The sequence below is a fragment of the Hyperoodon ampullatus genome, assembly GCF_949752795.1.
Source record: "Hyperoodon ampullatus genome assembly, chromosome: 9".
Lineage (NCBI taxonomy): Eukaryota > Metazoa > Chordata > Mammalia > Artiodactyla > Ziphiidae > Hyperoodon > Hyperoodon ampullatus.
The window spans coordinates 33308117-33380205 of record NC_136922.1 but is presented as its reverse complement, the minus strand read 5'-3'; the positions used below and the strand labels follow the sequence as shown (position 1 = coordinate 33380205).

The following is a 72089-nucleotide window of genomic DNA, read 5'->3' as shown; positions in this document are numbered from 1 at the left end:
AGAGGATGGATAGAGAAGTAAAAGAAAACCTTCCTCTGTGGTCTCTGGGATGGTGAGAAGGAAAAGAGGGATCAGAGGAAGGGAAAGTGGACAATGAAAAACTCATGCTCCAAGGTAGTCATCTTGTCCTTGTGGGATTCCGGGAGACTTACGCTGAGTGGCTTCACTTCACCATGTAATGCCCTAGTATGATTAGAAGACTGCAGTGCTGAGGTCCCTCCCTGAGAGAAAGAGAGAGAGAATGAGAGAGAGAACATAATTTGCACTCCAAAGCCTACCTTGGTACCCATGTAACATGGACACAGAATTGCCAGCCAGAAGCTTGCCATGGGACCTGTTGTGGCAATGGAAGAGATGATCCCACTGTGTTTTCAGGATGGACAGCCTGGCTGGGGGCTGGACGGGGGAGAGAACCAGAGGGTCTGCAGCCAGAGAGAGTTGAAGGAGGGCCAAGGAAACAAGGAAGGCATGACCAAGCCCTGATTAAAGCAGGAAAAAATAGACAACTTTAGGAACAACTGAAGTCTGTAGCCAAAACTTGGATGAACTGACCAGTGCAAAATCAAAAGCCAGGACAGGACAAGTCCATAGGGACCCCCACTCCCAACCCCATACCATAAGAATACAAGAAACTATACCCTTCCCCATGTATTTTCAGATAGGAGGGCAGTGAGAAGTGAAAATGTGGGAAATCTCAGAACCTGAGAAGTATCTAATGAGGTGGTTTAAATTACTGGATCGGAATACATTGAAACCAGATCAAATCAAGTTAGTTTTGTTTTGTGTTTTCTTTCCCACTACCTACCAGGTCATAAGACCGGATCATCTATAAACAAAATAAAGAAACTAGATTTTTTCTAAATTTCTGTTATCATGAGTAATTTTGCAATCCTGCTACAAAAACACTGAAATCAAATAATAAGTTCACATCCTACTGCATTTGACCCCACAAAAATAGTCTTTTATTCCTCAGAACTTTGTTACTGATAAAGTTTTTTCTTTATGAGAGGTTCTTGTGCATGAAGAATGATCACTACTATTTGTGCTTTGGTTATTATCCAATATTTTTATCTCGTGGATGTATTAAATGTGGTAGACTACATTATTTGCCCACAATTCTTCCTTCCCTCCCCTCTTCGCCATGGTTCACTGCAGGCAGACCATTCTTCCTTACCTCTTTGATGTTGGCCGTGGCCATGTGACATGCTTTAGACAATGGAATATGGGTAGAAAAGAGACCCTGTCAGTTTTGAGCCAAGGTATTAAGGTAGTTACCTGTTTCTACTCTTCTCTTGCACTTCTGCCATCTAGCTTGAAAAGATCCTTGAGTAGCCACTGGTCCCACAATAGAAACACATGGAACATACCTAAACTCAACACACAACCTGAAAGAGATCCTCACCAGCCCCCAACTACAGGCCATGAACATGAAATAAGCGATTTGGGTGTTATACTTTACACATCAATATTGCAGAAGAAACCTGACTGATGCATTAAGCAATTCGCATTTCTTTAAATAGTAAACAATCAACATTATCCTAAATATTCATACAACATTCATACTGCTGATAAATCAAATCACAGATTTACAAGTCAAACTTCTCAGATATTCAAACATTGATTATAAACTTATTTAATTATACTCTCTAGATAATGACTTAGGGACTTCCCTGGCAGTCCAGTGGTTCAGACTCCACGCTTCCAAGTCAGGGGACGCAGGTTTGATCCCTGGTCAGGAAACTAAAATCCCACGTGCTGCACAGCCAAAAAATTTTAAAATAAAAATAAAATAAATAAATAATGAAATAAATGTTTTAAACAACTTATAATAAAGACAACACACACACACAATATTATACTGATTAGTAGCACTAAAGGGTCTGTGTAGGGCTTCCCTGGTGGCGCAGTGGTTGAGAGTCTGCCTGCCAATGCAGGGAACACGGGTTCGTGCCCCAGTACGGGAAGATCCCACATGCCACGGAGCGGCTGGGCCCGTGAGCCATGGCCACTGAGCCTGCGCGTCCGGAGCCTGTGCTCCGCAACGGGAGAGGCCACAACAGTGAGAGGCCCACGTACCGCAAAAAAAAAAGGGTTTGGGTAGACAAATGACTGCTTCTCAATTGGATTTGGAATCCAATCACACAGTTCTACCCCAAACCACTGATTCTACCCCAAACCACTGGTTACTAAATTAAACCTCTATTATAGTGAACACTCACTCTTACTTTTAATTAATTGCCTTTCTTATAGATTTTAGTTTTTTGACACATGGTTTCTCTCTACAAAATGATATGTTCTCTCATGTTTTCTATGTCTGGCAGTATATAACCAAATAGCTTACCACTCTGACTTAATAGTCTAACCTGAAGGTTTAATTGATGACTTCTGTTTCATGAGTACCTCATTATAATTAGCAGAATATCTAGATCAGGGTTTTGTAAACTTTAAGGTACATGCAAATCACCTGCGAATCTTGTTAAACTACAGACTTTGATTCAGTAGGTTTGGAATAGGACCTGAGATTCTGCATTTCTAACAAGCTCCCAAGTGATGCTGATGCTACTGGTCCTTGAAACATACTTTGCATAACAAAGATATAGAGATGTCTTCTCCTGGGTGGTTAAGGATTATGTCTGTGTAGCCAATTCTCTTCTTTGGGATAACTGGCTCTTTTATTTTCTTGGAATACATTATCTTCTTGCACGGCTATTGTATGCACTGAATAGTTGTCATACCCCCATTCTATTGGTTACTTCATGTGGCTGCTGGTGTTGAAGAGTTTCTTGGAACAATATCTACTTCTTCTGTTGTTCCCTGTGTATATTCTTTCCTGTATACAGACATAAAAATAAGGACTTTTATATACTTCATAAACAGACTGTGAGGAAAAATTGTGAAAGACTTTGAAATCAGAAAAAAAAATTTATTAACTCTTCTGTCTAGCACAATTTTCCACGGTTCACTGGTGGGGTTCAGGACACACTACCACAAATTACAGCAACTTGGCATATTGAATATATTAAGCTGAAGAAATTTGAGAGATGGCATGTGCAGGAAGGACTTTCTGACCTTACTCTGAAGCAGTTTATGAAACCCTTATGTGAGAAGTGCCTTCCCTGTACTTGGAGGAAAAGAACATCCTTATCTCCAAGACTCTGAGAGGAATCTGAACAGGCCTTGCTGTTTACCTCAGTTTTCTATACTTAGCTCATATCCCTTTTTTGTCCTATCACATTTTTCCGCCACTCTCTACTCTTTATCAAACCTAGCATTAAAACACTCAGGTATGGGACTTCCCTGGTGGCACAGTGGTTGGGAATCTGCCTGCCAATGCAGGGGGCACACATTCGAGCCCTGGTCTGGGAAGATCCCACATGCCCTGGAACAACTAAGCCCGTGCGCCACGACAACCAAGCCTGTGCTCTAGAGCCCGCGAGCCACAACTACTGAGCCAGTGTGCCACAACTACTGAAGCCCGCTTGCCTAGAGCCAGTGCTCCCCAACAAGAGAAGCCACCACCGTGAGAAGCCTGCGCTCCACAATGAAGAGTAGCCCCCGCTCGCCACAACAAGAGAAAGCCCGCACGCAGAAACGGAGACTTAATGCAGCCAAAAAATAAATTAATTAATAAATTAGAAAAAAACAACAAGCACTCAGGTGTAACCACTTCAGGTCTTCATTTTCTTATGAAGTGTCTTGTGTCACATAGAACTTATATTAAACAAATTCATATGCTTTTCTCTTGTGAATCTGTCGTGTTCTTGTCCCAGCCAAGAACTTAGAAAGGTAGAAGAAAACCATATTTTTCCTCCACTGTAAACTATTTTACAACTCTGTAAGCTGTAGTGAACTAATAATAGTACAAAGGATTTTTGTCTATAGAAATGCAAATTAACAGTCGAATGCAATTTATTATTGCCTGTGGATATATGCATTTTCATCTATTTGTAAACTTATTTGGACATTCCTTTTTTGCCTGTATATATACGTGTTTTTTGTTTGTTTGTTTGGTTGTTTGTTTTGCAGTATGCGGGCCTCTCACTGTTGTGGCCTCTCCCGTTGTGGAGCACAGGCTCCGGGTGTGCAGGCTCAGTGACCATGGCTCACGGGCCCAGCCGCTCTGCGGCATGTGGGATCTTCCCGGACCAGGGCAAGAACCTGCATGCCCTGAATTGGCAGGCGGACTCTCAACCACTGAGCCACCAGGGAAGCCCCATATATACGTGTTTTTTAAATTTTCCTTTGACCAAGTAGTAACATAGGGTTGGTACCCTCATTAATTAATGAGTCACATGGATTTATTTTATGTCTACATAAGAATGTCATATAGAAATAATGCCCGCTTTTAAAAATTATTCTTTAGCAAGACATAGAAATTGAAAAGAAAAAAACTACTTACTGTCTTATTCACTATTTAATATCATTAATAAGTAAAAATTAAACAAATCTATTCATCCTCACCATTTTTTTGTCTTATATCCACCTTTTTTCTTACATTTTATTATTTTAACTTTTTTCTTTTGAGTATTATTGTGAACTTAAAAAATAAAAATAATCATTTAATTCTTAATTTTTCACAATTTAGAATATGGGAACGCCTTTAATTTATACCTACGCCCTTTCAGCACTGACTCTAATGGTTTTTTTTAAAGAATCTTTGTCTTCTGTCAATAGAAGGATATTTCCTGACCCGTTTCCATTTTTTTTCCTGTCATCTGGGAAACTGCTACCGTCCAAGGAGTCCAGGCTCCTTTTGGTGGAGAAAAGTATCAAAGACCCAAATATGGGCATTATAAGTACACATGAGAGTTGGTGGTGAGTGAATGCTACTGCTGTTGAGGCACTGGAGAAGTCACAGAGTTGGAAAATATAAGTCTTTTTGGTGTCTTGAGTTCATCATACTCATTTTCCCAAGTATATTAAATTGTTATGTCTTACTTTTCTCATAGGCTGGGGTTTTACTGACCTCTGAGAATTTTTCCCATGCTTCTGCTAAAGAAAACATGCTAAACCCATAGAAAAACACAAGAGACATAGGTTTCCAGATACAAAGGAGAATGCTTGGGAGACAGCTGCAAAACAAAGGTTTCTATCTTAAGTCTAACTTATTTCTTTCCCTAATCTTGTATGGATAGTTATTTACATATGACAAGAGGAGGGAAGAGAGTTGGAAACCGCAAAGATTTGGGAAAATCACTTAGGGACATAATGAGGACAAGATATGAACCATGAACAAGAACTCAAATATTCTGTCTTAAACAATCTCCGTTCCTCTGGGTTCGAACTAGATTCCCAAATTGGATGAAGTAAAATATTCATCTTAACCTCCCCCTTGGTAGCGACAGAGAGTCAGTGTTCTCCAAGACCACTGTAACTGTGGCTTATGATCCCCTGGAGCTTTCTCTAAAGCAGGAAATACAATTTTTTTTCCACTGTGAGGTTTTTCACTTGGGCTATGAAAACCAAGTACCACTTGATTCTAAAGAGTTTTCCTCTTACCAGCTAATTCCCCACTGAGTTTCCTCCCCTTAGCTGCACCTTTCATCAGAACAAATTGCATCTTGCCCCACCCAGAGAACTGGAACCATGACTAATGTCAGATTCTTGGATCTAAGCATTAAATACAGCCACATCTGAGTTAGAGGGCTCAGGCATCCTCTCAGTTCCCATGTGAGGCAGCCAAAGAGTGGAGAGAGAGTACAGCTCCTGTCCCCATGGATTGGCTGTGCTTTAGCACGGAGCTCATGTGACTTGGGGCCAACCTCTCTCTTAAAATCTAGATTGTTTATCAAAGACAATCAAATCAAAATTCAAGTGCCCCCCCTTCACACAGACATACACACACACATACACTCAAAGAATGAAATGTTGTTGTATTACAATAAGATTCTTCCTAAAACTGTATCACAGATTACCAGGTAAAGAATAGACTTGAATGATTTGTATGCACTTTGTGGGAATACTGTAGGGTCTGTCAACTAATATTATATTTCCACCTTGAAAATGACTTCCTCTCTGCTTGTCTGAAACAAGCAGCATTAATGTTGAGTACGAAGCAACAAAGTGCTCTGTTCATTTCTAATCACTGGGAAGTTAATATTACCCCCAAATAAGAGAAGTTATCCTTTAAAAATCACAAATGAGGGACTTCCCTGGTGGTCCAATGGGTAAGGCTCCATGTTCCCAATGCAGGGGGCGCCGGTTCGATCCCTGGTCTGGGAACTAGATCCCGCATGCCACAACTAAGACCAGGCACAGCCTACATAAATAAATAAATAGTTTAAAAATAAATAAAAGTGATCACTTAATCATTCAAAAAAATCACAAATGAACCAAATTTGGAGACACATTTAAGTTACTATCTCTTTGAATCATTTGTAAGAGACAAAATTTGGGGTACCTAGCCTCACAAATGGAGGAGGATGAAGTAATGTATAAAAGATTTTCCATAATCCATGATTATGGATGATTTTCCATAATCGAAGTAATGTATGAAAGATTTTCCAAACCTCATGAGGGTGAGGATAACAGGAGACCTTATTGCCTTACTTTCTGAAAAGATGCTGAAATTTGAACAGGCAATTCACAAACTCCATTTATCCAGTTTTATCACATTCCAGTACTAGGTAAAGTTTCTAGACAATAAGTATTTATAGTCTAATTAAATTTGTATATGCTTACTTCATTTACTGAATGTCTACTATGTGCCAGCCCTTGTGTTAGGACTAATGATACAAAGGTAAGGAGGAAAAACAAATCCCTGACACCAGAATTTCTTTTGGTCCTGATTTTATAAGCAGTTCTTTGACTCTTGCATTTAAAAGAAGCAGCATTGGTTGTGAAGGCAGCTAGAAAGGAACAGTCATTTTGCCTAAATATTGAACTCAGTGGGGAATTAACTTGTGGGTAATAGACGTTTCTGAGCAGCCAAAACCAATTTCCCACATTCCAAATACTGAAAGTCATAAGTTGAATCCCTAGACATGCCTCCTAGAGCCTTTATTCCTATTTTATACACAATTTTAGCCATGGTGGTACAGGAAAATACTGGCTCCCTTACAAAGACATACTGTGAGAACTTTCAATGGAGGAAGGGAGAGTCTCCAGCGGGGAAACAGAGTGAAACTGTGCAGTCCTGGTTTACCTTCATCTGATTCTAGTAGCTTTGTTTTCAAAGTATGTTTGACAAACAGCCCACAACTCATAAAAGGGCAAATGGTGTCACAGCCCTATAAAGCTGGAGGTTACCCTGAGGGATTTGATACGGTGTTATGATTTTATAGCCTTCAGAGAAAGTAACCCAGAAGATGTTATGGTTTTATTGCCCTGTAGCATGTTATCCAGTTTTGTATCTCAATTAGCCACAATTTTTTTGTGTGTGAACAGTATACACATCTGTGTGTGTGTGAAAGCATTCAAGGAAACCAACTCTTTTGTCTAATTGCCTAATTCCTGATTCCCTCACTAATAAAAAGTAGATACATTCGAACAAATACACTTGTTCAAGAATTTTGTTTTTAAAGCTCTGTATTGTTCCACACATTATCTGAGATACTTACCTGCCCTTCAAATACTGACATAAATTCACAGGTATCTCATCTATCTTGCTTTCTTCTTAGCTCCTACCCTGTCTACAGAAAGAGGCAGCCATCTAAACATTCATTCCAGAGTATGTTTTATTGATAGTTTTGATGGCTTTGTGGCTGGGACCAAGAGAGATGTATTCTTAGCTCACAGCAGCTCCCCAGAGCTCTCCTTCCCAGCCTCTCATCAGCTGACTGCACCATGAAGGACCTGACCTGGACTTTTTAGGTACATCAATGTAACCATCTGACTATAATAAAATACCAAAGCTCTGTGCCAAGAGAAATATACCCGGGTCATTTTCTCAAAGAACTTTGCAGTATGTGTAACTCCCATATATTTGCTGTTTCTGTTACTCCTTATTTGTTTCCCTAAAATAAGTGGTAAAACTTAAAATAAGAAGAGCCTATGTTGAGGGATTTTGAGAATAAACTTTTCCTTTTTTATTTCTGTTCAAATATCTCTCATCCCCTATATATAAGCACTGTTAGCAATTTGGTTTATAATTTGGTTTCCAGATAGTTTTTCTATGTATTTTCAATGTGTTCTGCTATCTTTCCATATCAAAGCCTGTCTTTTTGAATAATTTCCTCACAATTCTGAAAGATTTTCCCAAAAGACTTTGAATGTTGGTACAGCAATGGAATACTTGGAAACTGTGCTCAACCTATTTGGGGATTTAGAAAATTGCTTGTAATTTTTCTGTTTTGTCTATTGTTATAAAGACTTGTGGCGTATGGGGAAAGGTAGGTGGAAATGTGCAGAAGACGATAGACGAGAAGCTTAGAGGGCTTCCCTGGTGGCTCAGGGGTTAAGAATCCGCCTACCAATGCAGGGGACACGGGTTCACGGTTTCAATCCCTGGCCTGGGAAGATCCCACATGCCACGGAGGAACTAAGCCCGTGAGCCACAACTACAGAGCCTGCGCTCTAGAGCCCGTGAGGCAAAATGACTGAGCCCGCATGCCTAGAGCCCGTGCTCTGCAACAAGAGAAGCCACCACAATGAGAAGCCCGCACACTGCAATGAAGAGTAGCCCCCGCTTGCTGCAACTAGAGAAAGCCCGCGCGCAGCAACGAAGACCCAACGCAGCCAAAAATAAATAAATTAATTTTTTAAAAAAAGCAGGGTGGTCTTAGGCATGGGAAATGTGACTGGAGGTAGGGAAAAGGTGAGGTAATCAGTGTTCTGCAGAGGCATATCTGCGTTACATGCCTCTTCATGGGATACATGTTCAAAAATGGTGCAGTTTTTAGTCTTCTGATGTCAAAAGGTAATTTACGGAACACCTGGGCAGGCCCAGTTTGGGAGTCAGTGGTCCCAACCACTCTTGGCCAGTTTGAACTGGGCGAGAGTCAACTCCAGGTCCGTGGGAAACAACTTAAGTCCACCTGTTACTATAGTGACCCATACATCAGAGGTGTTATCTATAGGGTGGTTAAGGAGTCCTGTAATATATTATCTAGGCTATGTGAAGCTTGGAGGGTAGGCAATTAAAGAAAAACAACAACTAAAGCAGGTTAATTAGTAAAGGCAGGTTACAAACAGAGGGGGTAGTGCATTTCTCCTTTGTACAAGGAGGAACAACCATAGCCTGGGCTAGGACCTGTGGTGGAATTAGAGCCACCGTTGTTTAGGTTGGCATGGGTCAGCAGACAGCAATCCTGAGGTTCAGTGTCAGCAACAGCAGTGCCAGTGCAGATGGTCACTGGGCAACAGCAGCATGGCCTGGTCAGGGCATGCCTTCAGACTGCTCAGGTTTCAGAAGGCAGTGTACCAGGCACCTTAGTCAACACTGCGTCAGCAGCAAATTCTGGAGTTACAGCATCAGGGCTGCTCTGTGGAATCCTCTGGCCTCAAGGGGGCACACTGAGTTTGGGGTTTGCGAATTAAAAATAGCTGGAAGGACGAACATTTGGACATGAACCAGCTTCTTGGATATACAGTATTTGGGGAGGAAAACTAAAAAAATACTGGACTTCCTGCAGTCATGCGTGCCACACTAAATTGTATAAAAAAAGGAAGCATGGCTTGTGAGGATCATATGAGGACATGCTTTTCCACATCACTCTTCAGAGTACTTCTTTTTTGCCTCTGCTGCATCCTTTTCCTCCACGAGTTCTAAATCAGTATTCTACTTTCCCTCATTTGTATTCTTTTATTGGCGTCCTCATCCTGAATCTTCAATGACTTACTGGATATTTTACACATATATTATCTCACAGTTTACCTAAAACCCACCTTAACAAAGAATGCTTGTAGGTGAAATTCAGCCTCTGTACCCTGGTACCGAACTGAATCTCAGAGACAGAGTTTTGGGTGAAGTAGAAAAAAATAGCTCTATTGCTTTGCCAGGCAAAGGGGGCCATAGAGGACTAATGCCCTCAAAACTATGTGTCCACCTGGAGGAGGTAATGAGGAGCTGTTTTTTTTTTTGTGGTACGCAGGCCTCTCACTGTTGTGGCTTCTCCCGTTGCGGAGCACAGGCTCCGGACGCACAGGCTCAGCGGCCATGGCTCATGGGCCCAGCTGCTCCGCGGCATGTGGGATCCTCCCGGACCGGGGTACGAACCTGTGTCCCCTGCATCGGCAGGCAGACTCTCAACCACTGCACCACCAGGGAAGCCCTAAAGCTCTTTTTAAAATGGTGATCCCAATGCCTCCAAGCTTGCAGTCAGTTTCCTTTTCCACTTGGGACTCTTCCCTCCAGGTGAATGATCCCTCCATTCGTTAGATATCTTTACAAAAGGAACAAAGGAGGTCTTCTGACATTTAGAAAAGCTAAGAAACCTCAAAAGGTACCCTACTACAGCAAAGTAGGCCTAATCAAGGTTCAAGCAATAGGTACAGCAAGTCTTCTCCAAACACTTAATATGCAAATATATTTGAGATTTTCTCTGAGAATGACATGTTAACTTATTTCACAAAGTTGTATTCCCAGGGATACTATTTCAGGAGAGGAGAGAGGAGAGGGGGATGGTTCACAGCACTAGTATTCTGAAGAACACGTTTGGGGAAATGCTGGATTAAATAATAATAGTTAATATTATTAGCTCGATAAAGTAATACTGTTTGTCTTGCTCTGGCACCAATCTAAGCATTTTTGTAAACCTTATAACAGTTCCATGGAAGGTTCTATTTTTACAGGTAAGGAGAGTGAGACACAAGAGATGTTAAGCAATTTGCCAAAGTTGAACAACTAGAGAGTGACGAGTTTGACTTTGCATCCAGGCAAAGCCTAGTGCCTAACCTCTGTGCTATATAACCTCCATGGTCTCTTTAAGCTCTGAATCCTAAGGCTCTTCTGTTTGGTGTTCTATATTCTGTAATACATGAAAGGACTATTCCAACATCAGGTAGAAAGGATGATGCTCCTTGATTCCTTTGCCGTGTTACAGAATAGCACTCCATCTCATCACCAACATTTCTGCCTTTGAATCATGGATCCTTAGTGTCTGCCAAGGCCTTAGAGTAAGAAGACAGATTTCCACTTCATTTCAATTAAAAAATATTTAAATACATTCACTCTTCAGTATCTTAGGTCATTTAATAAGTAAATGAAATTTTCCTCATTTCTAATTCCATTAGGAACAAATGGCTTCCATTGCCAGGGTCCGCTCTAAAGCCTCAAATTAAAGCTTACTCTTGAACAACAGGGGTTTGAACTGCACAGTTCCACTTACACATGGATTTTTTTCAATAAATACATGTAGTACTACACGATCCATTGTTGGTTGAATCACCTGATGCAGAAATATGGATATAGAGGGCTCATTATGGGACTTGGAGCATTCATGGATTTTGGTGTCCCCGACAGGTCCCGGAACCAACCCCCCTGCAAATACCCAGCGAGGACTGTATTGACTAATTAAAATAGAAGATCTGAGAACCTTTAGATGAAAAGAAAAAAGAAAAGGTGCACAAAAACATAAATGTCTTATTCTTTTGTAGAAATGTAGGCTTATATGCCACTTGCTCTTTCATTTGAGTTATACTATATTGTTTTGTTCTCATCAGGAGAAAGCATAATGCTTTGATAGTGTCAATTATTTTACTTAAAACGTTTCTATGTATTCCTATATGGACTTAGGTAGCAAATTAAAGAGGTATGTATAAGTTTTCAAAATGTAAAATATACAATTTCAAATAATCTTCTATATTATCATATACTAGAAAGAATAAATTATTATAGTTACAAAAAGCATGCTCCTGAGTTCTGTGACTAAGTTCCGTGTTTCTGTAGAACACTTGGGGAAGCCTAATTGAAGATTTCTGGACCTGACACCTGATCTTAGTCTCAAACATTGAGGAGTAAAACAGCCTAAGCAAGCAGGGATTCTACATCAAGGAGACATCAGTGGGGATTGTGTGTTCTTGCCTTATGGATCCCAAGCAAATAAATCTTGTACTCCATGCAATAAACCTTTAACTTTCAGTATGTGATAGTCTTTCCTCATTTCATAAATATTTATTGAGCGCCTGCAATATGCCAGTCTCTGATACAGCAGTTAAGAAAACACCAACCCTGCTCCTACGGAGCTTACATTAATGGGAGACTCTTTAATGCGTTCTGCCACCCAATTATCAAAAAAAGATAATCTCGCCACGTAATCCAATTGTGTAAAATCTGTCTTGGGCAAAGGGAACGGCACACGAACCCTCGGACCACCTTGAAATGAAAACTGAGCCTGTGCAGGAAGGACGCAGGGCGCCAAACGCAAGAGGGCGCCCTTGCCTCGCGCCGCTCGGAGCGGCGCGCCGCTGTGACGCGTAGGCTCCGCCCCCTGCTCCCTTCATAGCGCCCCCGCCCCCTTGAGCGAAGTGCGCAGACTCCCCCTCCGGGCTCTGCTTCTGCAGGAGACGCAGCCGAGTAGCAGGCTTTGCCTCCCCGCGTTCTTCTGAGGGTGGCTGCCGGGCCTTGTCCTACCGCAGTGGCCGCCTCGTGCGGTTCGGGAGCAGGGTGCTGCAGCCGCGGTCCCAGCCTCGGTGTTCGGTAAACAGAAGCCCCAGCGTGCCGGGAGCGTGCAGCCCCTAGCCCGGCCCGGCGAGCCCCGGGCGTGAACCGCGTTGACGGAGGATGGCAGCCTCCGGGGTGGAGAAGAGCAGCAAGAAGAAGACCGAGAAGAAACTTGCTGCTCGAGAGGAAGCTAAACTGTTGGCGGGCTTCATGGGCGTCATGAATAACATGCGGAAACAGGTACCGCCTCTGTGGGAGTGACCGACGGCGTCGGGGAGGTGGTCCGGGACTCGGGCCCCTGTCAGCCGCGGCTGAAACCCGCGCCCCGGGGATCGCGACCCTCTTCTTCCTCTGTCCTCGCCCTTCCTTGCATTTTCGCACGCCAGCGAAGCCGCTGTCGGTGGAGGGTCGCGTTAAACAGTTCTCGAGCAAAAGTGCCTCGTCGTCCGCCGATGCTGTGGCTCCTGACTCCTATGGGGCCCCGTGGGCCGGCATTCGGCGTTGGGTATCGGTTGTATAACAGCTGTGCCCTAGTTATCTCTTTGTGAGGCGAGGATCCCTCCATTGGCCAGCCGTTTTAAGGTGTCGTGAGATCTCGGGCGAAGAACCCCATTGGCACAGCCCAAACCGAAGCCCCCCAAGGAAGGGAGAAGCATTGCTGGCCTGACATCAGCTCCTTTAAAATAAGGATCCCCGCCCCCCTTCTGTGTTACCAGGGTGGAGCTAGTAGAAGACAGATCCTCCTGTACGTGTTAATTTAGAGCAGAAACAGTCGTGGATAAATACCGTGCCGCCTTTTAAGGGCACCGTGCGCCTCTGTTAAGAGGAGTTCTTTGTTCTTTGATGTGTGGCGTATTAGTGAAAGTCTTCAGCACGTCGGCGAAAGGTGGGTTATGAAAAGAATGGGTTTTAACGCCAGAGATTGTAGACTAGAGAATCTATTTGTTTTTAAATTCCATAGCATCTTATACCAGTAGGCGTAGAAAAGTCACTTGGTTATTTTCTCGTCCTGGAAGTGGAAGCTTTATTTCTAGAAATATGCATCCAGGAAGATTTGTGGGAATGTTTCAGTTCTGTGACCGTGGTCCTGTTTTTCATGACAAAAGCAGGACATGAGTATAAGTAACTGCAAAACCTAGTTTGCTCATCTGGTGGTGCTGAAACCACATAACCCAGGCAGGGACTTGAACCCACCGTCTTTTAATTGAGATCACACACCTGGTCTCAGGACTTTAATGAAGCTCAGGTTCTTTTTTCGTTTGGGGGGTTTTTTTGGCTGCGCAGTGTGGCTTGTGGGATCTTAGTTCCCCGACCAGAGATTGAACCTGCGCCCTCGGCGGTGAAAGCGCAGAGTCCTAACCACTGGGCCGCCAGGGAGTTCCCAAAGCTCAGGTAGTTTATGTCTCAAGGCAGAAGGAATTCAGTGAAAGACAAGGTGATAGGTAAGAAGTGGATTTATTTATAGAGATATACATTCCATAGACAGAATGCAGTCTGTGTGAAAAGGCGAGAACGGCCTTGGGAGAAACACACTCCACAGACGAGTGCGGGCCATCTCAGAAGGCAAGAGGCCCCAAAATATGGGGTGGTTCGTTTTTATGGGCTGCGTAATTTCATAGACTAATGAGTGGGAGGATTATTCCAACCATTTCGGGGGGAAGAGGCGGAGATTTCCAGGAACTGGGCCACCACCCATTTGTTGGCCTTTTATGGTTAACCTCAGAACAGTCAGGGCACTGGTGGGTGTGTCATTTAGCATATGCTAATACATCACAGTGAGCGTGTAATGAAGAAAAAGGTCCACTGGAAGTCAGATCTTCCACCATTTTGGACCTAGTTGGTTCTAACCAGTTTTTGTCATGTTCTATGGCTAGGTCATTCTTTTAAAGGTTGTGCCCTGCCCCCTTTCCTCCTGTTTCAGTTCTGATGGGACTATGGACAACAGTAGAGGAATTTAAGAGTTTTATGAAGATATTAACTTTGGTTTCTTTAAGCAAACTCTCTGTCTTTGTTCATCAGCTCCTGACATTGTGCATGAATGCAGTAGATATTTGTGGGAGTGCCTTTAAATCTTGCCTGGTCTTTGGGCTGAAGTAGCTGTGAATGCCTGAATGCAATATTCTATGTGACTTTCATGTATCTATTTCCATGTGTACATTCATGTTCCTTTCCTGTGAACCTTTCTTACATTTAGGACACCACTGACTTTGCATTGCTGGTGCATTTAACTAGTGTCTCCCTCTGAAAGGTAATTGCACTGCAGTTCACCAGTGCCCACATTTGTTTCCAACAACCCTCCCACTCCCCCAAATATGTGTTTTCATACGCAGACTATAGCATTGTAAAGCATTGCCTCATTTCCTATGTACATGGGGTGCAACTGGGTTGCAGCGTCAGATGTTTACTTGAGGAGAAGGGGATTGTCTGAGACTGTATGTTTAGCTTTGGGGGTTTAAAAATTGATTCATATCCTTTCTTAGACTTGGCTTTAAACAATATTAGCATCTACTTATTTACTGTTAAAACAGAAATAAAGTTACTGAAATACCAGGTTTCTGTTACTGAGTAGGAAGGGGAAAATGGATGCTGGGTGAGACATCAGGAATTTCTTCGACAGTGGTTAACTGGCCTTAATCTGGAGTTTCTCCTTTTGTCATTGGCTTTGCTTTGTTATTCAGACCGTTCTCCAGTAACACTTTTACCAACTTAATGGAATCCTGCATCTTTTGTAAGATGGGCAGCTTCACTTTGCAGTGGATTTACATTATACATGTATCGTTCTGTTTAACATAACACAGAAGAGGCTCACCAAGAATGACTGACAAGGGCAGTTGATGGGAAGTGGCAGAAATAGAAGCTGGTCTGAGCCAGAGGAGGAATGTTTGAGTGAGGACCAGTTTTAAAAGTGTTCTTCTATGGTGAATACTTTTGTGTTATTACTATTTTTGCTTTCCCTTATGATCTCATTACTTTGGGATCAGGATAATGAGTGCCTGGATGACAAGGGCCCCAGAAACATCCCTATACAAATTTAAGAACACTTAAATTCCTGAATCCCAATTCCTGCTCTATCATTAATTAGTTTTGTGATATTAGAAAAAGATATAGGTCATTTCATGTCTCTGTAGCATTGCAACCAGTCTATATGTAGTGGTGAAGGGGTTCTGCTGAGCCCGCAGCCTCAGCTTCCTGTGGAGCCTTTTCCTCCATTATCCTTTCAGTCATTTCCAGCCTTTTGTTTTTAAGTAAACTTTACAATGAAGTATAGGATTCACGAAAAGGATCCAAATCATAAATGTGCAGCTCAAAGAATTATTGCAAAACGAACACACCCCCTCCAAGAAAAAGAACTTGGCTAGTACACCAGGAAGTCTCCACCTTATGCCCTTCTCAATTGCTACCCCCTCAAAGGTAACCACTATTCTAATTTCTACTACCATAGATTTGTTTGTCCTGTTTTTGAACTTGTATACATGGAATCATACAGTATACACGTGTGTGTCTTGCTTTCTTAAAGCTAGCATTTTTTTGAATTTTATTTTATTTATTTTTTTATACAGCAGGTTCTTATTAGTCATCCATTTTATACATATCACTGTATAGATGTCAATCCCAATCTCCCAATTCATCCCACCACCACCACCCGCCGCCACTTTCCCCCCTTGATGTCCAAGTCTAGAAACTGTCATACAGAGTGAAGTAAATCAGAAAGAGAAAAACAAATATCGTATATTAACGCATATATGTGGAGCCTAGAAAAATGGTACAGAAGAACCTGTTTGCAGGGCAGAAATAGAGACACAGATGTAGAGAACAAACCTATGGGCACTAAAGCTAGCATTTTGTTTGTGAGATTTATCTATATTGTTGTGTGTTGCTCTAGTCCATCTTCATTGTATGTAATATCCCATTGTATGAATACACCACAATTTATCCATTCTATCATGTTGGGTATTTGGGACTATTAAAAGTAGCACTACTTTGAATATTTTTGTACATTTTGTACATGACTTTTGATTTGTATATGTATGCATTTCTGCATTTTTGTTGGGAAATACCCAAGCGTGGAGTTGTTGAGTCATAGGTTAGGCTACATTCAGTTTTAATAGATCCTGTGGTACAGTTTCCGAAGTTGTGCCAGTTCACACTTTGGCCAGCTCTGTATGAGAGAGGCTTTTTTGCTCTACATCTTTGCTAACACTTGATATTGTCAGTCTTTGTAACATTAGCCAATCTAGTGGATGTATAGTGGCATCTTCTTTAATTTGGTTGAGCACCTTTTCATTCATTTTTCCAACTTTTTTTTAGAGTACTGTTATTATCTGTTACACTAGAAAGGGGCTCTACAAAGTAGGGCAGGGTCATAGTCACTCTTGCAGGTACCCAGTGCTGTTGCTTTTGTGTTAATGAAGTCCAGAAGACCTTAAAAATTGAGAGATGTTTTGAGAACTTTCTGAGTACCACTGCAGTTCACAGTTTCCTCAGGTTAAATGAATTAAAACATAATTAGAATTTAAAAGCTTATGTTAAAGCCCCATTGAGAGTTAAATGAGAGAACCACAAAGCTGATTTGAGGATCGGATGCTGGGCAGTCACCTGGACTCACTTATTAACTAAAATGACTCAGCTTCTGTATACTCACCTCTCCAAGACTGTCAGTTACTACATGTCATTAATCTTTAGGGTCTCTTGTGAATAATCTAAACCTTCTGCATTAAATCCTCAATAATAGAAATACTTCTCGAGCACTTATTCTGTACCAGCCATTCTCCAAAGTGTTTTATATGATTGTCTCATTTAATTTTCATAACAACTCCCATTGACAACTCCCATTATCCAGACCTTCCTATTCTTCACTCTCTTCTGTTTTCTCTTTTTGTCTGTCCAGTTTAGGAGATATATCTCTCTCTTCACTCTCTCTTCAATGTCCTAAGCTTTCTTGGCCCTCAGTCCTTTTTTCACATCCTTTGGGCAAAAAGCATTGATGACTGTTTACCTTCTTTGTGCAACGCTTCTAAGCACAGCTGAAGAGTATCCCATTACTGGGCAGTCCTCTGCCAGGTGAGTCCTAACTTCAGCTGGGCTGGCAGTACTACTGGTGAGCAGTTCTACTTACTATTTATTTTACTATTTTCCTGTAATAATCCAAGCCCTTACTCTGTATCCTCACTTTCAGTACATCATCCCTCTTTTGACGTCACAAATAAATAGAAGTCATTAGTCTGGAACTATCTAACTTTTAACTTTCCGCCACCAAATCTATAAACCTGTTTTGGCACTTTTTAAAAATTCTGCTACAATGGATAAAGCCATTTAAAGCCAGTACTTTCACCTGGGCTTTGATTTTCTCAGTACTAGTGTAGTCAGAAAAGTTACACCATTGGTTATTCTTTCTTTGTTAGGCATCTTTAACTTCTCCTTCTCTTCTGGATTCTAGCTATCAGCATTTAGGCATTTTTTGTTTGTTTGTTTTTTTGCGGTACGCGGGCCTCTCACTGTTGTGGCCTCTCCCGTTGCAGAGCACAGGCTCCGAAAGCGCAGGCTCAGTGGCCATGGCTCACGGGCCCAGCCGCTCCGCGGCATGTGGGATCCTCCCAGACCGGGGCACGAACCTGTATCCCCTGCATCAGCAGGCGGACTCTCAACCACTGCGCCACTAAGGAAGCCCCTTTAGGCATGTTTTAATCTCTCTAGCTTTTAAACCAACCAACAAACCAATACACTTAGTCTCAATATTTCCCTGTAAATAATATCGCTCTCCCCCTTGTTAAAACCAAAAGGGTGGGTAGAATCACTGCCTCTTGGCTCACTGTTTATCTATTCCCCTATTTCAGTTTGGCTTTCTCACTTATCCATTTAGATGAATACTTGTTGAGAACCCATTGTGTGAGACCTACTTACCATAAAATGGCAGGTACAAGAGACTGATAAAAGGCCAGTGTGACTGGAGCACAGAACATAAGGGGAGGATGGTGCAAGATGAAATTGGAGAAGTAGCTAAAGATCTGCCCGTGTATAGCCTCATAAGTCAAGTTAGGGGGTTTTGCTTTTATTCTAAAACCCTTTCAAATATATATATGTGTATGAGAGGAGGAATAGGTGTATCAGTTTTTCTTTTGAAAAAGATGATTGACTGCTCTACGGTGAATGAATTAGCTCTCAGAGTAGATGCTGGCAGACCAAACAGGAAGTTGTTACAGTAGCACAGTGAGATGGTCCTTTGGACTAAGGTGATAGCAGCAACAGCAATATCAATGAAGAAAAGATGATATATTCAAGAGATTTAGGAGGTAAGATCAACAGAACTTAGTGATGGTAACGATATGTGGTTGTGATGACTAAATTAGAAAACCAAATTAAGATAACTTAAAACAGAACCTGATAATGAGTAAGCTCTCAATAAATGTTGGCTATTTTTGCTGTTGTTGTGATGGTGGTGGTTGACTGGATGCTGAGGGGTTCTGTACAAGATGTCATTTATGACCTCCAGGGTTCTGAAATGCATAACTAGATGGATGATGACACAGTTCTCTGAGAGGGGAGATACTGGAAATGGATCAAGACTTTGAGGAAAGGATTATAGTTTGTGTTTTAGATAGTTTAGTTTGCAGTGCCCCTGAGACATTAAGGTATCTGATGAGTTGACAGGTCTGGAGAGTTGTGGGTTAAAAGTATAAATTTTTGAGTTATCTGCATATAGAAGATAAACTTCATTGAAGCTCTGGACAGTTAAGAATCTAGGATAAAGGCTGGGTAGGGAATGAGCCTGTAAAGAAGACAAAAAAGTAATGGCCAGAAGAGTAGGAGGAAAATGAGAGTTTTGAGAATCGGAGAAGAAATTGTTTCAGAAGGGAGATGACAAATTTTGAAGCCTAAGAGAAGTCAGAGTAAGATTAGAGCTAGAAATGTTCAGAGGATGTAGCAACAAAGAGGGGTTTATTGACTGTGATGAGAGTTGTTTTGATGGGGAGATGGATGGAAGTCAGATTAGTGTGAGTAGGATATGAGAAGATTGAGACAGTTCATTTGAGATTTGGCCCTGATGGGAGTGAGGGAATCAAATAAAGCCTTTTTAAATGGAAGATGTATGTGTGTTTAAAAACTAGTAGGAAGAATTCATTTGAAATGGCGAGGTTTAATATATGTGAAACAGAATGGGTGATTGATAGATGATTCCTGAGATGAAGTCCAAAAGTAAAGGTGGGTAATCTCCTATGGGAGGAGGATGGTTCCTCTTCTATAGGAGTGGGAAGGAGGAGAGAGTTGGTAGGTACATAGGTGGGTGTGTTTGGAATCAAGAGAATGAAGGAGTTCCTATCTAGAGGCTTTTGTTTTCTCTGAAAAGTAGGAGATGAGGTCATCTGCTAAAATGAAGGAGGAAGAAGATGAAGCTGGAGGTTGAGGAAAGTTGTTTTTGTGAAGAATAGAAATGGTATGATGGCTGGCAGTGTGGTTTGGTTTTGTTGCTGTTTTGGCTGCACCGTGTGGCGTGTGGTATCTTAGTTACCCGACCAACCAGGGATCAAACCCATACCCCCTGTAGGAGTACTAACCACTGGACCGCCAGTGAATTCCCAATATCTAAGTCGTCGTCATCTTTTTTTTTTTTTCCCACACCACATAGCTTGTGGGATCTTAGTTCCCTGACCAGGGTTTGACAGCAGTATTTTTTGAGGTTAATTATCATGAACTTATAATGAATATTTATCCTTAACTTGGCCTTCAAAGCCCTGTCATAAAGGTTCTATGACTCGTTTCCCTTCCTACTCATGCTTCAGTTCTTTATTTTTTTTTTTTTTAAGATTTTTTCATGTGGACCATTTTTAAAGTCTTTATTGAATTTGTTACAGTACTGCTTCTGTTGTATGTTTATGGGGTTTTTTTGGCCCCGAAGCATGTGGGATCTTAGCTTCCCCGACCAGGGATTGAACCCGCACCCTCTGCATTGGAAGGCAAAGTCTTAACCCCCAGGGAAGTCCCTCAGTTCTTACTTTAAAAGCCACTTCTTCCCTGAATGCCCTAGATTATGTCAATCCCCTCTATTACATATGTTCTTACAGCACTCTATTCCTTTCTTTCGTGCATTTATCAGCTCTATAAAGGCAATAAACACTATTTAGTTTAATGCATGTCTTTGCTACTAGGCTCTAAGCTCCATGAGGGCAGGGACTGTGTTTGGCTTGTTCAGCTATATTGCCAGCATCTACCACATAGGTGCTTCAATATTTGTTAATACAATAGTTGATATCATATGTATGGTTGATAACACCTAGAGGATGAGTGGACAGAGGATCTGGGTAGCATCAACATTTTAAAGGATAGGCAGAAAAGTGCATTGGAGATTAAGGTGTGGGAGGAAGGAAGACAGCAGGGAATAATGTCATTGAAACCAACATTAAGTTACAAAGGAGAGCCAGTTGGGAGTATCCAATGCTATAGGGAGGTCAAAAAAGAGATTGTCCAGTGGATTTGAAAATTGGTGGTTTTAGCAAGTAAAGTTTTAATGGAATAGTGGGGGAAAATGCAAATTTTAGAGGACAAAGCAGGGACAGAGTGGGGAGTACGTGGAGAGCAAATTGCCCCCTTTGTGGCCCAAGCTTTCCCAGATGGTATCAATGTTCTGCTAAACTCTATAGTATCTAGTGCATACTGTCATCATGACACCATATGTGTGTTGAATAAATGAGTACAGAAGCACATCTTAAGAGAGACATGATTGTATTAAAATTACCTTCTGAGAAGAAGGGGGACAGTCAAGATTTGGGAGATGCAAGGACCAGGGTAGCCCCAAAAGCCTCTGGCCTTTTTCTAGGACACTGCCTTCATTGCACCTCAGCTCTGACTACTTGCAGTCTGTTTCTCTTTCAGAATTTCAGATCTTGGAGAGAGAGGATCTGATAGACGTAGTCTGGGTTAAATGTTAATCCTGTGAATAAATTATCCTAAGCAGGATAGGGCCATGTAGCACAAACATGATCTTGAAAGGCCCATGTATTGAGGCCATTTCCCGAGAAGGAGGAATTGTAAGTCAGGTGGCTACTCCAGTTGGCATCTACTACAAAGATTCATATTAGTGAAATCACTGATAAATTTTTTAGTACATAATAATATAGCATATAATTTAGTTACATTCTGTTGAGCTGTCAAAAAATGTGGTTGATTAACGTTTAAGAGAGACACTCTTAAGAATATGCCATCTTAAAGATGTTTTAAAAAAAAAGAATATGCCATCTTATTTCAGGTTAGCTTACTGGAAAATGGTATGCCAGGATTAAATGAGTTCTGCCTTAGACCTTCTCTTTGAGTTGCAATTAAATTGAATCACAATTTAATATTACACTTTAAGTTATTACTGTGAAAAATTATTTTAAAATGGTTTTGTGTCTTCTGTAAAACTTCTTTTAGCAATTTTGTCTTTAGTCACTCATTGCTTTAGGAAGCAGCACGCTATAGTGGAAGTAACATGGACATTGGATTCAAACAGATTTCTGGTTTTGAATTCTCTGTCTTCTTACTAATTGTGTGACGTTGAGCAGGTCGATTCTTCAGCCTTTTATGTTCTTATGTGCACAGTGATCATAATATCATACTAAACCTACCTTACTGATGTTGGGACTAATGAGAGAAAGAATGTGAAAACTCTTGATAAATTATACACTGTTACACAGATATTGTTGGTATTGTTATTATCACAGTGAATCTGCTGGGATTCTTGGTTACCAGCAACAGAAACCATTCTGTCTTAAGTAAAAGTAATTTATTGCAAGGGTATCGGGAACTTAAACCATTCACCGTAGGCTGGAAGATGAGCAGTCCTGGCAAACAAGCCCAGGGATTCTTTGGTAGCTAGGCTGCAGAAACCCTGGAGTCAAGGTTACAATGCAGGAATAGTCTTGACGACTTGCTGGTGCCACCATAAAAACATCCCGTTGTCCCCCACACACTGCCCCATCTTACTGTCATTCACTCAAGATTCAAAATCCTGGAAGTAGGTATCTGATTGGTTGGCCTTATATTGTTTGCCAGATTAGGGCTCTGCTAAGGAGTGAATAGAAGAATTATCTGATTTACTGGTTCCATAACGAGAGGCAGGCTCTGAGAATTGCCCTCTCCCCAAGATAGTTCATAATGAAGATTTTTTCCAGAAATGAGAGTTTGGGGTTCTAGGAGGCAGGGGAAATTGGATGCTAGATTGCCAGAATCCACAAATATCCACAATGACCTATACCTTAGGTTGTCCAATGCAAACATGCATGCTCTTATTCTGTCCTATAATTTAAAAAAAATTATATATATATATATATATATCACCAATTAAATTTTTTCACTTACCATATCTAACTCCAGGATCACTTGGTGATATCCATTCCTTCTATAGGCATTGTAAGACCCTAAGGATATATGTAATAATAGATTCTTTATATGATCGTGGAGGGGAAAGGAAACTAGTTAAAACTTAGGTAAATATAAAAGCAAAGATGAAAATAAAAGTAGAAGCCACATTCATTGTTTATTATTTTTTCATTGTTGTATTTGTGACCTCTTCCTTCACTGGCTATTCCTATTCTTTGTCTTTAGCCGACCCCTTAAGGTTCTTTATCTGATGGGGTGACCTGGTCTTTTATTCCTAGGTATCTTGAACCTTTGGTCTTGCCTGTATAGGGTTACTTTAGTCTTACATTAACATTTACCACTGCAGTTGGCAGTACTAGTGTTGGGTCTGGGATTAGATTTTATGCTACTTAAAAGCTGATTAGTTAGCCTGTTGCTGTTTAATGGATGCTGGCAGAAGACATGAGACTCCTAGGTCAGAGACAACAGCCTTGATTGTTCACAGCATCACCAGCATCAACATGTATGCATCAGTTCCCCTTGCCCCACAAGTACTATGAGGGTGACATGGTGGGACCCAGATGGATGTTAGGGTTTGTGTTACAGCTAAGGAATGAACAGTAAGGAATCTGCCACTTTTATAGCAAATGATAGGCAAGCTTGCTGTTTATCCTGGAGGGGAGACATTATCTCACCCTTATGGTCGCTTTCTGCCAACAAAACCCTGAGAAATGATGGCCTGGGTAAAAAGTGGTAGATCCTTGCATTCTTGGCATGTCCAGGAAGATATGCAGGAACTCGAGACCCATAGAGAACTGTCTCTCCCAACAACCAGGAGGTATCCAAGGGGGTCCCCCGAGTTCCAGTCATCTTCTGTCCCATGGAGGAAGAGCAACAACTTTTTTCTTGATGGCCAGGATCAGGCGCCTACCCAAATGTAATAACTTTTTACCCAGTGGCATGAGGAGGCCAAAATGGCCAGGTCACAGTCTTAACTGTCAATTCTGTGGAAATGTTGTTATATCGCTTGATTAAATGATTCTTCTTTTGGGTCCCCAAATCTCTAAACTGCTAGCAGAACCCACCTCCAGAAAGACTAATTGCTGAGATCAGAAACAAAATGTTTGTAAATGAATCCTTAAGCATATTAGTGAGGGGAGCCTCTTCCATGCCTTGGTTGCCAGGCTAATTCTGGCTAGAACCCATTCTATCTATAAAAATTAAGTGAAATCCACTTAATTTATATAGATAGAATAAAAATGGATTGAAAATGGATTCAGCTACTTAAAGAAAAAGGTTTGAAAACCACTGATCTGAGGCTTTTCCCTGAAAAGAGAATAAACTGTGTGTGTCTTTCTGTGTCTAAGCGGTGTTGAGAACAGAGGATTTGCAGGGGTGGTCTTAAGCAAAGCCTCATCTTCCAACTTTATTTTACTAGAGAAGCACTGCATATGGGGGATTGCCAGGTAGTTGCCCATCTGTCAATAGGGTGTTCTATTATGTCACAGTTGGCTATTGATCTTTACATAAACTCCCTGAGTTGAGAATCTCAGAGAGCTGAATGGTAGAATTCAGGCACCAAATCCCCTCACAAAAGTTGGCTGGACAAAGTACTGTGAGTTCGAATTCCCAGGTTTGCTTTGTCTTTTAGTTGTTCTGTTTTCTTACTGGCACAGGGAGTGCTTTGTTCTATCTTAAAGGCTGACAAGGCAGCCTCTATCAATGGCTGTTCCTTTTTGTAGCCTCTGAAGAACAGTTGAAGAGGTTATTTAAATTTTTACTCCAGAAAGCTCTGGAATGGGTCGATACCTCTTAAGTTAACTCTAGACTGGAAGGTCATTTCCATTTCTCATCTCAAATTTTTCTCGGCCAAGATGTCATTCATAGCTCTCCGGATTGTCTGCAGTGAACCGAATGACAGCACTCCATCTAATTCCATACTAGCAACAGAAAGTCCCCCAAATTTGTCTGTTATGAACCCTCTTATTATTAAATTCCCACATCTGTAATCTCCGTGTAAATTAAAATTAAAGCAATTGATAGGCAAAAGTCTGCTCTCCCTTGTTTCTTAAACTGCTCAGTCTCAACCAGAAGGTGTTCACTTAAGTGTTTGGGTCAAGTCAGGGTAACTTCTTCAGCAGCTTCAGCGTAGGCTGTCTTCCATTGGAATAGATTAAGTTAGTTTAGCACCTCCAAAGCCGAACATCTCCAATTTCAAGGTAGTTTGTGTCACATGTTTTCAGTATGTCAAAGGGTCTCTGGGACTTCTAAGATTAGCATAGTGTCACCCCCACCCCTACAAACCTGAAAAGATACAAGCACATCTCCTCTCTCTACAATAAATAGTGCAGATGTTGACACATTATTATACAGTCCTAACCCACCTTATTGTTCCCAGCCAAAAACAGAAACTTCCTTTCTGGAGGAGCAGGGTTCTCAAAGTAAGAAAATCTTGGCTTTTGGTTTTGACAGATTGCCAGTCTGTGTCAGCTCTCTGTAATTGATAGACCCTAAGTAAGACTAAACTCAGCTGGGAGGAATCACTTAGCAAGAGGCTAATAGGGACACTATGTGTACTGGATAGGGGAGGAATTTCACATATGCATAATAATGTTTCATTGGCATATGATACATTGTTTCTCATGGGCAAAATATTAGGTATTTGCCAGGGGGATTTCTCAGCTGCTCAGCCTCTTAGAGTTTCTTTTTTCCCCTTGTTGTCCATCCTGCATGTTTAAAGATTAATTTTCATTTCTTTTTTGAACCCTGTGGTCCTGGCTACTCAGTGCAGAAAGGATTGAGTTTTGTCTAGTGACAAACTCTTCCCTCCCTTTTGGGAGGAGAGTGATCCACATTTGTAACAGGCAGTTGTGCAGAGCACAGTTTGTGGCCTTGAATTCTCTACAGTTCTAATCCTTCTGGTTGTTCTGCACCTTTGTGTCCTCATTAGAAGCCTCACCTCCTGTGAAATTCCTTATATATATACATATACATGTATATATTTAAAATATATTGAAGTATAGTTAATTTACAATGTTGTGTTAGTTTCAAGTGTACAGCAAAGTGATTCAGTTTCTTTATATACATTAATCCTGTCTCTTGGAAGAGCCTTTTCTTTTTTCCCCTCCATTTGTCTCAGCTGGAGTGTGACCTTTAACAGATTCCTCTAAGGCCTGTGGCCCTTTACAGTGTGCTCCTCAAAACCTTGCCTTTCTTCATTTTTTGTTTTCCAGGCCTTGGAAACTTGGTGGTAGCAGACACATTCCTTTCTGTTACCTATTTGTGTCAAAATAGGCTGTCTTTGTGTCTGTTCCTTCCACACAGCTCAAGCTGAGTTATTAACCTGTTTTTAAGTTGAATACTTTCCTATCCTGTAGAGCTAACATTGTTTAGATCAAATGCCTCTTTTCCTTTTCTTTTTGGGCCCAGATGTTTTGCTAACCTACTTCTACTAGTGCCTTTCAAAGTCTATAGATTTTGCCATGGTGGAAAATAAGAGGTCTGTGTGTTCATGATTACTGCCAACCCTTACCACCCTCAGTAAGGTAATTTTAATTGTGGGGAAGCCCAGCATCTAACTTAGGTCTGGACTATGTCTGAATTATTTGGCTTCCCTTAAGGTGACCTAGTACTCTCCCTTAGTCTTATCTCCACAAACTTCCCATATACGTTGCACTAGAGCATATACCGTTCCTGTCTTCCCACCAGATCACCTTGCAGATTATTTAACAATGCATGAAATACTCTATTGCTGCTCTTCCTTTTCCCTTTTCAAATCAATCTGAACTTACTGTAATCACCTACTATAATTGTCCCAGGCTTTTGAGGGCAGTCCTTTAATTATGTGTTTGATTTCTTACCTTTAGCTTTAAAAGAAATCTTATTAAAAAAATTCCAGGACCAAGCTTCTTTCTGAGAGAAACGATTTAGTCTGCTCCTGAATTCTTTCTTCCTTCATTATATCTCTTTGGTCCGTATTGCTTTTGTATAAATAACAATAAAAATAACTTTTTTTTTGTTTCCTAATTTCGTCTTTTAAAGAACAGTTATACCAAAGTTTATCTCCTTTCCCTTTCAAAGCTGTTTGGCCTAGCTTGTCATACATATGTTTCCCTTAAAGAAGGAAATCCCCTTTTCCTTTATTAATCTAGGTGTGTTCCTTTGTTTTTCTTTAACTTTCCCACTTGCCTTATTGTGATTATACATGTGTTTAAGCCCAGTGCTGTTTTTCTTGCTTTTCTGAACAAGGATGATTTCTAAAGAGGCCTTTTAAATTTTTTCTCTTAACCTTTGGGTTTATTATGGCTTTGTTGAGACTTTTCTAGTATCTCAATCCAACATGATGATTTACCCTATATAATAAGGGTTCCATTTTCGTTTATCCTTTCAGTGATTTAAATCTACCACCCAACTATAGTTGAATCTACAGTCTACCCAGGGATTTGTACCCAGGGTCAACTTGAAATCACGCTGGGAGGGACTGATTGCAGAACCTTGTTGACAAGCTACATAAATCCAAAGGTTAGTCATTCCTCAGTCCTCTCCTTGGGATACAATAAAGAATAGAATTTGGGACAGCTGCTTGCATGCCTCCTACTAACGCCAGCACATATTGTTAAAAGCTAGAACCTCATGCAATGCTGTGGAGCTTTCAGGAACCTAAAGTGCCTTTTGCAGTCCTGTCTGGCAAATACATACAGAGAGCAAAAGGTTATTCCAGGGCTTCCCTGGTGGCGCAGTGGTTGAGAGTCCGCCTGCCGATGCAGGGGACACGGGTTCGTGCCCCGGTCTGGGAGGATCCCACATGCCGCGGGGCGGCTGGGCCCGTGAGCCATGGCCGCTGAGCCTGCGCGTCCGGAGCCTGTGCTCCGCAACGGGAGAGGCCACAGCAGTGAGAGGCCCGCGTACCACAAAAAAAAAAAAAAAAAAAAAAAAAAAAAAAAGGTTATTCCACTAATGCATGCCTAAAATGCTTGCCTGTTTTGAGGTCTTTCCAAACCAAAGGAGTCTTCCCTCAAAAGTGTCTAATACTTGCAAACACTAAATAAAGTAGCACCAAAGTTTCTGTTTGCCTCTGTTTGAGTGTCTATGCATATGGATTTGAGGGGCCCTCTTCTTCTGGTTCTAAATATTTGAGAAGTAGAGGTAGGAGACAGATAAATTAATGGTGATGACAGACTGGTGAACATGGCGTTGAGTTGAGCATAAAATGGGCTTCCTCTTCTTTATCCCCTTTACTAAAAACTTACCCAGCCTGAGGCAGAGCAGCTGAGGAATGGGAACAGTCCTCTCCTGCCATAGTTAGGGGCAAGCCTCCCAATGAATTACGTTCTACTTTGGGGGCAGGTTAATGGAAGAAGAGTGAGCCAGGAGGCCTGCTGTGTGTGGCCAGTGACCTGTACCATGCTCTTGCTCATCCTGTAGTCACTCTTCGACAAGCGACAGTTGGAGAAAAGGACTGAAACTTCCTTCCCAGTACTTACCTTCCCCAGAGGAAGAGAGAGTACTTCATGACAGAGAAATCTGTTGTTTCTCAAATTGATATGTTATCCCATTTTTTCAATTATCAAATCTCTCACCACATTTTTTAAATTAAACTTTTTTTTTTTAGAGCAGTTTTAGGTTTAACAGAAAAATGGAGCAGAAAGTGCAGTTTTCATTTACCCCCTTTGCCCCTCCCCCTGGCCCCAGTTTCCCCTATTATTAACATCTTGTCTAAGTGTGGGGCATTTGTTACAATGGATGAGCCATTGTTACATTATTGGTTCACTCTTTGTGTTGTACATTCTGTGGGTTTTGGCAGGTGTATAATGACATATATCCACTGTTAGAGTATCATACACAATAATTTCACTGCCTTAAACATTACCTGTGCTCCACCTTCGCACCACATATGTGAAATGGTATCTTTATCGTATCCAAATGTCCATTGATGTGGATCCCTCACATTTCTTAGGTTTATTTCTCAACATTTAATTATTTTGTTGCTGCTATGACTGGGATTTTTATTTCTCTCATTTATGTGTTTTCTAATGGCATATTACTCACATCTAATTGCTTTTTCATGTTTATCTTATTTGTCTAGCCACCTTACTAACTTTTCATATTAGTTCTACAAGTGTTAAATTGATTTATCTTTATTTCCTTAGCGATATGGTTAAAATTTCCAGAACAATGTGACAGGGTGTGTGTGTGTGTGTGTGTGTATGTATTTCAAACTTGAATGAGAATGTCTCTCCTGCTTCACTAGTTTGCTGTTGATTCTGATGAATGACCTTCAACATACAGATACATCATTTTCTTTATTAAAGAATCTCAGGAAATAAATTTTTAATTTTATCAAACATGCTTTTGCCCATATATTGAAGTTTTTCTTTTTTTTTTTTTTTGGCCAAGCCTCACGGCATGCAGGATCTTAGTTCCCTGACTAGGGATCGAACCCGTGCTCCCTGCAATGGAAGCGTGGAGTCCTAACCACTGGACCACCAGGGAATTCCCTGAAGTCCTTCTACATGAAAATTTTCTCTTTTAACCTGTCAGTATGATGAATTACATTTATAGAATTATCATTCTTGAACCCTTCTTGCGTTCCTGGAACAATACCCTGCTGGATTCAGTTTGCAAATACTAAATACTTGACAGATCTGTAAATGAGACACATAAAGGAGGAAAAAGTCCAAAGAAAATGTGACCGAAATAGCAACCGACAGTTTAAAAAAAAAAAAAAAGAAGACAGCAAGGAAACAGAATAAATAGTATTTAAAAAGATGGCATATGTAAGATGAAACATAAGTTATCAGTAATAAATAGAGATTCAACTAAACCTACTAAAAATAATCCTTAGATGGTGAGAACTTCAGACTAAGTTACACAAAAATCTATGCTGTTTATAAGAGGCTAAAGATTCACAAGCTGAAAATAATAAATACAGAGATATAATTTTGGGAGGACATAAACAGAAATTGCAAAGCTTTTTGGTTTGTTTAATCCAGTGAAGATGTATTGTTCAAAAGGTAGTTTTGTTTGTTTTGTTTCTCTTCCATTCACCTAGGACTTGTTACCTCTCATTCTCCAGATCACCTGAATCTCTGTCTCTTCCCATTTCCTGTCTTTGCATACTCCTCTTCCCCCAGAGGATTGATAGCAGGAGAGACCCCTGCCTTTAGGTCGGTCTCATTTCTTGTTGAATAGGACCTATTAATCTATTGTAGTCCAGTCAAATAAATGCACCATTTGGATATAAAAGATTGCTCCCATTTCACCTCCTCCTACTCGCCACACACAACGTTAATATCTGGCTAGAGATTAATCTTTGACTAAGACTAAATTGTACAAAGATCCCTCTGATTTCTCTAACTTCCTTCAGTGCCTGTAAATTCACTACACTAACATTCCCCATTCCTGAGTATGCCTTGGAAAGGTTTTTTGCTACATTTCAGTTTAGCTTTACATTTTCTGGAACTTCCCATCAGCAGCCATAGGTCCCTCCCCTATCTAATTTGCTTGCTATTCTGTCAGTATTCTTTCTTCCTCTCCCTCCTTTTTTCCTTCCTTCCCTCCCTCCCTTCTCCCTTTCTCTTTCTTTATCTTCAGCAACTTGATCAGCTTGTTTTGATAGTAACCAAATAGTTGGCTTGGTTTTGCTACCTGGTATTTTTGGGTGTGGCAAAATCACCTGAGAGCTATGCCTATTCTGTACCCCCTCCCCAAGTAAAAGGAAATTAAAATTTAAAACACTGTTGGAATAACAGTAGCTTTAACTATAATCTGCATATAATTTCTAAGCAATAGTCTATAGGCCTTATAAAAAAATATTTAAGTAAGCTGTAAGAGTGAAATGTTCATCCCTTAGCCCATTAGTTGGGACCCATTTCTTTTCTCATTCTAAGCATTACCGTCTTATTTGGGTTTTTTTATTCATGAAGTAATAAAGTAGGAAATAGCAATGATTTATCTATCAGAAACTATATCAGTAGTTTCAGTAAAATACTTAAAATTGGGAAAACGCCATATCCTCTGAGCTCTTGAGCCATTATTCAGTTTTGTGAGTGAAATTACTCTGAAAATATTATTTACCTCATATTCCCAGTGCCTAAGAGGGTGCTTTACAAAATTTTTTCTGAGCCCAAGCTGTACATTATCTTTAACTTCATTAAAAAATTGAAATTTTATTTGATAAAAAGGACATTTCTTTTTCCTTGAAATTCATCTTTAAGGGTTGCAGTGAATCTTAAATTTTTCCTTAATGTACCCCATTTTTCCAACATTTTAAGTGTATAATCTAGATCTGCCTTCTTTCAGTAACCTAGAGTGACACATTTTGGCCTAGGTCAGAAATCACAATTTAAAAGTGGCTGCTATCCAGGTCCCATCAGAAGTGCATTTTAGAGAGATGTTATTTAAGGAAAGAGTGCTGAATGGACATTTGGTTCATCCACTCTGTATATTCTGAGTTGTTTCTGTTGCAGGTTAGATCTATGAAGGCAACTTTCTTGGAAAATGCAGTGTGCACCTGCATTTTATCAAGAACAATTTTTAAAAAGCAGATTGTTATATTTGAGAAACCATCAAGGACATTGCCATTAGGTCATTTAACGTCCCCATAAAATCTCACCATGAGAAATATCTTAGAATTTGTGTCAGAAAAAAAAATTTGGCTTCCCCTAAAGATTAGTAGACTACTTTTTTTCTGATTATGAAGATTTTTTTTTTTTTTCTGACTGTTGGGAAGCTAAGTGCCAGATTTTGATACAGCACACTCATGACAGCAACTCTGTAAGTCCTTCCTAAATAGGTTTTACATTAAAAACAAAATCTGTGCTGGAAAAAGACTGGATTTAAATACAAAATAGAGATAAAGCATTTGGCAAGCACCTGTTTTATATCTTTGCTAAGCCATGCCCATTGAACCCCTTTTAATTTTATTTATTTCTCTCTTGATTAGAAAACATTGTGTGATGTGATCCTTATGGTCCAGGAAAGAAAGATACCTGCTCATCGTGTTGTCCTTGCTGCAGCGAGTCATTTTTTTAACTTAATGTTCACAAGTAAGTATCTTAAGATAAAACATAATATTTTTTCTATGAGAATTAGGTGTGGGGTCTAATTGAAAATATGCCATTTTTCCCAGGTTTAAAAGCACTTAAGTTAAGGCCACAGAACAGTGAAGAGATTAAAGAGTGGTCATGGTGATGATTGATCAAAGGAAAACTGTCCTTTCGTTAGCCCTAAAGGCCTGAAGTCTTTATTAATGGAGATATAGCTTCTGCTTGAATACCAGGTTTTTTTCTTAACCTCCGGTGGAAAGGCAAAGGAGCAGATAAGTCTTATGGCATTTTATCTAGCAAGTTAAACTAAATAAAAATGAAACATATTATACTAGAAAGAACCCTAGTTTGGAGTTGAGAATTGGGTCCAAGTCCTGGTTCTACTTAGTGCTGCTTGTGAGCTTGATCAGGTTATATAATATATCTGCCTCAAGTTTTCTCTTTAGTGCTCTGGCTACCTACCAGGGTTTGGGGGAAGAATGAGAGCTTTGCTAGTGAAAGCTGACTATATATATAATTGTCATTGTTCTTGTAGGTTTGTTCTGGCTACATCAGAGGCATTTTCCCCATAATAATTTAAGAGAATGCTACCAAATTAATTTAGGAGTTGGGGAAATATTAAATGCAGTTTTATGTCTCTCTGTTCACTTGGGCTTTTTTTTTTTAGAAGTACACTAATTCACTAATTTCTTAAATTATTTTAAGGCACATGTCAAGTATGGAGAATGAATTTGCATTTATTATAGGAATGTGTTGGGCTTTCTGAGGTATTTTCTTTCAGAGAGGTCTCTGTCCTGTTATTTTTCTCCAACATTTAACACAGCCTAGAATGATCGGGTTCTTCAGTTAAACTCAGGGTAGTACTCATGCCATTTGTGTTTCTTCTCTTTGTATTAGCTAACATGCTTGAATCAAAGTCCTTTGAAGTGGAACTCAAAGATGCTGAACCTGACATTATTGAACAACTTGTGGAATTCGCTTATACCGCTAGGTAAGTTAAGGATCGTTTCTGTTGTGGAGGAGTAAGGTCAGGATCTGCCATGACAAAGCGTTGTTGTAACAAATTGGTGTGCTCCAGAGTCTTCAGAATGAAAAACTACACGGGCAGTAGGGGCGGGGTTTGAGGATCCTATGCCGTACTAATTCAAGGGCTGAAGAATTTAATTTTTTGTTTAATTTCTGGGGCTAGAAGCATACATTCTATGGTAGCATTATTTAAATAATAAATTGTAGAAAATTAACATTCACTTTAACTTACTTACAGAATTTCTGTGAATAGCAACAATGTTCAGTCTTTGTTAGATGCAGCAAACCAGTACCAGATTGAACCTGTGAAGAAAATGTGTGTTGATTTTTTGAAAGAACAAGTTGATGCTTCAAATTGTCTTGGTAAGAAATGAGATTCCTATTTTTTAAGAAAACAAAAAACACCATTAATGTGTATTTTAATAAAGAAAAAAGTATGATTATAAGTGTCCTCATTTAATCTTTTTTTTACCCTCATTTAATCTTTTTTTTTTTTTTTAGTTTCTGCTTTATAACAAAGTGAGTCAGTCATACATATACATCTGTTCCCACATACCCTCATTTAATCTTAAAGATGTTGTCCACTACAAAATTTTCTAGTAATATATTTTATTTTATTTATTTATTTTTAACATCTTTATTGGAGTATAATTGCTTTATAATGTTGTGTTAGTTTCTGCTGTATAACAAAGTGAATCAGCTATATGTATATATATATCCCCGTATCCCCTCCCTCTTGTGTCTCCCTCACACCCTCCCTATCCCACGGCTATAGGTGGTCACCTAGTAATATATTTTAAGAGGAGGTTAGGGAGGTACATATTAACCTGGGCAGAAACAAGCCATAAAATACCGTATCAACATTTTCCAAAATAAAAAATAGCCTCAGTAATGAGTTTTTGTGTGTTTAGGAAAAGGAGTAATGATTTACTTCAGAAATGACAGAATGATTCAGTATTAAAAAACCAAACATAATATACTATACTAACATGCTATAGGAAAAAAATACTTAAAATCATAGCAACAGATGCTGAAGGCACTCTTATGTTTTCAGTACCCATTCCTAATGTTTAAAAAAAGCTCTTAAACTAGAAATAAAATACCTAAGTTAACCTGTATGTGTCTGAAACCTAAAGCTAATATTCTTTGCATGGAAGCATGCTACCGTTCAGCTTCGTGCTGAAAATTTCCACCAATGTAGTCAATCAAAAAAAATAAATAAAGGGCTTCCCTGGTGGCACAGTGGTTGAGAGTCCTCCTGCCAATGCAGGGGACACAGGTTCGTACCCCGGTTTGGGAGGATCCCACATGCCGCGGAGCAGCTGGGCCCGTGAGCCATGGCCGCTGAGCCTGCGTGTCCAGAGCCTGTGCTCCGCAAGGGGAGAGGCCACAACAGTGAGAGGCCCACATACTGCAAAATAAATAAATAAATAAATAAATAAGGTAACAATAGAAGTTTCCTTATCAGGCATAATCATAGCAGTTGTTTGTTGGCTAATTTAAAATTTCATTAACGCAGTGAGTGGTTAAACAAGATTATATCTGCCGTAAAGGTGTTATTTTAGTGTAACATAAAAATACACCAATCTGCCAATCTGTGACTGTAAGACCAAGTCTATGATTTGAATACTGATCCATTGTCTGTCTTACCTAAATCACATCAATAATATATTATCTATGATTTTTTATTTTTAGTTTCCTTAAAACGAATTGATAACTGAGCAAGACAGTCTGATTACAGAATCCCTCCAGAATTTTGCAGTGTTTTCCCGGATTTTATCAGGTGTCCTGGTCATGCTTAATTTGAGCTGTTTTCAAGTCTGTTGTAAACCTTAGAATTAGTTTTCATAGAAGCAACTGCTTTCTTTTCACATTCATATTTTATTGATCTGCATGATATTTAATTGAGTTGCATAATTACAACAAATTCAACTGCCAAAAGTTAGTTAAAAAACAAATACTGGTTCTTGGTGTAAATATCATTTCCCTGGTGGGAACATAAATGTTCAGATGTAGCAGACTGAGCACATAGCATGCCATGGCATTGGTCAGTACATTTAGAAAATGGCAACTAGTCTAAGTCACTAGCAGGCATCAGTTATGAGAACCTTTATGGTTATAAATATGAAAGTGTCAAAACTATCTGAAGACAACATGAAGTTGAAACATGGAAAATCAAAGCTAATAAACTAAAAAAATTCAACTGATGACTTTGAATGGAGGCCTGCCACAAGATCATATACAGTAATCAGTGGTTTTATTTAGTAGAGGTTGACAAACTTCCTATAAGGGCCAAATAGCCAATATTTTAGGCTTTGTGGGCCACGTGTCACATGTGGTCCTTGTTGCTCCTCTTCCTACTTCTCCCTCTTCTGCTTCTCCTCTCCTTCCCCTCCCCCCTTTTCTCCCCCACTCCCCCTTTTTTCACAACCCTTCAAAAATATGAAAAACGTTCTTAGCTGCTGACTCTACAGCTAGATGTGGGCTGGATTTGGCTCATGGACAGTATTTTGCAGACTCCTGATACAGAGCATTAATAATCAATTAGGGGGGATCTTCCCTCCTAAAGAGAAAATAAAATAGCTGAATGGAAAATATATGGGGTTTCTATGAAGAAAACTGTTAATTACATTGAAGATCATTAAAAAATCTAAGTGGAGATCTATGTCATGTTCCTAAGTGGAACTCCTCCATGTTGCAGAACAGGCAACTGTCCCTAATGTAATCCAAAAATTCAGCAATCCTAATTGAAGTCATATCAGGATTTTTAAAAAGTAGAATGTTATAAGCTTATTTTAAATTTATTTGAAAGAGAAAATGTTATACCTGTAGCCAAGAAAAGTTTGAAAAAACACTGAAGGGGGCCTGTCCTACAAAGTACCAAATTCAGCCACACATAAGAGAGTATATTGGCATAACAATAGACAAATCAGTGGAAAAGAAAAGGATCCAGATTTATGAAATTTATTGTCTCATTTTCCTGGAGTCATACTTAATCTTTAATGTATATTTGTTTGTTTTTTAACGCATTCATTTTTTATTCATTTGTTTTCTTTCTGTGTTCAGGTATAAGTGTGCTAGCAGAGTGTCTAGACTGTCCTGAATTGAAAGCAACTGCAGATGACTTTATTCATCAGCATTTTACTGAAGTTTATAAAACTGATGAATTTCTACAACTTGATGTCAAGCGAGTTACACATCTCCTCAACCAGGACACTCTGACTGTGAGGGCAGAGGATCAGGTGACTAAATTGGCTTCTCACATTTTTCTTAGTAAAAATGTCCCTATGGATTTCTTATGCTTCATTTTTGGATACATGACAAAAGAATCATATTAGGAGAGAGTGTGTTCTTTACACTAATTCCAAATTCTGTCTCATAGGAAAAAATAAGTTTTGGGTGCTCGTAGGGGCTGGCTCTTTGAGAGACAGGGCACTTGTAGAGATGCTGTTGGGTAGGTAAAACAATGCCTCCCCCAAAGTTGTCCGCATCCTAATCCTTGGAATCTGTGAATGTGTTACCTTACATAGCAGTTGAGACTCAGCAGATGTGGTTAAGGATCATGAGAGGAGGAGATTATTGGGTGGGTCCAATGTAATCACAAGGTGCTTAAATATGGAAGAGGGACAGAAGAGTCAGTGTCAGAGTGACGTGATATGAATTAGACTTGGTTGGCCATTGCTGGCTTTGAAGATGGAGGAGGGGCCGCAAGCCAAGGAATGCAGATGGCTGCTAGATGTTAGAAAAAGCAAGGAAATGGTTTCTCCTCTAGGCCTTCAGGCAGCCCTGCTGACACCTTGATTTTTGCCCAGTGTGTGACCCATGTTGGACTCTGACCTCCAGAACTGTCAGATAAACAGTCAGACGTGTAAGCTGGGTACAGGTGTTGGGAACTGGACGGGGTAACACTTTGATATGCAGACATTCACTTAAACCCTGTTTTCAGTTCCCCATCCTTCTCTGTATTTTAAGTCAATAAGTTTGTGATAATGTGTTATAGCAGCAGTAGGAAACTAATAGAGGTACAGTAAGATCGCATGCTTTGAGTTACTTTTGTTCTAGAGATAAAAGGTTTGCACTGAGCCGTATTCTTTCTCCCAGTCTTCATGGCCCAGAGTATTAGTTTGCAAGTTGACAGGTTGGACCCGGAGAACCTGAGTAGGCATAAAGAAAAAACAGTTATATGAGCAAAATTGACTGACTTATATATAGTATAGAAAGGGAAGAATAAGTAATTTTAGACTGAAGAAACCTGACAAACTTGATGAACACTACCTACAGGTTAATATCATCAGTGATATCATGTACTCTTGTGTAATGAGGATGGCATGTTACCTCAGTGTCTTCCTCCCAAAAAAACTATAACCCCAGCCTAATCATGAGAAAAACATCAGACAAACCCAGATTGAGGGACAGTCTATAAAATACCTGATCAGAACTCAAAGCTGTCAAAAAGTCCTCAAAAACAAGGAGGGTCTGAGAAACGGTCATAGTCTAGAAGAGCCTAAGGTGACATAACCACTAAATGTAATGTGGTATCTTTTATGGGATTGTGGAATAGAAAAAGAACATTAGACAAAAAGTAAGGATTTTTTTTTTAAGTATGGACCTTAGTTAATAATAATGTATCAGTATTGGTTCATTAGTTATAATAAGAGTTTCATACTAATATACTATTTTAACAACTGAGTGCAGGGTGTATGGGAACTCTGCACTATCTTTGCAACTTTTCTGTAAATCAAAAAGTGTTCCAATAAATAGTTTATTTAAAAAAACAGACCAATTCCCATAAAAAATTAACTGTCTCAGACTTAGGGCTTATTAACACCAACCCAAAATAACTAATGTAACTAACTCAAATGTGTGTGGTAGATGTGTATGTATATGAAATAATGGGTTTGTTTTCAGTGTATTTAAACTAGTGATTTATAAATCCAATTATGTTAATAAACTTGGGCTTGTTTGGTACAGTTAAATGAATGCTACCATATTATTTTGGAAAGCAATTCTTATGTAAATATCCTGTAATTTATTTTTTATATATAGAATTTTTATATCATAAAGTTTCCAGAAAGTAAGTCTGTCAATTCATAATTCAGGAATAAAATCATAGATGACCTTCATATCTCTTGGGGTAGAAGGCCTCTGAGGAAATTAACCTGTTTTCCTGGTACCATATGAACATATATTGAAACTCTCTTTGACCAATAGATTTTTTTCAATGGAAATGTACATCATATCTCCTTCCAAAAAGGAAGCTATATTTTGTTTAAAAACAATTATAGATTCAGCATCCTACCTGTCATTACATTATGTAGTAGTAATTAGTTCTAAAACATATTACCTAGAAGAATCACTAGAGCATTGTGTAAACTGTTCTGAAGTACAGATGGTGTTTGGGGATGAAAGCAAATATCTGAATAAAATATTGGGAATAAGAAGTTGTGTCTTCATGAGACTCTCCCCCTTCAACGTGAGAGTAAACATAGGTAATTGGAAGTGCTGCTGCCTTCTAAGAACTTTACTATGCTGTTTTTCTCCCCTTAGGTTTATGATGCTGCAGTCAGGTGGTTGAAATATGATGAACCTAACCGCCAACCATTTATGGTTGACATCCTTGCTAAAGTCAGGTTTCCTCTTATATCAAAGAATTTCTTAAGTAAAACAGTACAAGCTGAACCACTTATTCAAGACAATCCTGAATGCCTTAAGATGGTGATAAGTAAGTTGCCTTAATATCCATTTATAACTTATCGTGTAGCCAGTTTCTCATGGGCTTAAAACCCTGCAGAATGGATCAGACTCGGTAGCCAGGGAGAAACACTCAAGACTTTGCCCTTCTGGATAATTAATCTATTGGGGTTCTCAACTGTCTATCCGGAGGGAACTTAGCCTCAGCCCTTATTTTACAGGAACATGTGTGATAGAAGTTTAAAAATTACTTATGCTTTGTCTCCTTTTGTGTACAATAACTTTCATTCACTTTGTTTTTTGTGTTTCCTTTTTCAAATAATTTAGCCAAGTAGTGTACTGTGATCACATTTTCTTTCTTAAAGAAAAAGGTTGGTTTGTTGCGCGTGGAGCACGTTTTTTGCCACATTTTTTTTTCATTTACTTAATTTTTCTTGACTTGCAGGCTAAGTTCCAAGCCCTCTGTAAAATGCCTCTTAATAAAATTGTCTGTACAATTAAACAATCTGTTGCTTTTATTTTTTGGAAACACATTTATAGAGCCTTCCTTCTGCCTATTCCAGTATTGAGTGTTTCCCTTTTAGGCTTAAGGCACAGTTCTTGTCCTGGGACTTCCCTTCTCTGCCATACTGGGATGTTCTTTCACTCCTAAGTTAGATTCACTATCTTCCTCAACCTCAGGTCTTCACCTTTCTTAATTCTGTTTGATTGAACATATCCTTAAAAGGTTCCTGAGAAAGGATATATGATCAATAAATATTTGGAGATTTGACAAATCTCATATCTTTATCATAAAATGTTGAAGGATAGTTAAACTGGGTATAGAATTATGTTGAAAATCATAGGTATTCTCCATTATTTGCTAGCTTTCATTGTTGCTTTTGAGAAATCTGATGCCAGTTTATTTATTCTTCCTTGTAAGCATTTAAAATCTTTTTTTTAATCCCTGGTGTTTTGAAAGTTCACAGTAATGTACCTTGGTGTGCATCTTTTCTTTTTTTTTTCTTTTTTTTCAAGTTATCATATTGGGCATTTTCTATCTTTTCAGCCACAGATTTCTCAGTTCTTTATTATTGATATTGTGATTCTTTAGGCATTGAGTCTCTAATCTTAAATCTCTCTTGTTATCCACCTTTGCCTCTTTGTTCTATCTTCTTGGAGATAGGCTTAATTTTTCCTTCAGCACTTTTTTTTTTTTTGCTGCACCGTGTGGCATGCAGGATTGTAGTTCCCTGACAAGGGATCGAACCTGTGCCCCCTGCAGTGGAATTTGAGTCTTGACCACTGGACCACCAGGGAAGTCCCATTAAATACAGTAATTTTATATTCTGTGTTTGATAATAGCAATATCTGAAGTCTTTGAAGACCAAATGCTGCTGTTTTTTCATTGACTTATTCCTGGTGGCTTAATTCTTTGTGTTTTATAATTTTGGATTGTGAGCTTTTATATATATATATATTTTTTTAATTTTATTATTATTATTATTCTTTTAAATTTATTTTTGGCTGTGTTGGGCCTTCGTTGCTGCGCGCGCGCTTTCTCTAGTTGCGACTTGCGCCAAGCAGGGGCTACTCTCCATTGCTGTGCGCGGGCTTCTCATTGCAGTGGCTTCTCTTGTTGTGGAGCATGGGCTCTAGGTGCACGGGCTTCAGTAGTTGTGGCTCGTGGGCTCTAGAGCGCAGGCTCAGTAGTTGTGGCACACGGGCTTAGTTGCTCCGTGGCATGTGGGATCTTCCTGGACCAGGCCTCGAACCTGTGTCCCCTGCATTGGCAGGCAGATTCTTAACTGCTGTGCCACCAGGGAATTCCCGATATATATTTTTTTTAATATTTATTTATTTGGCTGCTTTGGGTCTTCCTTGCGCCATGCAGGATCTTTAGTTGCAGCATGTGGGATCTAGATCCCTGACCAGGGATCGAACCTGGGTCCCCTGCATTGGGAGTGCAAAGTCTTAGCCACTATACCACCAGGGAAGTCCCATGAGCTTATATTTGATCGATCTTAATCTCCAGAAATATTGGGAGGTGTGGTTTGTATTCCTCCAGGTTTTCCCTGTTTTCCTTAAGAGGAGAATAGTGTTTGCTTTTGCCAAGTGCCCTGGGCCACAACAATCCAGGACTACTTTGAATTTTTCTCTGCTTATGGGTTTCTAGACTTGTAGACAGGTAAATTCAAACCTCAAACCTGTATCAGCTGTCATTATAAATTCTCAAAAGAGGGAGACTTTACCTCTGCCTGGAGGTGAAATTGAAATAGGCAGATTACTAGTTTTCCTTTGTGCTATTAGACAGTTTTCTTAGCTTATCTTCATTAAAAGTATAACCAATACAAGTGATCCAGCTTTAGATAGAGCTCTCAGTTCTAACACTTGTGCAAATCCAAGACCTAATCTTATTTCCCTCATGCAGCCAATAATATCAATTTCTAGGTTTCAAGTATTATCGAAAGCTCTCAGAGTAGCTCCAGGGTCTCTTAATGCTCACTCTTCTGGTGTTTAGTTCACTCTCCATTTTTGGCCCTCTGATCTTAGCTATGCACTTAAAAGAACGTTTGTTTTATTCTTTCCAGCCTTATAGTAATTTTGTAGCAGAAAGTTATTTCTGAAAGTCTCAACTGTCATACTGCTGTAAGTAGAAGTTCAGCTTGTTCTTTAAACGGGCCTGAAATGTGTAGTGTATGACTGTGATATGCTGAGATAAGTATGCTCCTGCTAACTCTACCAGGCTCCTCTTGAGTTCCCATTCATCTTAAACCAAAACCACATGGACAGTATCCACACATGGGATAGCAGTATAGGTTTCAATTAATATGCAATGAGCAAGAAAGCCTCTCCTAGAAGGTATTTAGAAACCTACTTTGAAACCTTAACTTGTTTTTGGCATTCATTTGCACATTTCATTTAAGGTATAGCTGGTTTCAGACACAAAATTAAGGAAGGAAATAAAAGAGAAATGAGAACTTTCATTCCTGCCTAAGATACCCTTCTCAAGAGTGGCAATAAGTTTGAGTGCCCTGATTATTAAATAATAATTATTAATTACTTTAATTAATAATTACTTTACTTGAATTAATAATTATTAATTACTTCCAATTATTAAATTGGAAGTAAAGTAAAATTTCTATCAAACTTATCACATAGCTACTACTTAATATTGTTGTGGTTTTAGGTAAGTTGACCCAATACTGTCCCCTAGTTTGCAAAAGTATTACAATATATCCATACAATGGAATGCTCTATATTTACTAAAAATATTTTAGATGAATATCTAATAATATAAAAATTTTTCATGAGTGGCAAAAGCATAAGACAGTGCACGGTATAATACCTTTTGGTTACAGTTATGGTGTCAAGGGAAAAAAGAAGAGGGTATGAATCAAGGATACATCCTTGTGAATATCTACATTTAAGGGGTGGTAGACAAAGAACCGGGAAAGGAGAGTTCACCAAGCTACTTGAACCACAGGCTGGTATCTTTTTTTTTTTTTTTAACATCTTTATTGGAGTATAATTGCTTTACGATGGTGTGTTAGTTTCTGCTTTATAACAAAGTGAATCAGCTATACATATACATATACATATATCCCCATATCCCCTCCCTCTTGCATCTCCCTCCCACCCTCCCTATCCCACCCTTCTAGGTGGTCACAAAGCACTGATCTGATCTCCCTGTGCTATGCGGCTGCTTCCCACTAGCTATCTATTTTACAATTGGTAGTGTATATAAGTCCATGCCACTCTCACTTCGTCCCAGCTTACCCTTCCCAGGCTGGTATCTTGATAACCAAGATGTAGGGAGTTTTAAGCACAGCATAGGTTGCCACTAGTTTCTTGAAGTACAGGGACGTGAAAGAAAATCAGGACCAAGAAGATGCCTTTAGATTAGGACTTTCATCTTTTGGATTTCACGATATCAGATTTTTTGTTATGCCTCTATTTGCAAACTCTGTTATATTTCTAGTTTCATTGGGTAGAGAACTGCACCTGTTTCTTCATACATGGTGGTGTAAGCTGTTGAAGATAAATTAGCCAGTCTTAGTGAAGTATTTAGTTCTTATGTGGTTTCTGAATTGATTTAGAAACAGGATACCAGGATTATTCAAGAAATCCAAACGTGTAGGGATTAGGGTCTTGAGCAGGAATCTATGTTTTTTGTTACATTTTTTTCTTTTTCTTTTCCTTTTTTGTTTTGTCTTTTTCTAATAAAGAACTATGAGTTCTAAAATTCCTTGACTAGGCACAAGCAGCTGAGACTCTTTCAGGCTTTGGAGCTTGGGTAGAGCTCAGTGGAGGAAAGAAGGCCTCCCTTCTTCAGATCATCAGTTACCTTCCTACCGTCTGATTTAGGGTCTGCCTTTTGAGAGAAGAAGAAAAACAAAAGATGATAGGAATATAGAATAAAACTAAACTGAAAGAATTTACAACTAAAAACAAGTCATAAAAACAAAATGAAGAACACAGTCAAAACCATAATAAAGGGGCTTCCCTGGTGGTGCAGTGGTTAAGAATCCGCCTGCCAATGCAGGGGACATGGGTTTGAGCCCTGGTCTGGGAAGATCTCACATGCTGCGGAGCAACTAAGCCCGTGCACCACAACTACTGAGCTTGCACTCTAGAGCCTGCGTGCCACAACTGCTGAGCCCGCGTGCCACAACTATTGAAGCCTGTGCTCTGCAGCAATGAGAAGCCCACGCACCACAACGAAGAGTAGCCCCCACTCGCCACGACTAGAGAAAGCCCACACACAGCAACAAAGACCCAACACAGCTAAAAATAAATAAATAAATAAATTTATATTTTTAAAAAACCCATAACAAAGGGTCAGACTAAGTTCTTATTCAAAATTTGCAAATGACAGTACCTGACTCTCAAAGGAATAACTCCCAAAGGAATAAGCCTAAGGAGCAAGGCGTTTCTCAGGAAAAGATGCCAGAGAGTTTGTCCCCAACCCCGTCCTGGGAGAGAAACAGCCCATCAGTGAAGGAGCCACAGTTTGTGCTTCCTCCAGGGTTGACCTGGTTAGCCACAGTCAGCCACTTTTAACCAGTGGCCTGTTGCCTGGAACAGTTCCGTCCTGTTTCTCTCTTTCCCTGCTGCCTGTCTTATCTTGTTGGGAGTATTGTGTTCATAGATTCCACAGTACACCTCTGACCTGTGTGGAGCCCTCACTAGAGCAGCAGCTCTCAAACCCCACAAGATCTGTTCAGGTGTAGTGTTCAATCATTTGGATTTCTAACACGTTTCCAAGTGATGCTGCTAGTCAGGGAACTATATACCTTAAGAACTACAGTCTTAGACCTAGAGTGAGAGAGGAGGGAATGTGGAAAAGTGGTTTTTGTAATTGTAAAGGATTGTAAAAAGCAAACAAATGAAGAATATATGATAGAAACCATATGTGTCCTGCAGAGCCTAAAATATTTGCTGTCTGGCCCTTTACAGAGAAAGTTTTTTGACCCCTGACCTAGAGCAGGCTGCTGAGTGTTCCAGCTGTTCTAATGCACAGTGCTTCTACTCATACTCTGAAATGGAAGGAGATGCTAGAAATATTGATACTGATTTTCATTCATTCACAACCTGTTTTCCAAACGTGTCTTCTCTATCTCTTATAAAGGCCCAACACAGCCTCATGAACAGAAGTGTTTTCTGCATGTATTGAGAATTGCTTACATTATTTTATTTTTGGATCAGTAATACTGCACATCATCTACAATTCAAAAAGGTATAAAAGGGTATATGGTGAAAAGTAAGTCTCACTGGAGGTAACCATTATTATCTTGTATATCCTTCCAAAGGTAGTCTTGAGTTTGTGCATATACAGTAATTTACTGACATGTATAAATTATGTATAAAACTATATATGAATAAAGATATAAATTTTTAAAACAAATGGTATCACACTCTGTGTACTCTTTTATGTCTTGCTTTTTTTATTTCTTTTTTTTCTTCTGGCTGCGCCTCATGGCTTGTAGGATCTTAGTTCCCCAACCAGGGATGGAACCTGGGCCCTTGGCAGTGGAAACCCTGAGTCCTAACCACTGGACCACCAGGAAGTTCCCCATCTTGCTTTTTTTCATTCCACATTTCTTGGAAATCGTCCCATGTGTACATGTTACTCTTCCTCGTGTTTCTCAACAGCCACATACAGTATTCCATTATGTGGATATACCATAATTTTTAACCACTTGCCTGACTGTGAACTTTAGGTTGCTAAAATCCTAAAAGGGGAATTACTGGCTAAAGGGTGTGTGCATTTGTAATTTTCACAGATCATCCTGTATTGCCTTCCAGATAATTTGTACCCATCCACATCCCCACCAGCAGTGTAGGAGCGTGCTGCTTCCTTTATCATACCCTGTGTTCCAGATAGTTTGATCTTGTACAATCTGATGAGTGAGAAAGTATGATTTTAATTTGTATTTCTCTAACTAGAGCAGTTGGGCATCTCTTCATATGTTTGAGAGTTATTTGTAATTAGTTCTTCTTCTGTGAACTTTGTTCAGATTATTAATCTAATTTTCTGTTAGTTGATCGTCTTAATATTATTAAGAATATCTTAAGGTCTTTTATATGATTTATGAATACTTTCCTAGTTTGTCATTGTCTTTTGATTTTGTTTTTTCTTTTTGCCATGAACTAGTTTAACTTAAAATTTTATGTGGTTCTGCATATTTTTTTCATAGTTTCTGTGTTTGTCTTTTCTTAGGCTTCCTCGTTCTGGGTCTTTTTTTTTTTTTTTAACTATCCAATTTTTCCTATAGTTGATTTGTGAGGTTTTTTACATTTTAAAATATTCTATTGATTTGGAATTTGCTTTAGAGTAAAATATGAGGTAGCGGTACAAATATTTTCTCCATATCATTGTCTAACATCACTTATTGAACAATCTACCTTTCCCACACTGATTTGAAATGACATCTTAAAAGTTTTTAACTGTTGAGTGTCCCCTGACTTGACAAAATTAAGGAATTGCTTAAAGGAAAAAGGTCATGTTAGATCACAGTAGTTCTGAATCCTCACTGCATTTTAGAATTGTCTAAGCAGTAAGTACTTCTCACTGTTTTATGTGCATCTGATTTACCTTAGGATTTTGTTAAATATGCGGATTCTGATTCAGTAGGTCTGGGATTCAGTATTTCTAACAAGCTCCCAGGTGCTGAGGCGGCTGATCTTTTAACCACATTTAAGTGGCGATACCAGTGCCTCAGCCCTACCACCAGAGATTTTGATTTAACTGGCCTGTGGTAGGGCCCAGGTATAGATAGTTTCTGAGATTTTCTAAGTGATTCTAATGTACAGTGAAGATTGAGAACAGCTGGGTTGGGAGATCTGAATTTCAGTAATTAGTATTATGGCAGCTGTTGCTTGAAAAGCTAGATAATTCCCTGGTATTTAGTAAGTGGGTGGGACAATCTTAGCATTAATGGTGATTGCTGAGAATAATAAATTGATTAGGACTCAGATTATTATTCATTTCTCCTGCCTCTTCTCCCTCATTCCTTCCTTAAATGCTATAGAGGGATGATTAAAAAAAAAAAAGTTCCAGAAATAAAAACACTATTTTGTTAGGGTATTTCCTTTTCAAAGTATTAAAGTGCCTGAAGTTCTTGAAGAGTTGCCATGTATTTTTCTACAGGTGGAATGAGGTATCATCTCCTGTCTCCAGAGGATCGAGAAGAACTGGTAGAAGGTACAAGGCCCAGAAGAAAGAAACATGACTACCGCATAGCGCTATTTGGAGGCTCCCAACCACAGTCTTGTAGATATTTTAACCCAAAGGTAACTAATTTTTATTCTTGTTTTTGTTTTTAAAAGCACTGAGCACATAGACACGCACCTACCACCGGTAGTAATAACTCATATAGGAGACGTTATAGTTTATGATGTTCTTTCAGAGACCTTACAAGATACATAGTTATCACCTTCATTTTACAAATAAGGAAACTGAGGCTCAGTCTGATTTCAGATGTTTCCATGATTGATCTGGAGTGCTACATAGTAACCATTATCAAAGAAAACGGGAAGGGCCTCCCTGGTGGCGCAGTGGTTGAGAGTCCGCCTGCCGATGCAGGGGATACGGGTTCGTGCCCCGGTCTGGGAGGATCCCATATGCCGCGGAGCGGCTGGGCCCGTGAGCCATGGCTGCTGAGCCTGCGCATCCGGAGCCTGTGCTCCGCAACGGGAGAGGCCACAACAGTGAGAGGCCCGCATACCACAAAAAAAAAAAAAAAAAAAAAAAAAAAGAAAACGGGAAACAGTTCTGTCTTTTGTTAGGAGCTCCTTGCATTCATTACAGCTCCTTGCTTTCCTTATGTGCGATTTTCATTGAAAATCTGCTTCTAGAGCTATGTGGGGTTTTTTTCCCCCTTAGTAATTATGTTTGAATATAAAATAATACACAGTCATTCTAGAAAATGTGGAAAATCTAGACCATCATGAAGAAGAAAAGGTAAAATTACCTTCAATCCAATCATCTAAAAAAATATAATTTTATTTATTTTTGGCTGCGTTGGGTCTTCGTTGCTGCACACGGGCTTTATCTAGTTGCAGCGAGTGGGGGCTACTCTTCGTTGTGGTGCGCGGGCTTCTTATTGCGGTGGCTTCTCTCGTTGTGGAGCACGGGCTCGAGGCACGCAGGCTCAGTAGTTGTGGCGCGTGGGTTCAGTAGTTGTAGCTCGTGGGCTCTAGAGCTCAGGCTCAGTAGTTGTGGCGCATGGGCTTAGTTGCTCCGCGTCATGTGGGATCTTACCAGACCAGGGCTCAAACCCGTGTCCCTTGCATTAGTAGGCGGATTCTTAACCACTGCGTCACCAGGGAAGCCTCAACCATCTAGAAATTATTACCAATTTTAATGTGTTTTCCATTATGTGTTATGCCAGTTGGACAGCAGAGCCTGAGTCATAGGTCTAGGAACACAATTTTTAAAAACAGATTATGAGAAAATGCGCTCCTGTTTCTATGCCTTGTTTCTTAGCACTGTGTTTTTTGGCTGTGGGGGAGATAATACCATATTTTGCTGTTACTACATGTATTGCCCAAGCAGAGCAGATACCATAATCCTAAAATATAGCACCCCGACCTTGCAAGGTGGTACCCATAACTGATGTTGAATCTCAGCACTTAATGGTCTCTTTCAACATCTCATAGGCCCATTTTTTGTTGATGATAGATAACCTGGTGAGTCTAGAACATCCTTTTTACATCAGGATACTTCTGTCTCTGAGAAGTGGGTCCTTGGAGGCCTTCTGTGTAATACTGTAGTGGTGATATACAAGGCATTTATAAAAACACATATGATGGTGTTGTCAAGAGTGCAAAAGACAGCAAAGGCCAATCCACATCCAGAATAAGTATCAATTCCAATGAGGACAGAGCTTTGTCCCTTCAACAATGGAAGCGTTCCAGTGTAGTTAGCTTGGTATTAGGTAACTAACTGGTTCCCTCAAGGTGTGATAACAAATCAAGTTCTTAGAATCGGTCAATATTGCCAACAAAGTGGGTGCTAGCCAGTAGTGGATAGCCACATTGGCCCAGGGAGGGAAAGTCCATTAGCTTCTGTAGCCACTGACTTAGGCAGTTACTGCATGCATATCTATCACTGCCACTGGAGTCACTCATAAGCCCATTGAGCAAGCATCGGATTGGGGAGGAAAGATATAGATGCAGTCCTGTCCACATGATTGTTAAGAGACTGCTGCAGTTGTGGGCACTCTGGTAAGAATTCATGTGGGACCCAAATTTGTTTCCTTTCTGGAGTGCATTCTACATTATCCTTCCTCACATCTCCTTGTCAGCAGTCTTTCATGCTTGCTTGTTTTAAGTCTGCATCCATCTGGGAAAACCATTAGTCACCATCCGAGAATGGATAAAAACTGACCTGAGGCTTTCTCTACTGAGAGGTGTAATGGACAATAAAAGGAACTGCTTGAAAATCTGCCATATCAGGATATGTCTCTTCTGTATTATCCTTCAGTACCATTCCTGAAGGGAGTATAATGCTTAAGCAGTCCACTTTTGGCTAGTACTATCACAAATGAACCGAGCTCAGGTCTCTCAATTTTGTCAGCTGATCTGTAGGGACCACCTCCATGAAGACGTAACCCTGGGTGAGGGAGAAGGCCTACTGAGTAAGGGTTGTGATTATCCCATTTGGGTATTCTGTGCCTTTGGGACCTCCATATGCCCAGTTTTATGTATAAATACTAGATCATGGGTTGAAAGCATGCTATTTGTGATTTGGTAGGTCAGGTAAAACTTCAAAATGGGTTAATGATATGGTCACCTGGTGTCCCTTGGTGTCAGACATTTGCTGTCTGTCAGACCCTAGCAGCCAGCCAGGAGCTATTTACTGAAAAAATGGTACCTGCTTAAAGTAGGTTGGCCTTGCTCCAGAATCCTACACATGTGCTCTCTGGTCATATTGAGACATGCCTGAAGTTATATGCAGCATCTCAATCAGCATCCCAATGCCCTAGGATCACAGGATAGCCTGAGCAGCTGAGCCATATGATTATAGCCTGTCCCACTTAGAAAGCTTACCCAGTAAAAGTTTAAATGTAGGACACCCAAACACAGGATATGTGTCATCTGTAAAATGTTAGAAGATGGTTGGGGCAGCAAGCTGTCCTTCCTTTCCAAGGGGCTATGCCAACATGCTGTAGATCAGGGCTTGGCAAACTTTTTCTATACAAGACCAAAGAATGTTTTTAACTTTTTAGGCTACACATTCTCTGCCATAACTGCTTAACTCTGATGCTGTAGCAGGAAAGCAGCCATAGATAATACATAAACAAGTGGGGATGGCTGTATTCTAGTCAGATTTTTTTTTTAAACCGTGTGATGAGGTTTTTTTTTTTTTAATTAGTTTATTTATTTGTTTTTGGCTATGTTGGGTCTTCGATGCTGTGCGCGAGCTTTCTCTGGTTGCGGCGAGCAGGGGCTACTCTTCGTTGCAGTGCACGGGCTTCTCATTGCAGTGACTTCTCTTGTTGCAGAGCACGGGATCTAGGCGCGCAGGCTTCAGTAGTTGGGGCAGGTGGGCTCAGTAGTTGTGGCTTATGGGCTCTAGAGCGCAGGCTCAGTTGTGGCGCACGGGCTTAGTTGCTTAGCGGTATGTGGGATCGTCCTGAACCAGGGCTTGAACGCATGTCCCCTGCATTGGCAGGTGGATTCTTAACCACTGCGCCACCAGGGAAATCCCTCCAATCAAATTTTATTTACAGAAACAGTCATTGGGTTGGATTTAGCCTGCAGGCCATAGTTTGCCAACCCCTGCTGCAGACCTGTGGACATCTAGGGACTCTGAAGTGACCAACTCTGTACTCTAGGATAACTTCTGTCCTGTGAAGCACTTGTCTAACCAAGACATATGGGATCCTTTCCATTTTCTGTTCAGTTCTGTTTCCAGAACTGGTCAGTATTATAGGCATCAATATAGGAGACCTTTGGCAAGGTGAGATAGACCAGGGCTCCTGCAGCTGAGATTATAGCAGAAAGTTAGTCTAGAGATCTTGAGGTCAGACTATGAAATTGTTTTATTTTCCCTGCCAGTTGAAATTCCATGTAATGATCTGGGTAAATAGTAACAGAAATACACATTAGCCAGAGTGTTAACTACAGACCAAGTTTTAGTCAATCTGGTCCAGTAAGGAGACCACATCTGGCCCTGCTACAATAGTTAGAGTCACCAGTGTGAGTCATATAACTCATAGAGTATATATGCTGCCAGATATCAAAAAGACCTCCAAGGAAAGAGTATCAGATTAGATTGGTTAAATACCATCATATTTGGACTGTCCCTGTGGGCTGCTCTCAGGTCATATATCTATCTCTGGTCCATTCCTCCATCTCCAATATATAGGCTGATTTTTTACTAAAGACGTCTAGCTTCCTTTCTTAGTAGAAGGCTGAGTGACTGGCAGGTACCATGAGGTTTCATGGCCTGTGCAATATAGTTCAATAAGCACAATGTCAGTGTGCTTAACAGGTTGATACACCTACACATCTGTTTCACACCAGGTAAGTTTTAAGACTACTGACATTTCAGTGGCTATTTAATTTCACTGTTTTTTAATTTTTCAGGATCCTTTTGAGTCAACAGCAGGAAATTTATAAATGAACTTTTTTCTTTCCAAGGAAAATCTGAAGTCATAGGAGCTTAAATCTATGAACCACAGCTTTCAGGTGTTGATAATAGTTACACCCCTCTTGTTTCCCAAAGCCTAACTTCGGTGTTGATGTTGACAGTTAAGAAGCAATAAAGTATATTTTGGTAGAAAATACTTTATCTTAAAGTAGATGTCTGCTTTGGTGTACAGTGGGGACAAGGAGAATCCTGATTTCATTTGGGAGACAGCACTGTTTTCAGAATAAGGCAAATATGGAATGACTACTAGCACTTTGTTTTTGGTCTGTAGTTGTAACACTTTCCTTAATTTTTTTTTTTAATTGGACAGATGAAAAACAAAAAGACGGATATTCTGCACGAGCCTGGAAATGAGACTGTAACTTCAGAATTCTCATTTGATGTTTTACTTTGCTCTTATAAATGGCACATTCCTAGTGCTCTTTTGTATACTCGGTCACAAGTTTTTAGACTTTCAGTGGAAAAATTTAAATAACTGAGGATATAACTACCAATAAAAACATCCTCATTCCATCAGTTATTACTTTATTCCCTGATGCTGACACCATTAGAATCCCATTACAATATTTATTAAATATTTCTATTAGAAGTACCAACCTCTCCTTTCTTTCTGCTAAAAACTTCATCTTGAAAATATCACCATTTACTATTATTTATAATATTTTAATATAAGTTGGTTGTCTTTATTATTTCTAATATTAAAACAATTGGGAAGGCTGATTTCATTATAAGTTATTATTATTTACCTTGAATCTCCCAAGGTGAACATTATTTCATTATTTCAGTAGACTGCTTAATAATAAGTACTGTATAGGAATTGTTTTAAAATTCTTGAACTTAATATTTTCAGAGATGCTAAAATGGTTTTAACTGTCATTAAATGGAACCCACTGATGTGTGTCCTATACCAACCCAAAATGATTATTTTCACTGAATTGATCTCCTTCAGAGAGACAACTTAAGCAGTACTACTTAATTGAATTATCTAGAATTAAGCCAACTTCCCTATAAACGATTATCTTTAGATATTCCTTGGATATTGCCCATGAGAGGTGGCAAATATTTGTATTAACTGCTGACTGAAAAAGGATAAGAAAGAAAATCTTAACATTTTTTCTAGTAGATAAGTAGATAAAGGAGTGGATAAAGAAATCTTGGGTTGCTGTATTGAATTGAAATGATACTCTTCTTGTCAGGGCCCTTTCACGAAGCCTGCTGAGTCTCCCCTCCCCCGCCTGTACCTCTTTTTAAAGTTTTCAAGTGCTTGTTGATTTACTAAAAGTTATTTTTCTGAATCCAGTGCTCTGTTCTCTTAGGATTGGTGTTCTCAAATTGTAGTATGGGAACGTTTTATGATATCGATGCCAAATAAAAGTTGGCTTAATTGACCAGATTATTTGGACTATTCTTGTCAGTGAAATGATCAGCTTTGAGGGCTTAAAACTTTGTAGGGGTCTTGGCTCACCACTTTCATATGGTGGAGAAATAGGAGACTATGGGACTTCCCTGGTGGTGCAGTGGTTAAGAATCTGCCTGCCAATACAGGTTCGATCCCCGGTCCGGGAAGATCCCACATGTCACGGAGCAGCTAAACCCGTGCACCACAACTACTAAGCCCACGTGCTGCAACTACTGAAGCCCGAGCACCTAGAGCCCGTGCTCTGCAACAAGAGAAGCCACCACAGTGAAGAGCAGCCCCTGCTCGCTGCAAATAGAGAAAGCCTGTGGCCAGCAACAAAGACCCAACACAACCCCTCCCCCCCAAAAAAAGGAGACTATGCTCTAGAGAAAAAGGGATTCTGCATATTCCCTGCCAAAACCAAACAAGGAGTAAGACCAGCAGAGTGAGGACTAGACCCTGTAAATTGCAAAGGCAGAAAACCATATTTTTTTTTTTTTTTGGTCTCACCACTGGGGCTTGTGGGATTTTAGTTCCCTGACCAAGGATGGAACCCAGGCCCTTGGCAATGAGAGCACAGAGTCCTAACCACTGGACCACCAGGGAATTCCCTCTTAGTACCTTTTCCTGCTTAAAACTCTGAAGTAGACTCATCACTGAGCTTAGTGTCTGGCCCAATGTGGGTAGTCAAGTTTGTGAGGATGAATGAACCAGTATAACTTTATATAATATTTCATAAGCAATTTTGTCAGTTGGTTTTATAGGACTGGATTTAAATATAGGTGGGCCCGAAATCAAAAGAAGTGAAGTTACTTTCAACACAAAACACACTTTCCTCTTGGAAATATTGTTTACTAAAGGTATCACAGTGCTTTTTCTCACAGTATCATAGCTACCTTCCCTCTTAAACAGGCCTTCACTAAGGAGACACTGTCATCAGGGTGGAAACTGGCAGTTATACGTTGCATGTGATTTTAAAAGACCCGTGTGTAAAAGAAGTGTAAACCTTGTAGGAAAATGGTGTTACATTAAAAAATTAATGAAGCTTTTGTAAGAGTGCATCAGTAGTGTTTGTCACCAGCAAAAGAGTGTTGTAGGAACAGTGTGCTGGAGTCAAAGAGTGAGTGCTGCTAAAATGATCAGGGGCACCTATAAGAAAAAGATATCCAAAATGGACAGCAGTAATCCCAGGTGGTTTGGACCTATAGCTGTGTCCCGCAGGGACTGACGTTGCTGGAATGCAAGTGTGGGTCAACATGGATATCCCTTAAGCTTCCTTACTGGTCAGTATAACAGACGCTGATGGTAAAAATCAATGTTCTTTACCACTTATGCACAATAAGTATTTCTCATACCTGATTGTTTGCAGGCAGTTTGGTTAGACAGATGGTCCTCACATTCAAGTAGAAGAGATTGGAACACATTCTGAGGTATATTCTCAGTAGAGTGCCTTCCTAGAATGTCTTCCAAAATAGGAGTATTGAGGGCCTCTGTTTTGTTTTGTTTTCAAGCATCTCCATAACACACTTTTGTAGTTTTGTTGTAAAGTCAGCCTCACAGCCCTTTTACCCTACAAAGGTGCAGTACCTGAAGTTCCCACCTTCAGGGATCAGTTTCCTTTTGTGTTTAGTCACTGTGCCTGCAAAAAACCCCAGTAAAAATACGACTCACCAAGAGAGGGATGACTTCAGACTCTCTGTAAGCCACAGCCAGCCATAATTATTATAAATTAACAGATCAGTCCCCTTAAAGGACAGAGAGGGCAGAAACAAAGCTGTAGGTATTTGATTGAGGGCCACAGGTGGGAAGGGATAAGGAGACTAGGGATGATAAATCTGTGTGGTGATGTTTTAATTTAAAGGACTCTCGTCATCCTGGAATTAGCTGGAGGGTAGTGGCTACATAAATGCAGGGCTAGGGGGTAAGAGGCTGAGGGAAACCAACAGGGAATGAAATAAATATTTACTATACCATGTCATTGAAAAATTACTGTTGGCTACCTTTGGTAATTGTTCATATGATGACCCAAAGGCACAGTAAGATCTTTTATCCTAGAAGTATTAAATCATGTTCAGATAGGTTTCTTGTGATATTCTTTGAAAATTGGTGATCAGTATAAGAGAAAGCTAACCTCAGTTGCTATAAACAACAGCAGATTGTACCATAGCATATTGTACAGTTAGCTGGTTATAAACTGCAGTTTGAACAAATATTTTGTCATATATTACCAGTATGACAATTCATCTAGAATTTGAAATTTTGGGGTTGGGCTGCAGCAAGGATTATGAAGGAGTCAAACTCAAAGTGTATGAGATGTATACAAGCTTGAAGCAATTAGAGAACACAGAGGCTGAGGTTGGTGAAGCTGCCACTGAATGTAGCCAATTAAAAGTCCCAGTATGGGATAGGTAATGACAGCCTTGGTGGTCTAAAAAGAAGAGATTCCCCTGGGTTGAATTTGTCCATGGAAGCTTCATGGAAGTTTTCTTGAGGGACACATATTGGTAGAGTTTAGATAGGAAGAAAGAGAAAGAAAAGAATATATTGAGTCCTAAGTATGAATATATGTTTTTGGTTTGATAAGTATGAGTATTAAAACTTTTCATAAAATGCATACAAAGTATTATTTAACTGAATGGAGTCTAACTTTTTGCTTTAAAAAAAAAAGAATTTAGATATAGGTGGAAGAACTGAAGGGCTCAGCCATTGGTCTTTTTTCTTTTGTGAGACCTTTTTTTTGGTCCCTTGTCTTCCTTCCTCCCTCCTTTCCTTCCTTCTTTCCTTCCTTCCTTCCTTTATTTCTAAAAGAAAGAAGCTGTTTTGGAGAAAGAGCGTTTCAAGTCTAGGTATCGGAGCTTAGGCAAGTCAGCCTTTCTGAACTTCAGTTTTCTGGTCTATTAACAGAAGGTTTAAATCTTAGGATGTGCGTGAATATCAATTATGTTCATTTGACTCTTGAATCTTCATTCACTGAGCCTCTTTCTCCCTGCCATCCTTAAGTTTTTCTCATTTTCCCATATTTAAATGTAAAAAGGCTTACCATCTCCATTTTGGTTTTTTTCTTTACCCTGCCTAACTCTTCCAAACCTCCTGACTGGGTGCATTATCTCCTATACTCCACACATCTGAGACAGAGTTGATGTTTGTCCCATTGGTGAGAACATTTTATTAAATGAGTATGTTACTGCATTTTGAGATTTGAGAGAATCATTTAAAGTATAATATGCCTTCCTGTGCCAAGATAAAAAATTACACGTCAAAGTTCATCTAAAGGCAAATCTTGTCATTGAGATATCTGGCAAGGTGCTAGTGCAGAGATGCTCCCCTGCTATTTCATGTATTTTTCTACTGAAAGGACAAGAGCTGATATTGAGCATAACACTCATATCAGGTTTTACTTTTGAACTGAGTTTCATCTCACTTAAATTTCTGAGTAGATTTGAGTTGTGTGTCTTGGTGGTATGGTTTTAGTTTGAGAGTGGAGGCGGGAGAACATGTTGTGACTTTATAAAACAGTCGTGATTCTTAATTAGTAATTCCCTTTGAGCTGGTGTCTGGCCTCACTTCCCACTCCTTGCTAGTTTTAACTGATCAGTAGCTGGGAACTGCCCGTTTATATGTTCACTGTTCCTGAGTTTATCTAGCAGCTTACAGTAGCACAGTCACGCCCTGCCCACCCACCACCCCCCCCCCAATTGTGGAAGCCTTTTTTCTAGCTGTGATGCTATGTTTTATGAAGAACTTAAGTTACAAGAGTATTTTCTTCCAATGGCTGATTATTAAATCACTTTCTGGACTTTGGGAGGTTAATATGTTTACAGAAATATCTGTGTGATCCCATTGAAAATGAGTGCATTTCAAAGTGGGTGCAGCCTAGGAAATTAAGCACAATCAAGTGTTCACTTCTAAAATACTAGAGTGCCCTAACAGTGTGCTATTTGGAAGGAAAGCAAAGACTGTTTCTGATCCATCTTGTAGTTGAAATTCAGCCGCAGAGTATAATAGCTATTTAAGTGTTTAAATTTTTAAAGCCTTAACTTAAATTACTTTTAAGTCCACATTTCTGTTAAAACATTTAGTACTATTATAAGCATCTGATGTGAGAAGTTGTTTTCTTTGTACCATGCTTTTGGTACTACTTGCCTAGTTGTTGTATTTACTTTTTCTGTTTAAAAAAAATAATATATGCTCATTGTAGAAAATTCAAACATAGCAAGATAAAAAGGAGAAAGCCAAAGTGCTCCCAGCATAACAGACAGTCATCAGTAGTTGGTGAACATCATTCCAGTCCTCTCATTTTTTTTTTAATTTGGAATTTTTTATTTTTTTAATTTTATTTTTTATTTATTTTTCTGTTTTGGCCACACCTCGTGGCATGCAGAGAGCTTCCCTGACCAGGGATCAAACCCATGCCCTCGGCAGTGGAAGCATGGAGTCTTAACCACTGGACTGCCAGGGAAGTCTCCAGTGTTCTCACTTTATATATGTGGGATCATGCCATATGTGCTATTTTACAAAAACTTTTTTTTACTCTCAGCATTTATATTGTGGTGGTATTTTCATGTCAATGAAAATACCATCCTTTTGAAGGGCTGTGGAGTATTCCTCATAAGGATATATAATATTTTGACTTATTTGTAATAGTGACTGTTTCTGTTTTGTAAGTAAGTTCATTTGTACCATTTTTTTAGATTCTACATTATATGTGGATATCATATATTTGTGATATCATATATTTGTCTTTCTCTGTCTCACTTCACTCAGTATGACAATCTCTAGGTCCATCCATGTTGCTGTAAATGGCATTATTTTGTCTTTTTTATAAGCCACAGTGTTTTGATGTACTTTTCATGACACTGCTTCTAGGACTGTTGTGGCATCTGGCATATACCTCCTCTCTCCCCTAGCTTTGCTTGATTTTTCTCTCAAAATGATGCAAAATAAAGTTCTCAAGTCTTAAAAAGTTTCTTTCATTTTGCATTTTGGTTGTCTTGATTATTATTAAAATTTACATCTGTAGTGTTTCTATTATTTGAGGATTCATGTGTTTTCAGAATAAAGATTATATAAAATCAATCCTTACTCTCAAGGAAAATAGAAGGCTGATGTTTTTACCCTAAGGCATTTGGAGAAAAATATTACAGCCCTTCAACTCAAGAAGGGCTTTCACTTTCACTTCCTGTAGCAGTGTCCTACAGCTGAAAAGTCACACAAGACAAGATGTAATGGCGTACTCAGTCATCAACTGCAGACTTCAGTGTGGTGGGGATTCAGAAAAAGGAAATCAGGGAAGCTTGCAAAAAGAAAAGGAGTCTTGAGCTTGAAAAAAGTCTAGAATGTGATATATCACAGCAGAGGCAAGAAAGACTGCCTGGGACCAGGAAAGACAGGACTTTATACATGGGTATGGCTGCATATATATGTGTGGATGCATACATGGCTGATGTGTCAGAACTTAAGAAATCCTTCTACCTGTGTTTTTTCTAAGCTTTCCGGTTTTCTCATTTTCATATCTTCTCAGCAGCTAAGCATAGAACCTTGCCTGGAATAGGTACTCAATAAAAACTGCATTAAATTATATTTTTAGGATAACAATTTCCTGCCCACACACATACACTGTGACTCTAGTGCTATTCATCCATCTGTTACTAACATGAAAGCTCCATGCCCCTCTAGCTTTGCCTTGTAGCCTGTGAGTGCTGGGAGCCATAAGTAATTCTTCCTCCACCTACAGGCCCCAGGTTGGGAGTGGTCCCATGACTAGAATAAAACCTGGCAAAGATATCCACTGAGCTGACAAGCCTGACTTCCCATCTGTTTTTTTCCCCTCTCTGCTTGCTTCTTCAACTGCACACATCTCCTAGGTAGTATAACAAGTTATTAAAGGGCAAACGTTAAATCACATTCTCAGTACTTTATTTTGGATGGGGGGTAGATTGAGGGAATTGGGTAGATTTCCAAGGGAGGTTGGCCCATACACGCACAGAAAAAAAAGACCATAAGCTCCCCTGTGTACAACCAAAGGCAGATATGCTCAAACATAGGTGCATTTAACACCTGACAGGTATATTTAATGAGCCCAAATGTAAAGCATTACATTTTATCTGAAATGAAGTCTATTTTGCATTCCAGGTAAAAAGAAAGATATTTCACTTACCTGTGTAGAAGATGAACTGTTAGGCAGAATATTATATATAGCTAGTATTTATCAAGCATAGTGTTTAACATATACGGTGACCAATGACAGTATTGGGAGAGTTGGAAAAGATTTAAAAACTTGAGGACTTCTAGAGAAATGAGAGCCCACATTGCAAGTAGATAGAAACATGTGCCTATTCCCGTGTTACACACACACACACACTGCAGACACACAAGCTAATCAGTTTTCCCTTGGGCTTAGAGTTCCGAGAGAGCAGTGCATTTTAATTCTTAAATATGAAGTATAACCAAGTCCTGTATGACTTATGATCATCCATTCCCTGCTCAGACCCTTGAGTAGTATTGGAAAGTTAGAATTATTCTGTTACCAAGCTCTTTGAAATTATTTCATTCTTTGGAACCTCATAATCTTAGTGTCTAAGTGTTTAAGCTCATCTAGCTAAAAGAAGTAGTATATTGTTTTTTTTTTAGTTCCAGCTTCTACCGGGGCAGTTCTTTTTAATTTGAAGAGTATCAGGTCTTGGAGACCATTTCAAAGAATATCTGACCAACTTTCTCATCCTGAAATTAAGGAAGAGTTTAGAAAGATAATGTTCTTAAGGATGTCTTTAGAAATTATGGGAAATTTTGGATATTTCTAATAATATCAAATTAATTGGGTGTAAGAGTGGCAAGACTTGAGATTCACTAAGTTAATGTACCTTATTAATGAAATTGTATTTCTCTGCTAATGAACCTGGTCAGGTAGGAGCTATGAGTAGATTTGCATAATATATAAGAGAGTAATTTTGTTTACTTTTGAGGTATTGCTCCCTGTAGGATGTTTTATCACTTACTTTTTTTCATTCTGTGGTACACAGTTTCCCCAAGAAAACACATTTTTAAAATATTCTTCCTCAAATAAAAAAAAAAAGAAAAAAAATATTCTTTCTCAGTTTTTCAAATCCATTGAGTAAAACCGAAGCTTCAGGAAGATGTTACATTTATCCTGCAGTTTTGTGTGCCTACCAATAAAAATACCACTGAGTAACCCAGGGGGCTTCATAGACCCTAATTTGAGAAGAAGAAAGGGATTAAGGCTCTGTTTCTCTGGTCACCTAAAAGGCAGAATGTTTATCATCACTAGAAGTCAAGATATTCTCAATCAGGGACTCTTCTTTTTCCTAAGAGACCATTTCTTACGTTCTATGATGCTTTGATCTAATTCAGTGCGTGCCTGAAAAACAGGACATTAGCATGATAGATATCAAATTTTCCCAAAAGGAAATCCACATTAATAAATCACACACAGTGCTTTGATTGATGAGATTGGGACTTGTTTCGATTTCTGTCTGGCCCTAATTATTTTCAACCATTTTCAGAAAGCAGCAGGAACACTGTAACTTCCTTGCTTTAAAAGGGGGAGGATCCAACAAGCTATAACTTTGGGAGCACTCCCCCACATATTTACATAGAAGAAGGGCACAGGTGTCCTTGGATGTCATCAAACATAGGAATCAGTGGTGCTGTGAACAGCCTTTATTGTGAAGTACTGATAGGTGCCCATTGCTTCTCATTGAGAAGAAAAAAGTTGTTTCCAGACTACTCAGGTTATTCAAGTATTTCATAATGTCACAGCTTTAAGAGTCTGGCTGACTATACTGGCTCACCTGAATATTTACAGAAAATTAATATCTCTCAGAAGTCTACAAAATGCCTTCTGGCTTTACACATTAGTAGGTTAATGGCAGTTAAAGCTTCAAATTATCCATTGATTCTTCATATCCCTATACATCCGGCAAAGAAGGGATGCACATATTTACATTTGAAAAAAAAATCTTTCTTTAATTAACAAAACTGCTTATTTTAGTATTTTCTTGTATTGTTATCCTCAATAACAGAAGGAATAGAAGACTGGGTGGTGGTGATACATACAAATGTATTAAAGTTTACTTTAAAGCCAGAAAAGACCCAAAGCCGTCACTGTCTTCCTCTTGCCTTCTGCCACGACTAACCAACATTCTGAAGAAATCACGCAAGATTAAATAATAGTCTAAAGCCAAACATTCTTATATGTACTCTGATAAATTTAACATATTCTTATGTTTTATATGTTCTCAATTATATCTTTGCTTCATCCTTTTCTATTATAGTTTTCCATTACTGAAATCTTCCTATCCTTTCCTGTTACAGGATTATAGCTGGACAGACATCCGCTGCCCCTTTGAAAAACGAAGAGACGCAGCATGCGTGTTTTGGGACAATGTAGTTTACATTTTGGGTGGCTCTCAGCTTTTCCCCATAAAACGAATGGACTGCTATAATGTCGTTAAAGATAGCTGGTATTCCAAACTGGGCCCTCCAACACCTCGAGACAGCCTTGCTGCCTGCGCTGCAGAAGGCAAAATTTATACATCTGGAGGTTCCGAAGTTGGTAAGGACTTATTCAGTATTTGTGTGTGCTTTAAAGCTGAGGGTCTTGGCTTTCATATTTAAACAAAATTGGTATTATTTGTCCAGATACTTTTTGACAAATTTAAATACATATCTGTCATATTTTAGAGCACATTTCCCTGAAGGTTTACCTTACTCTTTATAAGTCATTAATTTACGAGAACTTCAACTTCCTAGATAATGTTAACTGTCCATTTTTTGTCATGACAATGGTTTCATTGACGTCATCTGGATTTTAGCTTCTCTGTTGCCATCTGGATTAGTTATTTTATATATGTAATATTATTTGCTTTAAAGATTTTGGAGTTTGGCTTACTCATAGACCCACATTCAGGCTTTTAAAATCTGTATTATCTTTGCTTTCTTTGTATCAGAAAAAAGTAAGAATAATCTTTTTCATTTGCTTTATTCTTTAACTTTGTTTTTTTCTTTTGGGTGCGTCGGGTCTTCGTTGTGGCATGCGGGATCTTCGTTGCGGCGCGTGGGCTTCTCTCGAGTTGTGGAGTGCAGGTTTTCTGTCTCTAGTCGTGGCACGTGGGCTCTGTAGTTAGCAGCACTCGGGCTGTCTAGTTGAAGCGCTTGGGCCTAGTTGCCCAACCAGGGGTTGAACCTGTGTCCACTGCATTGGAAGGCAGATTATTTACCACTGGACCACCAGAGAACTCGCTATTCTTTAACTTTTTAGTGTAATGATTGGTAGTGGTATCTTAAGCTTATTGATCAGAACAGGGTGTGGGTATGGGTATAAAAACCTTTCTCATTGACAGATAATTTGTAAGTGTCCACTAGTGTTCATTTATTAAATGAATAATTTTTCTAAATGAATATTATAGGTGCAGACTAGCTTTTATATGCTTTCGTCTTTTCAAGTAATTTCTTTAGCTAAATAATGGGCTTATAAAGAAAACCAGGAAAACGAAGTAAATCTAAAGTATGGAATTTAAACGTTGTCTGTTTGTTTTCTTTTATGATTTTTATATTAGCCCAAAGACTGTTTTACTTTTGGTCAGCATATTTATTTGTTTTAAGTTTCTACCCCCACTCCCACTAGATGCAAAATGAATACAAGAAAGATTATGATTTTCTAAATGTGACTTAAGAGGTGACCTTTCCCCCTTTTTTAAAGCATTCTCACAGAATGTCTAATACAGCATATTTCAAATACAATAAATCCTAAATATAGTAGGAATTGTTTTATAGATATCCTTTTTTTGTGGAAAGTATAGTAGATAACTTCATTTCTTTAGCATTTACTGTCAGTTTTTCACTTAAATAGTAACTTTTTTTAATCTGCTATATACTGTATATTTCCCTTTAGTGTCAACCAACTGGATCTACCAAATTTGAAATGTTTAAAAAGTTAAAAAGAAGTTACTGTTAGTCATGACTATTACTTCTTCTGTTTGTTACTCTTTGAACTTTGCTCTTCATAGGCTTTGGTTTTGATAGAGACTTATAAGGGTGTTATTGCTTTTAAGCGTTAGAAAAGTCCAGAAAAGTGGGAGGGGAGCAATAATTTGATAAAGTTCTAGCTTTGTTCTTCTTGGGAAAGAAAAAAAGCACTTGATCTTTTTTTTTTTTTTTTTTTTTTTTTTTTTTTTTTTTTTTGCTGTACTCGGGCCTCTCACTGTTGTGGCCTCTCCCGTTGCAGAGCACAAGCTCTGGACACGCAGGCTTAGCGGCCATGGATCACGGGCCCAGCCGCTCCGTGGCATGTGGGATCCTCCCGGACAGGGGCACGAACCCGTGTCCTCTGCATCGGCAGGCAGACTCTCAACCACTGCACCACCAGGGAAGCCCAGCACTTGATCTTTAATGGTATCATTTCTAAAACTCTTTATTGAGCTCCTAAAATGTGCAGAAGTTGCAAAACAGGATGGATGTGTTTTGCCGTTAAAATGTATAATCAAAGTACACCAGAAACACATAACGATATTTTGAGTGTATATTCAAGAATGGACTGGCTTCTTTGAGTGTATATTCAAGAATGGAATGACTTCAGGGCCTACCCACACAACTGCTGAGAGCAGTCAGGAAGAACAGTTTTGTTAATGATGCAGTGGCTGTTGTAGAACATTAAATGACAAGCCTGAGGATACTCTCAGATAGTAGTCTTCATATTTTAAGGTATAGACTTACCATCTATAAACAGCTGTGTTTTTCCCCCTCTCTATAAACTTTTGAGGTTCAATTAATTCCCATCATGCATAACTGGGCTGGAAGACATACATAATGTTTCTTATTTAATTTGAAAATCTTTTGAAATCAAACCAATTTCTTTTTTTTTGTTTAATTACCGATTAATAAGTCTCTCCAACAGATCCTTTTCTGAATATTTTCCAAGGTCTATACAAACGGGTAGCTTTTTCTGAAACTATTTCTACGTTTTGTTGTTGTTGTTGATTGAGTAGAGAAAAGACTCTACAACCCTAAATTCTTTCCTCCAGTAATTAATGATTCAACTCTACAGTCAACTCACTCCAGGCCCACATACACACTAAGTTAAGCAAGATGGGGTCCTTTTCTTTTACAGGAAACTCGGCTCTGTATTTATTTGAGTGCTATGATACAAGAACTGAAAGCTGGCACACAAAGCCCAGCATGCTGACCCAGCGCTGCAGCCATGGGATGGTGGAGGCCAACGGCCTGATCTATGTTTGCGGTGGAAGTTTAGGGAACAATGTTTCTGGGCGTGTACTGAATTCCTGTGAAGTCTATGATCCTGCCACAGAAACGTATGTATCAGTTTAAAACTCTTACTACACAATTAATTGTATTCTATAAGCTCAATAGAAGAAGATGTCAAAAGGCAGAAGGAACCCAGCAGAAGGATTTTTGAATGTACTAGGGTCAGGGGCATGTTTATAGCCTTGACCCTTCCTCTACACCTTAAGAAATAGCTTGACCTTATACCCCATGGGAGCCCCTCTCTTTCTATTCCTGCTTGTGCAATAAATAAATGTGAATAAGAAAATATGACTGATTCATCAAACTCAAAATATTTTTGTTTGAGAGATCAGGAAGTGTAGAGAGGGGGAAACAATTTATGACCAGTAGTAAATTTGCCTTCAATTAGAAATATTATGTATTGGTTCCTGGCATTAATGAATCATACCCCTAGGTATAATGTCTTTTTTGAGTTTGTGCTTACTAAAGTATGTTTGGATTTATATTTATTAAATAAAATTATTCTTTTTAAAAAATATTTATTTACTTATTTATTGGGCTGCTCCATGTCTTAGTTGCGGTATGTAGGATCTAGTTCCCTGACCAGGGATCAAACCTGGGCCCCCTGCATTGAGAGCGCAGAGACTTAACCACTGGACCACCAGGGAAGTCCCTAAATAAAATATTCTTAAGTCAACTGGGAAGTAAAATAACTGCTTTTAAAAGGCAAAATACAAAGAAATAAATGGTTAGCCTGTTTTTCTGATCTTGTCATTAATGATGGAACCCATTCAATACAGCCAAAGGATATGAGCCAGTTATTGATAGTGGGGGGTGGTAAGTATAGTGTAATTAACTAACAGGAAAATAAACACAGGTGATGTTCCAGTCAGACCTTTTGTTGATAATCAGAAACATCCAAAGATCTTCAATAAGAAAATTAACTTGCTCGTTTGAAAGGATTGTTCTTCCTTTAGGAGAACAAGTTATTGGGCAAATATGTTCAACTTAAGTGTTATGCCAAAGAGCTGCACCAAAACTCTTGTGCTCAATTTTTGTATTTAGGAAATATTTCCAGGCTACAAAACATAGAAGTCTTCTACTCCAGCTATTGCTTTTATTAAATTAAGAGTAAAGATTTAATTATAAAATATGATTGCCATTTGCAGTTACTTATGCTTCCCACCTATTTTTGAAGGATTTAAGGAAGCAAAATCAGTAACTCCTTTCCCAAAGAAAAGTACAATTGCAATTGTTCTTTTCTCATTTTTTGCTCAACTAGTCACCCATGTTAGGGATAGAATTGAAAGAAGCTTATCTTGAAACTTATCTTTTGCTAAGTGTCTAGACTGGGAAATCTCTTGAGATCATCAAACTTAATACTTCCCAATGTTTTTTTAAACTGTACCTTTGTACTTGCCAGGGCACACTGGGGATACACCTTATCCTAATCCCATCATCCATCCATCGAGCTATCTATCCATCCCCTCTTGTCCTAAACCATAGGAGCAGGGTATATACCAACTGTCCTCCCTCCTATATCAGTCTCTACTTTACCTCCCATAAATCCTATACTCAAAAAGCATTACAGCATACTAGTTGGAAAACTGTAATCTCATTCATTCTGCTGCCTAATTATTGTTTCATTTCTAAAAAAATATCTTAGAGTAGAACCCATCCCATATGAACTCCAGGCTTCTAAATTCTGAGACCTTTATTCAGGCAGTATCAGTGTAAATCAATATATTCTTGTTTATAGTAGCAGAGAAAGAGTGTAAAGGGATTCTACAACTTCAATATTTTTTGAAACTAGGTGAATATAATCAGTTTGGGGAATATTTTAAAACTTACATAACTTAGCATTTCTTTTGTATATATTGAGCTTATGTATTAAATTTGAATTCTCTATATTCTCTAAATTTTCCTAAGTGAAAAGCTAGTGTGAATATAATTATCCAAATCTCAAAATGAAAGATGTTATATACTACTATGATTTCCTTTCTAATATGTTGTGTCCATCCAACGTATTTTTTGTAAGACTGTTTCTTCCCAATTTTGACAATTTTTAAAGTGTTTTTTAACTAGAATATGTTCGATTGGAAGCTAAGAAATGAAACCTATGGAAACAACACAACACAGTTTCCACAGTTAGAATTTTGAGGAAAGCTACTGAACACTAAACTCAGGTTGGAGAGGGCAGAGACCTAGTGCATACTCTGCATGTGAATTATAGGAGGAAGGAAGCGTGTTTCACGAAGTTCCTTAATTCTAAACCTTGAGGAGACTTACATATACATAAAACATTCTCTTATTTTATATCATAGACATATTTAGAGAAGAAAGGGGTATGTATATTGAATTTTTCCAAGTCAGATACTCTGTTTAACACACTTTGACAGCTCACTGTGTGGAGAGGCTGTGGAGGTCGAGTACTGGCTCTCCCACTTTCGAGCTGAATGCTGGTCTTTTCACCTGGAGGAGCACATGTGTTCGTCCTGAAAAACAGGAGGACTTACTTTAACTGAATGCTCAGGAAATGAGAGTGGTGACTGTCAAACCATTTTTAAAACAAACCAAAAGTATGTAAATATAAGGCAACAAGTTGTTGATATTTCAGAGTTCATCATTATGCTCTAATTATGTTTTGAAAAGTTAAATGTATTAAAGTATTTAAAAGAAGAGTTATAAATAACCATATTAGAGCATTACACTTATGCCAAATTGCCCTTTTTTTGTTTTTGTTTGGAGTCTTTGGATTTATATCAGCTGTTAAGAGCTGTGTGCTGATACCACCTTCACAATCACAAATGTCAGTTACCTGTATGGGAGTACATGCAAAAGAAGAGATTAATCTCATAGAAAACAATAACAAAATTGTGTGTTTAATGCTGCTACCTGTGAATTAGTATCCTTCAACACTTGTGTCCACATTTATATTCTCAATCTCTTTCTTTATAGTAGTGCCTGTGACCACAGCAACGTGCTAATAAGTTATTAAACGTGACAAAATGATAGGAGCTGCCTGAAGTTCTAAGTGTATATTTAAAGATGTCTGTGTGAATAGTAACAGATATGCTAATTTGCTGATTGCTAGAGGCCCATGACAAATTTGTTTTACTTACCCTATGTAAATATTAATTAAAACCACATGTGACTAAAACCATATTAGTACCTTATATTTTCTTACATATCTTCCCTGTTTTGTTTGTTACTGTTTTACAAGTTATTGTGAACTATAGGAAATGGATGTCTTCCAGAGACATGTTAATAGTCTCCAGATATCCTGTTTCCCATATCCTATTGGAGTTGAAAGGAATAAAATCCCTATTTACCCCACCTATAAATTACTGAAAACCACTGTTAAACTTTTGTTTTCTAGCTTTCCAGACGTGCATGCGCACATTTGTTTGTGTGTGTGTGCATGTGTACACATATGTGAGTGGTAAATGAGCGCTTACTTGGGATAACAGACCTTTCTTATAAATTCGTATGAGTCCTTTTACTTCTTGTGAACATGTATACTAAAAACTTTCCTTTGTTTTTTCAGATGGACTGAGCTGTGTCCAATGATTGAAGCCAGGAAGAATCATGGACTGGTATTTGTAAAAGACAAGATATTTGCTGTGGGTGGTCAGAATGGCTTAGGTATGTGAAGTTAGTTCATTTTTCAACTTTTGCAATGAATTTGCTGATATTTCCTTATCTTAAGTTATGAAAATGTTTCTTGATCACATACATCATTAGACTTTTTTTATATAGTTTCTGTGAACTAACGGTTTATGAAACATTGTAATATACGTTTAACATTTCTGTCCATGAATGTAGGTAATAGCCACCAGTCATTGTGACAGTCTCAGGTGGCTTTAGCACATTTCCAAATACCCTCTGGGGAATGGTATCACATTAGCTTAAGAACTATTGAGTGGGGACTTCCCTGGTGGTCCAGTGGCTAAGACTCCATGCTCCAAATGCGGGGGGGCCCGGGTTCGAGTCCTGGTCTGGGAACTAGATCCCACATGCTGCAACTAAGAGTTCACGTACCGCAACTAAAGATCCCACATGCCATGACTAAGACCTGACACAGCCAAATAAATAAATATTTAAAAAAAAAAAAAAAAAACTATTGAGTGACAGAAACATTTGAACTTTAATATAACTTTTAAAACTTTTTAACTTAACTTTTAGGACTTGTATCCAGACTCTGAATGGCAGTGTTTCCTAAACATTTTTAAACGTTGCATGAAAATATCAGTACTACTTTTTTAAATGAGTAAATTTGACCTTTTTATGTTCTTAAATAATGTACTAAAGAATCTTAAATAATTGCTTTTAATAATGTAGAATTTGGACTGAATCTATAGATAAGATTCCACAAAGCTTATTTTAGTCAGTACCTTTAATCATTACTTAAGTATAACAAAGAAATAGCTTTATTTCCTTCTTCTGTCTCTGTCCATTGCTGTTTTTCATAAGCTGCTGACAGATAAATGGTAGAAGGAAAAAGAAGGACATTTGAATGATTATAATCAAACTTAATCAGAAGGAAACTTCACTGGTCTACTTTTTAATTTTTCCAGAGCAGATAGAACATCTTTAATTTTATAGAATAAATATAAGTATTTATGATTCTAAAATGACAAATGAAAATTAAGTTAAATATCTGCTGTGTTCAAGTAAGAATAGGAATTTAAATGGTAGATATGTGAGGATTCATTGTAAAATTCTTACAACTCTTCTGCATGTTTGCAGTTTTTCATAATAAAAGGTTTGGAAAAAATACAAAGAATTATTACTTTAAGAGATCTTAGAATTGTTCATATAGCTGTTCACGTTTTATTCTTTTGAAGGTGGTCTGGACAATGTGGAATATTACGATATTAAATTAAACGAATGGAAGATGGTCTCACCAATGCCATGGAAGGGTGTAACAGTCAAGTGTGCAGCAGTCGGCTCTGTAGTTTATGTCTTGGCTGGTTTTCAAGGTGTGGGTCGATTAGGACACATCCTTGAATATAACACTGAAACAGACAAATGGATCGCCAACTCCAAAGTCCGAGCTTTTCCAGTAACAAGTTGTTTAATTTGTGTTGTTGATACTTGTGGAGCAAATGAAGAAACCCTTGAAACATGAAAAATGAGTGAACTTCAAGACTCACTGGAGACTCAAAAGTATGGCCACCATTGCTTTGTTCCAAGAGTTTGGTTACAAAGTTTTAGTTTGGTGTTCTTTTCAAGGAAGTTTCAAGTAAAGTAAGATTCCTATAAAATAGATTTTCTTTTATATGGGATTTCTTACTTCATTCAAAGACCATATTTCAGCTGACCACATAACCAAGAACATATCTAGCAAGAAAACTTGTAAAGTTATAAGCATTTGGTGAAAGTATGAATTCTTAAATGAATTTCACATTTGTAACTATGATTATGGCAGAATGGGGGATTGACTCACCATAGAAGCAACCTCATCTTAGCTCTAGATTCTATTTTCATACATCATAGAAGTGCTATGTAGTTAGGTCTGTTTGTTTCTGTTCAGTCAAGAACTAAGAAATAGTATGAATTGTAAGTCAAAGATAGGCAGTTCTGATGGAGCAGCTTAGTCTCACATAATTTTGCTTGTCTTCATTTGTTCCATTTAGTGCCAAATGTATTGCATTTTAAAAGCAAGCCAGGGTGAGTCAAAGCATACACTTATATCTCACAAAACTTCATAAACACATTGTGAGAGTTAAAAACGTACCCAACTCCTCATGAAATATATTCTATCCAATTAAATAATTCCATCTTTTTAACACAAAATGTCAAGCCTAGCACCCATTACTAATTTATATCACTTTTTTTCCCAGGGGTTAAAAAAGGATTATGCGTCTTCAGTGCTCACTCTGTTAAATAAAATCCAATCGTTATAAGAATTATTACCTAGCAAAAGAAAGCTACTTATAGCAAATTTCTAGGTCACTAGAATAGCACTGATAGTTATACATTTTGAACTTCTTACAGATTAGAAAGGTACATGATTTCTCTTCCTTAGCAGAGCACATCATTGATATTTGACCCAGTTGTCTCTAAAAGTTTTTTAGTTGAGTTAAATATTTGTCATCTTGTATTAATTGCTTATATGTGATCAGTAAATCTTTTACAAACCCAACTATTCATTTCTTTCCTAGTAATGTTTTGCCCTTTTACATTATGAAATGTATGGAGTGAGCCATGTAAAACTGTCACCATCCATGTTTTTACCTGGTAATATTAAATATTTTTAAACTTCAAGTAGACCACTAAGTTCATTCTTCATTTTAAATGTGTTAGGTAATGGTTGTTTTTTGAACTTGTGAAACAATGTTTCTCTTTAAATTTTTATTGTTTTCTTTATAACGGGGGTTATAAGCTTAAAACCTAAAAATGTTTAAATGAAAAAGGAATTATAAAAAGATTATGGTAGATATATTTCTATTTATGTAAGGTTTTATGTACATAATAACAGCTTTATTAAGATATAATTTACATGTCGTACAGTTCACTGATTTAAAGTGTACTATTCAATGGTCTTTAATATATTCACAGAGTTATGCAACCATCACCATAATTTTGGAACACTTTCTTCACCACAAAAAGAAACCCCATCCTCATTAGCAGTCACTCCCCATTTTCCCTGTATTACCTTCTTATGGCTCCTGTAACAAATTACCGTAAACTCAAGGTGCTGTTAGGGTTGAGTCCTTCTGGAGGCTCTGAGGCAAAAACTTCCCATGCCTCTCCTGTAGCTTCTGATGGCTGCCGGCAAATGTCGGCGTTGCTTGGCTTATAACTACATCACTTCAGTCACTGCCCCAGTCTTCACATGGCCTTCTTCCCTGTGTGTCTCGTCTCTCTGCATCTTCATGTGGTGTTATAAGAACAACAGTCATTGGATTTAGCTTACCCTCCTCATAATCCATTGTGACCATATCTTAACCAATGACATCTGCAAAGACCCTGTCTCCAAATAAGGTCACATTTTGGAGTTTGGGAGAGACATTATTCAACCCAGTTGCATCTCCCAAACACCCCATCCCTAGGTAACCATTAATATTTCTGTCTCTAGATTTGCCCATTCTGAACATTTTTATGTGGGATCTTGAATTTTCCTCTCCATTGAAAAAAATGTGTCAATGTTTTTTGAGGGTAGAATATCCATTTATTATATTACAATGGTTATATTACTTAATTTGATACAATAATTTCCCATATGGGAATATTCAGCTGTTTAAGGTATTTTAAATAACTACTCTTTTCTTTAGGCTGTATCTGCTGACTAGAGCACACTATGATAAGTATGTAGACAGCTTTGATGTAGGTTATAATGAAGTGTGTGTGGTTTTTTTCCTTAGTAATCTTAGTAATTCTAATTAGTGTCTGTTTTCTGTCCTGGAAATAGTCTATGATATTGTCAATATCATGATAATGAGTAAAAGTACAGTATGTTGGCGAGTATATTTTCTATTACTCCCCCACCCAAAATTCCTATCCTGTATCGTGCTCTACGTTCTTTTTAGTAGATACGTGATTGTCAATGTTATATTTTTTGCAGTGACACGACTTTGATGACATAGCAGTTTAGCTTTTACTTTTGAAAATCACGATGTGAACATGAAATTTTAATGTCTTGAAAAAAATTGTTGCTGTCAAAAAACAGTCATTAATTACAATTGTGACCTAGCTTTCAAAAATGTGACATAGAGTGTCATGGAAAATTTAGAGTCATGAAAAGGAGACATTTTTTAAAACCAGCGGTCTATTTTCCTTTTGCCTCATATACTGGTTTTTTTTTGTTTTTTTTTTTTTTTTGCGGTATGCGGGCCTCTCACTGTTGTGGCCTCTCCCGTTGCGGAGCACAGGCTCCGGACGTGCAGGCCCAGCGGCCATGGCTCACGGGCCCAGCCGCTCCGTGGCATATGGGATCCTCCCAGACCGGGGCACGAACCCGTATCCCCTGCATCGGCAGGCGGACTCTCAACCACTGCGCCACCAGGGAGGCCCCCCTTTTGCCTCATATACTGTTAACGGCAAATATTTTGGATTTGCTGCAGAGGCCAGGGTAAAGGAGATATTTGAAGGAAATTTTGCTTTTTAAGGGTGGTAGTGTTAACACACACCAACAACTTCAAAAATTCAATCCACTCAAACATGGCACCAAAACAGCTCTCACTAAGTCCCCGTAATTTGTTAATATGAAAGAATATTTTACAGGTTACATCATTCAGCACTTGATAAATCATTCCTTTAAATAACCCCTTTCTCCTTACAGTTGCCTCAAAAGACTTTTAAAAGCTTGAATCTACTTTCATCTTCCTAACTTTCCTCCTTCCCAAGGTGATTCAAACTACTTTAGGAGAAAATCTGTACTGGGAAATTGTCTGAAATGTCATCCTTACTAACTAGAAAGCTTTTTTACTTTCCAGAGCTTTAAACCTATTCTGATAACGAAGCTGTAAAATGGGGTTCAAGGTCTGGTTCATTCAGTTCTTTTTTTTTTTTTCTTAACATCTTCATTGGAGTATAATTTATTCAGTTCTTGTAGGGGATTTCCCTGACTTTATCTTCCAACCATCCATTGAATTTGTTTCCACTATCCATGTTTAATTTCCAAGAGCATTTTCTTTTTAGGATTGT

At 38.9% G+C, this 72089-nt stretch overlaps 1 protein-coding gene across 1 annotated transcript; it reads left to right on the top strand.

Moving 5' to 3' along the window:
• Positions 1 to 12661: 12661 nt before the first annotated feature.
• Positions 12662 to 68568, top strand: KLHL7 (kelch like family member 7; the record flags this gene model as incomplete). The annotated part of the gene is given in 12 exon segments (XM_079710964.1): positions 12662 to 12791; positions 12794 to 12894; positions 31818 to 31920; positions 32818 to 32911; positions 33185 to 33309; positions 36013 to 36188; positions 38494 to 38668; positions 46271 to 46413; positions 60510 to 60750; positions 63304 to 63505; positions 66985 to 67082; positions 68285 to 68568. Coding segments are annotated over 12 exon segments (1872 nt in total).
• Positions 68569 to 72089: the final 3521 nt, after the last annotated feature.